Raw genomic sequence first — 72089 nt, 5'->3', positions numbered from 1 at the left:
AAGAGTCCAACAGAGGGGTTTATAGTTTGTGGTTGATATAATAGGGAGCCACTACAGTTTGTTGAGTAGGGGAGTGACATTGTCAGACCTATGCTTTAGGGAAATCATTTTGTTAGCTGTATGGAGGATGGATTGAAGAGGGGAGGGAGACTTGAGACAGGGAGACTGGTTAGAAGGTCACTGCAATAGTCCAAGGGAGAGATGATTAGGGCCTAGAGTTAATGGAGAGAACAGGATGGTTGCAGGTTGAGATTATAGAAATGATAAGACTAACTTACCCTATCTCAGTCATTTTATTTTGAAACCTAAACCTGGGGGATTCAGGTAGGTTTTACTATACATATTTGAGAAAGAAATCTAGCCAGTAAACCCAAAGTTAAGGAGTCAGCCTTCTGCCATCAAAATGTACCTTCCTTTGGGCAAAGCACCCTCAGGTGAGGAGAGAAGAGGAGAGGCTACTCACAGGTTGTGTTAGTCCTTCATTCTTGAAGAGGATGATGACATCAGGGAAATGATGACATGCCTTGCAGTCGACTTTGATTTGAGTGAGGGAGGGCTGTGAAAGGTCACCAGCCTCACTTTCTCCTCCAGAGCCATCTGGGTCCAGAGGCCAGATATTCATCAGGAGGACTGGAGATGGCCCAGGATGCACTAGGAGACCCTGGCCCTTCCAGATCTCTCCCTTCCCCTCCCCTTCCCTAAGGGTGCTTTGCCCAAAGGAAGGTACCTTTCCATGGCCAAAGGCTGTCTCCTTGACTTTGGGTTTACTGGCTAGATTTCTTTCTCAAAAACCAAGCCTTAAACCCAACTCACTCTGGAGCTCATAGATTGGACAGTAGGTCCCTGCCCTCCTAGCATAGAGTGAGTATAAAAACTAAATAGTAACTATTTCTCTTTTGGGCAGGAACCCTGAGGGTCGCCCCCTCCCAGTTGGATTTTTTTTTTAGTTTTTGGTTAAAGGGGCTATCCTTTGATTAACTTCTTAAACCTATTCACTGAATGGGCCTTACCTCACTCAAAGTAAGAACCTGAAAAGTCCTTAGCCTGGAAGGGCCAGGGTCTCCCATTGCATCCTGGGCCATCTCCAGTAGTCCTGGTGAATATCAGGCCACTGGACCCAGATGGCTCTGGAGGAGAAAGTGAGGCTGGTGACCTTGCACAGCCCTCCCTCACTCAAATCAAAGTCAACTGCAAGTCATGTCATCATTTCCCTGATGTCATGGTCCTCTTTGAGAATGAAGGACAAACACAATATATATTTACTATACAAAATGTGATCTTACAGCTTCTCATCATTACCTGCTTGATATCTGTACATGCTATTGAGAGAAATGATTATTAAACAACAAATTATTAGGGAGATCTCTGACCTTGCCCAAAAATTTGCCCCACCAGGACCATCTTATTTGGGTGGAGTCGGTGCCCTGCCCAACTAGACAAACATTACAGAGAGGTTCTAGTCCACTGAAATCTGGCCTATTGTGTTTTAGTCAGCCAGGTCTAAATAGTCTGGATAAGAGATAAGTCTCTTTGTCTAAGACCAAGTGTTGGCAATTACTTCCCCCAGCCACTCCTTAAAATAAGCCCACCTCTCATTATAACATTCATTCTTTTTTAAAAATTAAAATTAATTTATTTAAAAATTCAATGTAAAAGTTTCATATGTAAAGTATTATTGTTAATTCTCCAGAAAGGCAACCTGGGGAACTGGTTAGAGAACTGGCTTCTGAGCCAAGAATGCCTTGGGTAAAGTCCAGCCTCAATACCTACCAAGCGTGACATCGGGTTAAGTCATATACTCTTTTATTTTTTAAATTTTCACATTAGTCATGTTGTAAGGAAGAATTAGAACCAATAAGAAAGAAAAAACAGAACAACAAAAAGAGAGCAAATAGTATGCTTCGATGCGCATTCAGACTCCATAGTTCCTTCTCTGGATGTGGACGGCATTTTCCACCATGAGTCTTTTGGAATTGTCTTAGATCCTTGCATTGATGAGAAGAGCTAAGTCTATCCTGGTTCTGCTCACTTCACTCAGCATCAATTCATATAAGTCTTCCCAGGTTTTTCTGAAGTCTGCCTGTTCATCATTTTTTCTAGCACAATAGTATTCCATTACATTCATACACCACAACTTGTTTAACCATTCCCTAGTTGATGGGCATTCCCTCAATATTTCAAATTCCTGACCACCACAGAAGGAGCTGCTAGAAATATTTTTGTACGTATAGGTCCTTTTCCCATTTTTATGATCCTTTGAGATGCAGACCTAGTAGAGGTATTGCTGGGTCAAAGGGATGCACAGTTTTATAGCTCTTTGGGCATAGTTCCAAATTGTTCTCCAGTATAGTTGGATCAGTTCACAACTACCAACAATGCATTAATGTTCCAATTTTCTCATGTCTTTGCCAACATTTATCATTTTCCTGTTTTGTCATGTTAGCCAACTGATAGGTGTGATGTGGTACCTTACAATATTCATTCTTCTCATTAATTGTTAACCAATCAGATCTGATTGCCACCCTCAGGAACACCCATTTTTCCAAGGGCATATAAGCATTGAATGGGTTCCATGAGGGGGCTTTGGCATTTGAGAGTGCCACTGACCTCTTTTATTAATTATTCACTAGCATAATTAATAAAATGATTAATTACTCAGAAACTATGTCTCTTGAATTTTTGATATGTCACATTACACATAGGGTACTAACATCCAGGCCGCCAAGCACAGTCTCTATTGCTATTCCATTCTCACTCCCTCTCCACTCAGGCTCCCCCTTAAAGGCTAGGGTGCTCAAGTTCTGTGCCTCATACCCACCCTCAAGCACTTTCTTGCCAAGTTGCAGAAGGCACTACTAAAGCTCCCAACCTCCATTCTCATCTGCTCTCCTTTATTGCATATTCATCGAAGCCCTTCTCCTTCCTGTGCTTTTAGCACTCAGACCAGCCTCCATATGGCTTCAGCAAATGGCATATACCAGCACGGTGGCAAATTCCTGATTATATGTTCCTTATTAGAAACTGGTGACAGGGGATGAGGAGGAAGTTATCTTATGGAATGGACACTGTTGTTTCTGTTTTCCCCTTTTAGCCCTAGAACATTGCAAGCTTCTGATAGTATCTGCAAGGGGATGACATGAAGTTCAATGAATAACTCACCTGCAAAGTTCTAGACAATGTGGTCCCATAGTATCTTAGACAAAAAGATCTGGAGGAAATTTAATTGGCACAAGCCACACTTAGGCATGAGTGGAGTGCAGCACACTGAGTCATATAGAAGGGAAGAATATGAAAACATGACCAAAAAAATAGCCTTAAGCTAAGATAAAAATTAGCATATACATGCCAATTCAGGAACATCTATAAATCAAATGAGATAATATTTGTAAAGTGCTTAGCACAGTGCCTGGCACATAGTAGGTGCTATATAAATGCTTATTTCCTTTCTTCTCTGATAAAATCTTTCAGTGTTTGTGGGCATAGTCAACAAGTCAACAGGCATTGATTAAGTGTGTACAAAGTGCTAGGCACTGTACTAAAGGATGGGAATGCAAATACAAATAATATGAAAGTCAGCCCTTGCCCTCAGGGAGCTTACTTTCTATAGGTGAAGACTACACATAAAAGGGAATTGAAAGGAGGCTGGGGTAGAGAAGATATTCTCCAAAGGTGGTAAAATCCTGAGAGTCAGAAGTAGAACTGGGAGAAGAGCGGAGGATGAAGGTTCACCAATGAGAGGAGGGGAGTAAGGTTGAAGGGATCTTCCAGGGTGAGAAGGCAGATGGGACTTGGTGGAAAAATCTAGAGTCAGAAGTGGAGTGGAAGCCATAAAATGTCCCATGCTAAGGAAATGTTCTATACTAAGTGGCAACATGGATAGGCCTTTTCTTCACTTTACAGGATAGATGTTTTCTGAAAAAGTTAAGTGGTGATGTGAATTTCCTTAACAAAAATTTTATTGACACCTTTTTTGCTTTCACACATTGCAATCATTTCCTAATATGACCTCTCCACCATTAAATACTCTCTTGTAATAGTACGTACAACATCTCTACAACAAAACTCCCTCTAAGAAATTGTTGCTCAGTCGTGTTGGACTCTTTGCTACCCCATGGACCATAGCATGACAGGTTTTTCTGTCCTCCATTATTGCTAGAAGTCTGTCCAAATTCATGTTCATTGTTTCCACAACACAATCTATCCAACGCATCCTCACATCCTCCCCTTTTCCTTTTGCCTTCAATCTTTCTTAACTGGGAAGTATATTTCTCATATGCTAATTTCTATGGATTCAATCATTTCCCCTGCTGATTTGGATAATAAAAAACATATGACATAAATAAATGCAAAGCAACCTACTAGTAAGTGAATACAAAAATGCCAGTGCAGGGAGGCTTCCTGGAAGCCTGGAGTTTGAAACCAAACCTTGGTTGAGGAAGAAGAGAAAGAATTAGCTGAGTAGTAGAAGTTTAGAGTAATAACATGAGCAATGCATTGAAAGTGGAAATTAGCAAGCTGAACTTAAAGCGTGGGAAGCAGAAAGACTAGACCACACCTGAATGCTTATTATCCATGTAAAGGCTACTTGCCCAAAAGCTTTCAAACATCCTGTAGTTCTAAGGTTCCTCTGTTTCTCAACTACAAACCCAGCCCCTCTAACAGGTGGTTGAGTGGGAAGGAGAAAAGCAGAGACAAAGCTAAACCCAGGGGACCAAGGCATTGTCCCTCGTCATTAGCCTAGCTACATTCCTGGCCTTTCATATGTAGATATGTTCGGTTAACGGGGTTCTGGGCTCCCTTTTACATCAAAGCATTCTAAATCTTGAATTGTAGTCAAAGGCTCTCCCTAGCAGTTTCTTCTTACTCTGGGCTTATTTGGAACCTGTGTCCTAAACTACTTATCTCTGAGTTGGTAGGTATCATTTTTCTGTCCCAACTACAAAAGTCTCTTCACCCTTGCTAGGCTAGTGAATTAGGCACAGAGAAAGTTTTTTTGTTTTTTAATCCCAACATCCCTGGGGTCAGAGGCCTTTCTTCTTTTCTTCCTTTTTCTACACATGGAATGGAAAAGAGTGAGAAAAATAACTATGTAGTGGCATGTACCACTGGCAAGACAAAGTCATTAGATCTGGTTTTTCCTAATCCAAAGAAGTATTTTCTTATCAGCTGAGCAGAGGAGTAGAACAGTGATCTTTCTTCTTCTTCTTGGACCAAAGATAGTTCATTTGGTCTTCTTTTCATTTTTAAAATCATTATCACTTCCATCATAATGAAAGACCCTCCCTCCTCCACCAATAGAGCTCTTTCTTATAATAAATATAAAGGTGTGTGTGTGTGTGTGTGTGTGTGTGTGTGTGTGTGTGTGTTGTTTTTGGCTGTGTAGGTTACATATGTCCCCATGGTCTATCTAAATTCGGTTCAAAGTAAGGCAAGAATCAATATCTCTAGTATCTCCCTTCCCCACCCTTCTCCAAGGGAGACTTTGGTTCCTGCCAGGAGAAGCAGGAGGTAGGGGGCAGAGGCTGATTACTTTGCTTTCCTCAGGTAGAAAAGGATACTGGGTCAGAATGATATCTATCTGCTCCTTTATATATTGTTAGTACAAATCAAGCTAGAATCCTGATTGCAATTTCTTAATGGGAAAGGGGTGCTCCAAACTCTATATCCAAGGCTTGACCCTCTTCCACTAAATGCCAGTTCTACAAACAACACACATAGCAAAGAGCAAATAAACCCATGTATCCAAATTAATACCAAAACAGAGATCACAGAAAGTATACATAGGAGAATATATAGCAGATATTACAGGGTGAAGAAGTTCTCCTGATGGGGTTTAGACTGTGGGAGCCCCCTTGAACTTCCCTTGAATCTTCCCACTAGATGAGGCTATAAGCCTCATTATTGTTAGGCCCAAATCTCTAGGCTAGGTTACTCTAACCTAGCCTAGCCCTCCATTGTCTGGCTAGTTTCTACCCTTGATCTTGTCAAAGTGTCTATGCCCAAATCTGTTACCCTTAAACTAGCCTAGCCCTACATGGTCTGTTATCTCTAGGTCAGCTACTTCCCACCCTTAATGCCATTCTCTTGGTTCCTGGAGTCTGACCTCATCCCATTCCCATCAAGCTCCTCCTTAGTCTCATCCTCAAGACCTTCCCTAAACCCCTCCTCCCATCACCCCAGGACCACCCTCTGTGTATATCTTTGTGTATTTAAGTTTGTGTATATAAGCATCTTTGTGTATATAAGTTTCATCTTGCCTCCATGAAGGTGCTCAGATTCAGTCTAGCTCAGGTCAGATTGATCTGGCCCGCTGGTAGAAGTGTCACAAATGCTTAGGCTCTCTGAGAGTCTACCCAATATGACAAACCTTTAATAAACTTTGTTTTTCCTTGGCTGAGAAGGCTTGAGTTAAATTCATTTGGCAGGACCTGGCATGTTGGTATTTTGGGGTCTCGAGCACCCCTCAACCCCAAACCTCATCACTCCCATTGGGAGCAAGATACCTCAGCTCAACCAAAGGCAGCTGCGGATAGGTTCACAACAGGGATTGCCACCTCTTGTGTGAGTTTCTTCCCAGAGTCTTTCTCTCCCTTCAGTGACCTGAAGAGAAGTTGGAAATGCACTTTTCCCATGATTCCACCAGCCCCGGATGGAATGAACTGTTAAAGAGGAAGCCAGGTCAAGAGGGTGAGAATTGTGGTCTCCTTCCATCTTGACTCGATACTGACTTGGCAGAGTCAAGTATTTGAGCTTCTCTTCACAACAATGATTATGATAGCTAGCATTTATATAGTACCCACCTTGTGCCAGGTGCTGTTCTAAGCACTTTACAAATATCATCTCATTTGATCCTCACTACAACCCCAGGAGATGGATGCCAGCATTATCCTCATTTTAACTTTTGAGGAAACTGAGGCAAATAGAGGTTAAGTGACTTATCTAAGGTCACATAGCTAGTAAGTATATGAAGCTAGATTTGAATTCAGGTCTTCTTGACTTCAGGCCCAGTGCTCTATCCACTGTGCCAACTCTATGCCTCCATAAAGATTTCCATAAAGAATCTCCAAAAGACTGCTATTTAAACCCAAATTAAAGCTGCTACTGATGGGGTACAGGCCCTGGGAACCCCCTTGAACTTTCCTTGAATCTTCCCATTTGATCTGGCATTTGCTTGAGGCCATAAGCCTTTCATTATCGCTATGGCCCAATTTCTGTTACCTCCAGAATGCCTCTAGCTACTTCCCACCCTTGATCCTATCAAAATCCCATTTCTTGGTTCCTGGTGCCTGCCCTCTAGGCATCCCAGCCTACTGGACACTCCCATCAAGACCCTCTCTAGACACCCCCCACTTCTCCAGTTACCCCAGTCTACTTGGCCACCCCCAGACCCCTCCCACCTTGAGTCCACGAAGGGGCTCTGATCTAATCTGGCTCAGATTCAATCTGGCCTGCTGGCATTAGCAATGCAAATGCTCAGGTTCCTTAAGAGTTGGCCCCATATTAGGTATGGCGAATTTTAATAAACTCTGTTTTTTCTTTGGCTGAAAGAAGGCTTGGATCAAATTCATTTTGGCGAGACCCAGCATGTCGCTATTTTGGGGTTCCAGAACCCCTAAAACTCAAAACTACCAAAACGTTGGGTGGGACTGTGGCCATGCTTGCAGACTGTAGCATACTGAGAGCTGAACTCCCCCTTCCCTCCTTGCTTTAGAGCAGGGAAGAACATTATTTATTTAACTGTCCTATTTCTCCAAAGTCACTTGCTTTCTTCCCCATGTATATGGAGACTGAACCAATACAGTTGGCCAGTTGCAGTGACAAGCGTTTTGCATTGACTGCTTTTCAATGCCAATGAACTATGCCAGTCAGTCATTCATGGTCCCCTTCTAGCATTCTCCTCCTCCTCCCTTCCCCCACCACACATACTTTTTGTCCATTCTCTCAATACGGTTTCTACTATTGTTATATAAAAGAAATTAGTGACCCATCCTTCTTTGTGATGGATATTGTTTACAGTTACAGAAGTTTAATAAAAGCACAGGCTGGATAAAAGTTATAGACACATCCATCCTCCCAAGTGAGAGGAGTGAGAGTCATGGTTTTTCCTGGGACATCACAAGGTTAGGATCTGCCTATGACAGTTTTTCTTAACCAGCCTGAGGTGATAAGTAGGAGAAATAATAAGCAGGGAAAGTTTAGGAACTCCACAAGAATTCAAGAAATTTTCTCTAAACTAGTAAATGAGGTATTTTGAGAGAGAAAGGTATACTATTTTGGAATTCCTTTGCAGAACACTCCTAGATTCCCTTACTCAATATCTCCCTTTATTTCTAATTACATGTAATATGCCTACATTACACAGCACTCTGATTTTACACTTCCATCTTGTAGTGAGGGAAAAACCATTTCCTTCCTCACTCTTTTCACCCAGGGAGGGCCAGAGCAAAACCTTTTTTATTTTTTTAACCATTGGCGGTAACAGGCTCTTTTCTTCAAGCCTTCTCACAGAGAGAAGGACCAAAGCAAAACCTCAGAAGCTGTTGAGAAAATTCCTTTTCCTGGTTATTTCGTGAAAGGAGAGGCAAAAGAACAGCCTTTTTTTTTCCCCCCCATTTTGGAAGGAAATTCTTTCAATGACTTCCCCACCTCCTGCAAGTGTAGTGAGCTTCTCTCCCTGGCAGACAGAAAGGAAGAGAAGCAGGAGGGATTGCACTTAGGTTGGCCCCATGCTCTGATGAGCCAACAGCTATAGAGAGTTTCTTGTGATATGTAAAGTTGCATTATGCAAACTTTACATAAAGAATTCTGAAAGAAATTTGCATTCCAAAAAAACATGTTAACTTTTCTGTACTGTATTGTGCTCTCTGCTCCTGTCCTGTGACTCCCTGCTCTGTGGCCTCCACACCCTCTACCTTCCCCCCGCAAAAAAAAAAAAATCCAAGTGAAAGCAGAAAAGTGGAGGAAAACAGACCACCACCACAGCCAGATGGGGGCCTTGGTCTGAGAACTCCAGTAGGGAGAGAGGAGACCTTTGCCCCATTCTGCCAACATGTCCAACTTTCCTTTCTGTGTCTGTAGCTAGCCTGTTTTCCTCCTCCTGATCTTGCTTCTCTATTCCCCACCCCTATGTGTTCTTGAACCATGTGCCAGTCCGCTCTGTAGGGTCCCTTTGCTCCCTCTCTTCCTCCCTTCCTCCCTTCCCCAAATCCTGGCAAATTTGCATTATGGAAAAATCATTTTATGTAGAGTTCTGTGGAACAGTCCACTTATGTGTAAAATGAGAACTGTTTGTATATAAAATTGTCAACAAAACATTCAAGTAGACGTAGAAGACACGAGCTGCACTGATTTCACTACAAGGAGAAATAATGCTGCCGTGATATGGCTAAATGTGTTTGAAGGATATTGCATCAGTAGCTTTATCTGGGTCCACTGAAGTGAGGAGAAAATGGAGGTTAGAGACGAATGGGGGAACTTCTGTCACTGCTCAAGTGCAAATTCTAAAGAGGTAAATTATAAAAAGCGAAAGGAAAAGATTGTCACCTTGACTGAAAGATGTTATCTCAATTCTACCTTCATGAAAATTGAACAAAATCTAGGCTTACTTAATAAATGTTGAATTACCACATTGGTTGGAGCAAGATTGAACTAAGAGGAACCCACACTTCCTCATTTATATTACCACACTGGGAAGTTAAAAAAGATAATTGTTACTCAGTAGGGGTAAAGACACTTCACTTGCATATGGTATGAAGATGTATACGGGCATAGACCATATTATAGCAGGGGTTCTTAAGCTTTTTTGTGTCATAGACCTCTTTGGCAGTCTGGTGAAATTAGGAAGGGAAGGAGATAGGAGAAGGGGGCAGGTAATAGGAGGGAGGGCAGTTGGGGCAGGGGGTAGTCAGAAGCAAAGCACTTTTGAGGAGGGACTAGGTGAAAGGAGAAAGAATAGAATAAATGGGGGTGGAGAATAGGATGGAGGGAAATACAGTTAGCAGTAGTAACTGTGAAAAAATTTTGAAGCAAGTTTAGCTGATAAAGGCCTCATTTCTCAAACATTTAGAGAACTGAGTCAAATGTATCAAAATAAGAGCCATTACCTAAATGATAAATGATCAAAAGATATGATCGGTTTTCAGATGAAGTAATCAAAGCTATCTATAGCCATATGAAAAAAATAATGTAACTCACTATTGATTGGAGAAATGCAAATTAAAACAAATTTGAGGTACTACCTTATACCTGTTGGATTAGGTAATAGGGCAGAAAAGGAAAATGACAGATGTTGGAGAGTTTGTGGGAGAAATGTGACATTAATGCATTGTTGGTGGAGTTGTGAACTGATTCAACCACTCTGTAGAGAAATTTGGAGCTATGCCCAAAGGGCTATGAAATCATGTATATCCTTTGATCTAGTAATACTACTACTAGGTTTGTATCCCCAAAGAGATAAAAAAACAAAAAGGAAAAGGACCTATATGTACAAAAATATTTATAGCAGTTCTTTTCTGGTGGCAAACAATTAGAAATTGAGGGGATGCCCATCAATTGGGGAATGGCTGAACAAATTGTGGTATGTGATTATGATGGAATACTACTGTATTATAAAAATGATGAACAGGATGCTCTCAGAAAAACCTGGAATGACTTGTGTGGGCTGATGCAAAGTGAAATGTACTGTGTACAAAGTAACAGCAATATTGTAAGATGATCGATCGATCAGCTGTGAATGACTTAGCTATTCTCAGCAATACAACAATCCAAGACAACTCACTTAACTTCTTTCCTTATCATTAAAATGAAGGGGTTGGTGCAGATCAGAGGTTCTGAAACCCTCTTTGTGTCATGGACCTTCTGGTGAAACCTATGGATCCCTTCTCAGAGTAATGTTTTTAAAATACATTTTATACACACACACACACACACACACACACACACACACACACACACACACACACACACAGAGAAATGTGCATATACGTATGTAATTGCAAAGGAAACTAATTATATTGAAATAAAGATATAATTTTATGCCCATCTAATTTCATGAACCCCTAAAATCTGTCCATGGCCCTCTTAGGGGTCTGTTAAGAACCTTTGGACTAGATCATCTCTGAGGTTCCCTCAAGTTCTAGACCCTAAGTTGTTTTTCTAGTATAGTAATAAGTTTGCCATGACCAACATAATTTTTACAATAGCATTATTAATATGTTATTACTAACCTGTACCATAATCTTAATCCCACTGTAACATTATTTGATCATCCATTTATACAATACTTTTTTCCTATGGAACTGCCCATCTATAGTATTATTTCATTTACTTCTGTGTTTCTGCAGAATCAATTAGAGAATGAATGACATTAAAATTAAGAATATTATGCTTGGATTAATGATGGATCCATACCCTGGCATGTTCCCTCTCATAAGCATTTTATGATAACAACTACCTAAGGTGATATGTGCATTCCTTTCTTTTTTTTAAAGAAGTTTATTTGTTTTCAATTTTCAACATTCCCTTCCATAAGATCTGAATTCCAAATTTTCTCCCCAACTCTCCATTCCCCACTCTCCAGGACAGTGTGCATGCTGATTGTCCCTTCCTCCAATCTGCCCTCCCTTCTATTACCACCCCCATCTCCTTCTCTTATCCCCTTCCCTTCTATTTTCCTGTAGGGCAAGATAAGATTTCTACACCACATTGCCTGTATATCTTATTTCTCAGTTGCATGTAAAAACAATTTTCAACATTCATTTTTAAAGCCTTGAGTTCCACATTCTCTCCCTTCCTCCCTTCCCTCCCACTCTCATTGAGAAAGCAAGCAATTCGATATAGATTATAGATGTGTAGTCATGCAAAACACTTCCATAATAGTCATGTTGTGAAAGACTAACTACATTACCCTTTATCCTGTCCCACCCTCCATTTATCCTGTTCTCTCCTTTGATCTGTCCCTCCACAAAAGTGTTTGCTTCTGATTACCCCTTCCCTCAATCTGCCATCCCTTCTATCATCTCCTTTCTCTTATCCCCTTCCCCCCTGCTTTCCTGTAGATAGATTTCCACACCCAATTGAGTGTATATGTTATTGCCTCCTTAAGCCAAAATCCAATGAGAGTAAGGCTCACTTATTTTCTCTCACCTCCCCCCTCATCCCCTCCATGGTAAAAGCTCTTTCTTGCCTCTTTTATGTGAGATGATTTACTACATTCTACCTCTCCCTTTCTCTTTCTCCCAGTACATTCCTCTCAACACTTAATTTTATTTTTTTAGGTACCATCTCTTCATATTCAGCTCACCCTGTGCCCTGTGTCTACACACACACACACACACACACACACACACACACACACGTGTATATATATATACATACATATATGTACACACACATACATATACACACACACATGCATATACATAGGTGAAATGTGCATTCTGAGGTCATGGGATTGATGAAGCCACCTCAGCCATTAGGAGGAATTGATAAGGAAAACAGTGATAACATTTTCTTTGTCCTATTTAGGAATTTTAAAAAGGTTGGAAGGAAGCGCAGTCAGGGAATGATATGATTCTATGAGAGAAAATGAAAAGAGAGAAAGGCTGTGGGTAACTAATTAAGTAGCTAAAAAAAGAGGAAAGACAAAAGAAAGAAATATTTTATGTTTATGAGCCCTGTATAATCTCAGTTTTGCTTTCTTCTTCTGCTGGCTGTAACAATAACTCTTGAAAACAATTCAGAAAAATTCTGTAGCAGAAACCAAACATTTAGTGCCCTTTTTGCTTCCAGTAGACTTTATATTTAAAAGTAAAATATAGTTAACAGTGATAAGCCTTATACTTTTGACAAGAAAGATAAACATAAAAAGTTTTAGTTTTTCTAAGTTTCAACACTATGAATATTAATGACGTCTCTGTTAGGATTTACAGTGCCTGGTTTATAGAACTTAGACAAGACAAATGCCAGAGCAGTGGTAGGAAATAATTAATAGGATTCTTGCATGTCCCACAGGTTCACATGGTAAAATTTCATAAGACTAAGGGTCTCATTTCCACCTGGAAACTTTAAGTTTTAGACAGATATACTGCTAAATTTAAAAATTGTAATTTGATTTCAAGTAAGATAGCTTAGCAAATGTACTAAAATAGTAGTTTGATAAATAGTTTAAATAAAATAATGCTTTAGGAAAACAATTTTACATTTTTGCCCCCAAACTACTCAAGAATTGACCTCTAACCCTTGAATCCCCAATGCTCAAGGGCTATGTTCCGTAGTCAGTATCAGGAAATGTTTCACAAAAATCCTAAGAATTGAATACAAGGCTCCTTGACAGGACCTGGCAAGGACTTATTTTCATAGGAAAACCAGTAGCTTCCTACTTCAAATGATTATTTTAGTAGAAAATGAATAATGCTACATTTGGTGGCGCGGTGTTGTTATTCAAATAATTCTTGTTACAAAAGTATTCTGACATGTACAGCATCTGTTCCACATCTTATGCATACAGGGGGCTCAAACACATTTCCATGTGCCAAAGTTGCTGGCTGAACACTGTGATGCCGATAACCACAATTTTCTGTTTTTGAAAATGTTCAAAAGGATTCAACCCTGACCGTGGACAGCTCCCACTTCTCCAAGAAGACTAGGTAGATTTCAATTTTATTCACAGATTTGAGCATCTGGGCCTGTAAAAACAACAAAAATTATATTTTACATTGAAGATTTATCTATAAACTGGGTCATTTTTGAGACTGGACTTTTAAGAGACAAATTGTAATATTAATTTAGGTTTTAGGATAATACATCTAAATCTGGAATGGACAACAGATCAGAAATCTAGTTCAACATCTTAATTTTATTTTCCATTGAGGAAATTAAGGCCCAGTGAGTTTGTGACTTGTTCAAAGTCACAAAGGAATTTGAACCTAGGTCTTTTGACTCCTAAGCCAGTGCTTTTTCCACTGTACCCTCTGCTTTTACTGACTCACTGGAGCCTCTTCTGATTATCTTATGTTTGTTGCTAAGTAGCTATTATTGGGCTTACAAATCAATTTCTAACAATCAACAGGTTCTATGGCTCGTAAAGAAGCAACCTAACTAAATAACAGGCCTCACTATGTGTCTTTGGTTGGGTTCTTTCTCTTTTGTGAGCACAAATTTCTTAATAAATAATTTTTTCTTTCTTTTTTAAAATATATTTTTATTTTGTTATTTCCCAATTACATATAAAATTTTTTTAACATTCATTTAAAAAAATTTTGTGCTTCAAATTATCTCCCTCCTTCCCATCTTTTCCCACTCCTTGAGAAGGCAAGGAATTTGATATCAATTATATATGTTAAGTAATGCAAAACATATTTCTATATTAGCCATGTTGCAAAAGAAAAGACTAAAAAGGAGAAAAATAAAGTTGTTTTTTTTTTTAAAGTATGCTTCCATCTGCATTCAGAGTTCATCAGTTCTCTTCTGGAGGTAAACAGTATTTTTATCAGAGGTCCATTGAAATTGTCTTGGATCACTTTTTTTTTTAAAGAATTTTACTTATTTATAACATGCTTACTTTTTTTTTTTGAGTTCCAAATTCTCTCCCTCCTTCCTCCCCTCTTCCCTAACCACTGAAAAGGCAAATAATATGATATCAATTATACATGTGAAATTATGTAAAACATATGTCCATATTAGCCATAGCACACAAAAAAAAAGCAAAAAAAAAAGCCAGCAAGAAAATTGTACTTTATCATTTTTCTTTCGGTACTTCATTAGTTCTCTTTCTGGAGGTGGATAGCTTTTTTTCATCATAAATCTCTTGGAATTGTCTTTGATCACTATATTGATCAGTATAATGAGCCCATTTTTCTATAGTTGATCATCATTGCAACATTGCTGTAACTGTATATAATGATCTCCCAGTTCTTCTCACTTCACTTTGCATCAGTTCATATAGGTCTTGCCATGTTTTTTCTGACCCTCCCCATCACTTCTTATCAAACAACAGTATTCCATTGCAATGACATGCTACAACTTGTCCAGCCATTCCCCAACTGATGAGCATCCCATCAATTTTCAATTCTTTGTCACCATAAAAAATGCTGCTATAAATTTTTTTTTGTACAAATAGGCCCTTTTCCTTTTTCTTTGATCTCTTAGGTCTAATTTTGCTTTTGCTTTTCTGAGATCATGATTGCCGCACCTGCCGAGAGCACTTTAGTTGAAGCATAATAGACTCTGCTTTAGCTCTTCATTTCAACTCTCTGAGGGTGTGTCTTTCTGTTCTAAGTCTGTCTCTTATAGAAACATTTTGTTGGATTCTGCTTGCCAAATCATTATCTTTTCCACTTTCATTCTATGGGTTAACCCATCCCACTCACATTCAGAGTTATGATCACTAATTGTGTGTTTTCCTCTATCCCATGTCCCTTTGTTTATTCTTCTCTCTTTTTATCCTATCCCTCCACAAAAGTCTGCCTCCTCTAATCTAGCCTCTCCCTTATAATTCCCTCCTCCATATCTTTTAACCCCTTTCCCTCCTATCTCCCTATTAGGTAAGAAAGATTTCTATACCCAATTGAATGTATGTATGTGTCTATATGTATGTATATATACATACCAATATGTGCATATGTGTGTGTGTATAATTCTTCCTTTTTTGAACCAATTCTGGTGAGAGTGAGGTTCAAGCATTGCCTGCCACCACCACCCCATTTTCTCCTTTTCTATAAAAGCTCTTTCTTGCATACCTCCTTTTTGTGAGAAGATTTGTCCCATTCTTTCTCTTCTCCCAGTGTATCCCTCTTTCTCACTGCTACATTCTTTTCTGGAGATCATCTCAACATAATCAACTCACAGCCATGCCCTCTGTCTATGCAGATACCTTTGAACTACCCTAATAATTATAAAGTTCTTAGGAGTTACTAGTATTATATTCCCACATAGGAATGTCAACAGTTTAACTCCATTGAGTCCCTTATGATTACTTTTTCATGTTTATCTTATTATGCTTGAGTCTAGTGTTTGAATGTCAAATTTTCTATTCAGCTCTTGTCTTTTTATCAGGAATGCTTGGAAGTTCTCTATTTCACTAAATACACATTTCCCCCCCTAAAGGATACTCAGTTTTGCTGGGAAGGTTATTCTTGGTTGTAATCTTAGCTCCTTTATCCTCTGGAATATCATATTCTAAGCCTTCCACTCCTTTAACGTGGAAGCTGCTAAATCTTCTGTGATCCTGAGAGTGTCTTCATGATATTTGAATTATTTCTTTCTGGTTGCTTACGGCATTTTCTCCTTGACCTGTAAGCTCTAGAATTTGGTTATAATATTCCTCAGAGTTTTCAGCTTGGGATCTCTTTTAGGAGGTGATCTGTGGATTCTTTCAATTTCTATTGTACCTTCTGGATCTACTATATAGATCTAAGATAAGTTAAGACAATTTTCCCTGATTGTTACTTGAAATATGAGGTTTAAGCTTATTTTTTGATTATGGCTTTCAGGTAGTCCAATAATTCTTAAATTATTTCTCCTCAATCTATCTTCCAGATTAGTTGTTTTTCCAATGAGATATTTCACATTTTCTTCTTTTTCATTCTTTCAACTTTGTTTTATTGTTTCTTGCTGTTTCATGGAGTCATTAGCTTTCATTTGCCTAATTCTAGTTTTTAAGGAATTATTTCTTTTAGTGAACTTTTGTACCTCTCTTTTCATTTGGCCAATTCTACTTTTAAAGGAGTTCTTTTCTTCAGTGTTTTTTTTTTGTGCCTCTTTTACCATCAGGCCAATTCTATTTTTTAAAGGTGTTATTTTCTTCATTATTTTTTTCCTCTTTTATCAAGCTTTTAACTCTTTTCACAATTTTCTTGCATAATTTTCATTTCTTTTCCTAATCTTTTCTCTGCTACTCTTATCTCTTTCTTTAACTTTTGTAGGAATTCTTCCTGGCCTTGGGTCCAATTAACATTTTTTTGTTTGAGGCTTTGCTTGTAGCTGTTTTCCCATTGTTGTCTTCTTCCAAGTTTATGTCTTGGTCTTCCCTACCACCATAGTAGCTTTATATAGTCAAGTTCTTTTTTTGTTGTTTGCTCATTTTCCCAGGCTATTTCTTGACTTTGAACTTTGTGATAAAGTTGGGCTCTGCTCAATGGGAGGTAGGGAGGCACTGTACCAAGCCATCAGGCTTTTTTGTCTGTTGTTTTCAGAACTAGTTCCGGGGGTCTGTAAGTTTTGGGCACTATTAAGTTGGTGTGATTTGAGGAGAGGTTTGGTCATTGCCCTACTGGTCTGCACTCTGATCTTTACCCAGGAAGGGGTCCTGCTCCCCTGCAGCCACAAGTACTAGTGCTCCTCCTGGCTCTGGAACTATGACTAGGTCCCCTGCTTTCTTGCAGGTGCGAGAGCTAGTGTTCCTCTTGGCCCTGATACTGTGATCAGGGCTCCCATTCTTCTGTAATTGATCACAAGTACTTCTCTCCATCCTGGAAATGTGATCCAGAATTACTTAAGGACAATAGAGTTGCCAATCAGTGCCAGCTGCACCAAGTGCCAGCAAAGGGTTCCTTATAATCTCTTTCTGACCACTTATCCAACCCCCTTACCATGTCTGGGCTGAGAGCTTTGGAAGCTGCTGCTGCTGCTGTCCTGATTACCTCCAAGGCCCACTGCTAGTGCTCCTCCTGCACTTTGGGCCTGCACCCACTCTGGTTTTACAGATTTCTCCTTCAAACTTCCTAAATTGTCTTAGGTTGGAAAGATGTCTCCCTCTGACCTTTTGTTGGTTCTGTAACTCCAAAATTTGATTTGAAGCATTATTTTAAAGTTGTTAGGAGGAGAATGTTGGGAGAGTTCAGATGGGTCCTGGACTATACTCTGTCATCTTGGCTCTACCTCCAAATAACTCATTTCAACACAGCATTTTAAGGTTTACAAATACTTTTCCCCTATAATAAATCTACAAGGTAAGTAGTGTAAATAATTTTTTTTTTTAGCCCAGGGTAGGTAATTCTTGGGCAGCTAAGTGGTACAGTGGATATAGTGCTAGGCCTGGAGTTAGGAAGACCGGAGAGTTCAAATTCAGCCTCAGAAACTTACTTGCTGTGTGACCTTGGGCAAGTCACTTAAACTTGTTTGCCTCAGTTTCGTCATCTGTAAAATGAGCTGGAGAAGGAAATGGTAAAGCCTTCCAGTGTCTTTGCCAAGAAAACCCCAATTGGTGTCATGAAGAGTTGGACACAAGTGAAACAACTGAACAACAACAAAAATAAAAGGGAACTCTGAGAAACCTTAGTCCTCCGATAATCTGTAACTCTGCTGTGATTTATAGTCTTAGACAGTTATCTGGGGCACTGAAACTCACATGTGGCCAGTATGTCAGAGTCTGGAAATGAACTTGGTTTTTTTGTTTTTTGACTCGGAGGTCATCTCTTTCTCCAGTATATGCTACCTTGCTTCTCTGTGCAAGTATTATCCTTTACAAAAAAGGAAAATGAGGCTCCGAGATTAAATGATTTGTCTACAATCCCTTAGCTAGTAGGAGCCAGGAATCAAACTTAGGTCTCCCTTCTCCTAGTCCTCTTTTCACTACATAACTCTGCATCTAATATGGTGGCATATATGCTAGCCAAAACATACAGACATGATGAAGTTAGACATGCCTGGTATATAAATACACAAAGTATCTGTCTTTTTATGACACGAATATGGTATGGGAAGACAAACTTCTACGACTGCCCTGAGGCCACACAGAAATCCTGAATTTAAAGCTGATATGACTGGGCACCTCTTCCCCTTTGTCTTTGTTGATAAATTCTGGCCGGTTGTTCAGACCCTGAATAAACTCTATCTAGGTAGCTCTTGTTTAGGCTTCTTTAGGTTCCTAAGATTTTGTCTTATTTAAGAAGAGTAGGACAATAAGGGAGTTGCTGGGGAGTCACAATTTTAAAATAAATTGTCCTGTTGTTCTACTGTCTCCTGAAGCTTGTTTAAAACCAAAGTTTGGAGCTCTAGAGGGGAAACGGACTTTAGAGGCAAGTTAATCCAGCTGCTGTGGGCCAGACCATAGGAAATGTCAGAGATGGGATTTGAGCACAAGTTTTCTGACTTCAGAACTGGTACTCTTTCCACTGTACCGTCCTGTCTGTCCTCCAGACACCTTCCCCAAATTCTCCTGTCTCAGTAGAGTATTGATCTCCCCCGTTTCCTACACTTGTGCTCTTGGAGTTCTAACTTTTCTTCCACTTATTCCTTAACATCCAACCAGTTATGAAGATCTGATTTTTCTCTGTATGTTCACTCTTATGAAAGGAAATCCAACTTTGTATATCGTGTTTGTATAGAGTTGTTTGTATGTCACCCCTGCTTCCCTATCATTAGAAAGTTAGCTCCTTTGTATCTCCCGTACTTAGCATGGTGCCTGGCACACAGAGGCCTTTCATAAGTATTAGTTGAATGACTGACTGACATCAATGTATAGAAAGCCAGTATGTGACTAAATGCCATGACTCGTACAGACACTACATACCACGAATTTATAGGAGAGAGGAGAAGAGTCATGTCATGGTCATTTGCTTTCCTAGAACATATATCACTTTTTCTTTCACCACCCTTTTCTTTTACCTCCAGTTCATGCTTTTTCTCTTTTAAGACCTGAGCTTCTCAAAGCTGATTGACTCTATATATTATTCCATAATCTTTAGCACTTCTGTACTATATACAATTTATTATCTTGGATCTGTCATATATTTAAGAAAACCCAACATATATGTTGGGAGGCCCATGGTAGAGGAGGTGGGAGCCCATGTGTAGAGAGAGGACCTTGTATGTTGAGAGAGCTGTTCTTGTGTGGCACCAAGAGAGCCTTTCATTCCTGCAGAAGCCTGGAGCTGAGGATCATCAGAGAGAGGGGACATTGGATTAGAATTACATCTGTTTGTTCCTTTAAATATTACTCTCCTAAGAAATATGATCAGGTTTGAACTAACTTCTGATTGTTTTGTCAATTTTAGGGAGAAGGGGGACCCCAAGCTCTAAATCCAAAGCTTGACCCCTTTCCCACTAAATACCAGTTCCACAATGAACACACATAGCAAGCAAATAGCCAAGAAACTTGTTTATCCAAATCATAGCAAAATAGGAACCAGAGAAGGTATTTATAGGAGAATATATACCAGACAATACAGAGTGAAGGAGCTCTCCCATTGGCAGCAAGATATCTCAGTTCAGTCAAGGGAAATTTTCCTAGGTTTTAGCCAAGGGGAAACTCTCTGGACATGATGTAGATTACCATTTCCATCAAGTCTTCTTGTAGCCTTCCTTTAACTGCCTGAAGGGGCATCTTCTCTCTTGATGCTCAAAGAAGACCAGAGTTCCGAAAAGGACTGGTGAAGGCTAGAGCTTTCTCACCTCTCACCAACTCCGCCTGCCTCTCATGTAGGGCAGGACCTTTATCTCCACCAATAAGGGAAAAGTCTCATATGAATGGGCCTTGGGATAGGGATTACATACAAAAATATAAATTCATAAAATAGATAAATTAGGGGCTGACTATTTATATCACAACAAAACTTATTCCATGGTGCCTTTAAAGTTCCCTTAAGTGTACATACACGTATGCATAGATCATTAGGCGGCACAGTATAATGGGAGGTGCCAAGAGACCAGGATTTGCTTCCTGATCCAGCTACTAAGCAATCCTGAGAAAGTCACAAAATCTCTGGCACTATTATTCCCTGTAAAATGAGGAAGTTGGACTAGATAATCTCTAAGTTCCCCTCCAGCTCTGATATTCTATGATTCCTTTTTTTCTTCCTTTTTTTCCCCCTAACATCTCAGACTGACAATTGGGTTGTGAGCAAATCAATCATACCTCACCCACCTATATCCGTATGTTTCTAAGTAGATGTCCTGAAGGCATACTGAAGGCTGACTCTCCATCAGCAGGTCTGCTAGGTTTGAACTCCAGAAACATCCTGCTCCACGCTGGATGCACCGATCGCCTGAAATCCCATCATTTTGCTATTCCGCTCAGTTCCGGATACTCAGCACCTCAAGTCCTTCAGCCTCCTCTTCCCTCTGAATAGAAGACTGAAGAAGGGTAGAGCACTAAACTGGTCCCAAAGCTGGGATTTGAAATTTCTGACTCATTCTCCACTTTATATTAGCAGCTCTGTTGGGTTTGAATTCCTGGAATATCATGCTCCTTGATGGCCCCTTGACCCCTTTCCACCTTCCCCCTTTTTACCTTCCCCCTTTCCACCTTCCTTTTTATGTGTTGTCTTTCCCCACTAGGTTGTAAGCTCCAAGAGGGTAAAAAACAATTTTTTTTCTTATTTGATCCTCGGTGCTTAGCATAGAGTTTATTGAATTGAATCGAATCTCAAGCTCTACATGTCCAAAGCAACACTCATTATTCGCCCCCAAACTTACCCCTCTTCCTAACTTCCTTAGTTCTTGTGATGGTTCCATTATCGTTCCAGTTACCCAGGTTGAAAACCCTGGAAGCACCTTTGATTTTTCAGTTTCCTTGACACCTGACATCCCATCAGTGTGGCCCATCCTGGAGTCAGGAAGAAGTGAGTTCAAATTTGACCTCAGACACTAGCTTATGTGATCCTGGGTAAATCACTTAACCTCTCCTTGCCTCAGATTCCTCGTCTGTAAAATGGGGATAATAAAAGCACTTCCCTCCCAGGATTGTTGTGGGGATCCAATGAGATAATAATTGTAAAGCACCTAGCACAGTGCCTGGCACATAGTAAATGCCATATCGATATTATCTCTTGTTATTATTGTTATCATTGTCTGGTTGATTCTAACTCCACAATGTCTTACATGTATCTCCTCTCCACTTCCACTATTTTGATAGCCTCCTAACTGCTCTTCTTGCTTCCAGTTTCTCCCTGTTCCTACCGCATTAGCCATAAAGCTGCCAAATTGATATTCCTAAAGCACAGGTCTGATGGTTTCAATCCAATGCTTAAGAAACTCTTGTGGTTCCCGCTCGAATCTAGGATAAAATATAAAGTCCTTCACAGTCCAGCTCCAGCCTACCTCTTCCTTCACACTAATTCCTTCATGCACTTTACATTCAGGTCAAACTGGCCTACCCATTACCGGAACACTTTTATTTATGCCATGAACTCTACTCTCATTTCTATCTCTTAGAATCCTCAGTGTCTTTAAAGGCTCAGGCTGTGCCACCCCCTAAGTGCCACTGTCCTCTCCCCCACCAATTGCTTTGTATTTAGTCAGTCAGTCAATGAACATTTAGTGCTTATTATGTGCCTGGCACTGTGCTGGGTGATGGAAATGCAAATAAAAGCAGAGTCCCTGCTCCTCAAGGAGCATTCCAATGGAGGAAGACAACACGTAAAAGTAAGCTGGGAGGGGAGAAGAAGGTATCCTAGGGTGCATGGCAGAGAAAGTCCAGCAGATCCGAGTCAATAGTGCAGCCTGAAGAGGGGATGAAGACATTTTTGGCTTAAGTCTTTTCTCTATATTGGAGGTTCTGAGAGGAACCGGCCAATCAGCAGATGAGCACAGAGGGATGGAGGGAGCTTCCAGTGTGAAGAGGTTTCTATGGCCCGGTAGAGAACATCCTGCGGTGGTGAGTCAGCAATGCAGCAAATTTTGTATTTATTTCAGAGTACTTCTTGTTTCCTTCAAGAAAATATATGCTCTTTCAAGGTGACATCCTGTTCCATTTTTGTTTTTATATGCACGGTGTCTGGCTCGTAGTAGATGCTTAATAAATGTTATTGAATGAATTAATGAAGTTAATTGTATATATTTCAGTTTCTCCTGACTCAATAGTAAATTCCTTGAGGTACTTTTATGTATTTCTTTGGTATTTACCTACTACAGTGAAGCTCAATAAAGGCTTGTTGAATGAATCAACTAACTTCCTGAATGGTCTAACAATGAATACTATAAATGGCATTATATTTTCCAGGTGGGGAATGAGTTCAGAAAATAAGATTTATGAACCACTTCGAAGCACTGTAGCTGTGTCCTGGATGGAGATCATATTGGAGGAAGACCTGGGTTCGGACCCAAGTCTGGGCTGATATGCGTTGGAAGAAGGAGTTTTTCACCAAGGAGTTCCCACACTAATACAAATGAAATTAAAGGTGGGGGTACAAGTCAGTTATTTAAATGCAGTGCCTGATTTTCCTCCAATCCCTTTATTTTACAGATAAGGAAACCGAGGCCTACACCGGTTAAGTGGCTTACTTCCTGCCACACAGGTAAGTAGCAGAGCCTGCATTTGAACTCAGGTCTTTCTCCCTGTCCGACCCACTATAACTCTAATTTGAAGTTTTGCCATTTCACTGAACCAACAAATGGAAAAGGCCCTAAAAGGGCCAGCTCCTATCACTGGAAAAGAAAAGAAATAACCAAGGAGTGTTAGAACCTCTTCCTACAAGCCTACCCAGACCTCTGTAAGAGTCAATAGATAGATGCCTTTCCTTCTGCTGGCCAACATTTTTCATTTATAGGGAAAGCCTAGGGGCAGGGAGGTGGCACAGTGGATAGAGCACCTGGCCTGGAGTCAGGAAGACCTGAATTCAAATTCAGCCAAAGACACTTAACTAGCTGTGTGACCCTGGCCTCAGGTTTCTCATCCATAAAATTAGCTGGAGAAGAAAATGGCAAACAACTCCAGTGTCTTTGCCAAGAAAACCCCAAATGAGGTTACAACAGGACTGAACAACAGCCAAGGAACTAATTTTGCAGACAAATTAGGGCCCGGAGAGAGGTTAAACGATTTGCCCAAAGGCACCCAGGTTCTATAAATAGCAGAGGCAGAATTAGAGCCCTGGTCCAATCTATGAACCAATAAATACTTATGAAGCACCCACTATGTGCCAGGCACTTTTCCCTGCACAGCACATTGCCCAGAGTGCAGGCTTTCTTTTCTCCCCAATTCAACAAGAATTTATACTAGGAATAACTACCATTTATACAGCGCCTTAATGTCTCATTTTATCCTCTCAACAACTTTGAGAGGTAGGAGCTATTATTAGTCCGAGTTTTTTTACAGATTTGGAAACTGAGGAAGGGTTTACGTGCTGCCCAGAATTATCCAGCTGGTAAGCGACTGAGGCAGGATTTGCTGACCCCAGGGGCAGCACCGCTCCATTAAGTGCCTACTGTGTGCCAGGCCAAGGCACAGTCCCTGCCCTCGGGGAGGGGACATTCTACCCAGGGGCTTCCATTGCTTTACTTTCCACATATAAATGAGATACCAGGCTTTCTTTCATTCTAGCTGACTTCGTTGAAAGTTAATCAAGCCCTTACAGAAAGGGGTGGAGGTGATAATAAGCGATCGTGACAACACCTAGATTATGAAGAAGGGCGCAGGAGTACGAAATTCTCAAGCCCTGCCCAAAATGGCGTCGGGACCCTCCCTTCCTTGCTCTGGTCCAACCCCACCCTTTCCAGACCTCGGGGTGGGCGGGGCCTCCGCAGCTCGCCCCGCCTCCCGCGTGCCTCGAGGGCGGGGTGGGTGTGCTCTGAAGTTTGTGCGCGCGCGGGCTGTCGCGCACGCGCCGCCGCGGAGGAGGCGGTTGAGTCCGCAGTTGACTGGCGGCGGAGACGGTGGTGGCGGGGGCGGGGGAGTCTCGGGAGCGGCGGTTTAGAGTCACCTGTGAACGAACGGCCGCCCGCCGCGCTCCTGGCTCGGCGGGTCCGGATCGGGATCGGCCTCGAGCGGGGGGCCCGGGCGGCGGCTGCGGCGCCGCCTCCTGCTCCGCGGCGTCCACTCGCACCCTCGGAGAGGGGCTCGCGCTGCCCCCGGGGGAGGGCGGTCGGGCAGGGACACCTTCAGCCGCCGGCAGCTCCGCACTCCCCGCTACTGGGAAGCTCTCGAGCCTCGCTGACTGCTGCCGGGCGTCCGACCGGGTAGGTGCCTCCGGCGGCTCCGAAGGGAAACTTTCCGAGCTCTTCCTCCGGCGCGTAGAGCCGTCGCCCTCCTCCCTCCCGGGCGGCGGCGGCGGCGGCCGACGCCATGTTGGGGTCTGGGGAAAACGGGGCGCCCGGCTGCCCCCTCCCTCCTCGGGCCGGGAGCGCGGGAGCCCTGCCCGACGGGGGCCGGGGGCCGAGGGACGGGTGCAGCCGCCGAGGCTTCCGTCCCAGCTCGGCGCACCCTGTCCGGCCCCGGACCCCCGGCTCCCCGCCCTGGAGGCCCGAGCGCGCGCCCCGGGAGCACGTCCCTGGCCCCGAGGCCGGGGATCCCGGGATGGGAACCAATCTCAGCCGGTTCGAGAAATAATTGGCATCTGCACCCTCTGAGGCGGCTTGGGGTGCCTGGCGTGCCCAGGGTGGGGGAGACCGCAATCGAGGACCTTGGCTTGTTTGCGCCCCCCGATTTCCTCCGAGGCAAACGATAGTGCCCCGGTATGATTTCTTCGGAGGCTTTTAAAACCAAGGGTGTTTGTCAGCCTCTCTGCCCTATTATCTGTTGCTGTGTATAAAGCCCCTTGCAGGCTTTGCATTTGGCGATGAACCAGGGACATTACCTATATATTTTTAATGTATATTATTGCAAATTAAGTTAAAATGGTAGTTGACGTTTTTCTTAGTAATATTTGACTTTTTTTTCTTATTCATTCCAAGATAGCTTAAAGACATTTACACACAAAAAATAACATGCTTAGACTCGAAGTAAGGTGAAGTGAGTTTACTGACAAGTAATTTTTCACTAGTTCCTGGGAGCTGTATGTGTACCACATTCCTAGTTTAGTATATTTTATCTCTTTCGTGACCCTCTGGTGCCTAATAGGAATTGAGGTTATATAGTATTATGAAACCCTGAATTAATTTTTCCTTTGCTCAAGCTCTGAACGATGTAATTGAACTATATTAAACATTACGCTTATATTAAATTTAATATTTAACATCAATTACCAATTTGCTTAAAAATTAAAAAAAAAAAACTAAAATAGGATACTTAAATAGGGTAATACATTTAAGGATTTAAGTATCCTTAGAATTAATCTCTAAGAAACTTATTGTAGAGACCTGGAAAGTAGGGGCCATCTGGATCTTGGCCAACCTCCTCATTTTACAGGTGAAGAAACTGACCTGGGGAGATTACAACTTGCGCAAAGTCACAGAGATAGAAGGCAGAATTTTAATCTTGGTCCTCTAACTCCATAATCATTGCCTTTCCATTGTCCTGCAAAACCTGATATACTGAATGAAATTTTTTTTAAGACACCATTTTGATCAGAAATGTGTTACAGTTCACCTGAGTTGTGGGAATGAAATTGCTCTTTTTTGTGTTAGCTTTAACTGAGTCTTAGTGTCTTACAGTAATTATATTTAGAAGGTTGTGGAATGAGGGATTGACCTTTGAAACTTGTCAGTAAGTGTATTAAATACGCTTAATAGTTTTTTCTCTTAACACTCTGTCCATTGCATCCACAATTTGTGTCCTCCACAGTGGTCTGAAAAGCAGCTTCCAAGTATTAAAGCTCCTTCTTTAAATAAAGACCCTTTTCCTAGATGCTCAGCTGAAAGACCAAAGGTGGGCTGCCAGATCCTGGAGTGAAATGGATAAGAACTTTTTAAAAACCTAATTACATGAATTAGTATGTCAATAGGGCATAACCACATGACATTTCTTAATCAAGTCCTGATAGTAATTGGGTCCATCTGTCTTTTTCATGAAATGGATGAAATCAAAGCTTCAGAGGACCATCAGTGATGTGTACCGGAAGTCTGAATTTGACGTCCTTACTAAGTACAACTCAGTTTCCAAGAATAGTTACATCTGCTAAATACCGCTGTTCACACTGACTTGAAAAAAAAATTGGATAATGATGGCACTAGACCTGTATTGGTGTACTTTTCTAATGAATAAGGTTGATTTTGTATACTGCTGTAAATCCCTATTTTTTGTAGAGGTAACAGGCTATATCACTATTATGTTTGGGGACTAGACTAGAACTTTGATTTCATTGATAGCATGAATGAACTCCTGGGTGAGAAAATGCCTTCTGTTAAGGTAGATAGACAACTTATCTGTAACTTTGAGAGGTGAAATGACTTGCCCAGGGTCACAAAGTAAGTGTGTCAGAAGCAGAGATATACCTGGCTTCAAGGCTGATTTCTCCGTCCCCTCTTCCTTGCTGTCTCTCTTTATCATTATTGAAATGAATAAATCAGACTTGTATGTATAACTTAGATTTCTGACCAAGTGGCCCACTGTTGAAAAAACAAAACAAAGCTGAGGACATCTCTGCTCTAGGACTTTATAGACTCTTCGTGCTATAGGATGTTCTTCCGTTAGTTTACCATATTTTGCCTTTTCACAGCCGTACTGAAAACCCATCTTTCCTGACTTGAAATCAATTCCTAAACATGTTTTACTTTGTCTATTAATACTAATCTCCTTAAACTTGGGAGGTATATCTTGTCTGTCTGATGAACCCTTAATACAGTGCCATGAACTCAGTGAAATACAATACAATTTGCTTCCTCCCAAGGTCATTTTAAATGCATAGACATTCTCAGCAATTTAGAAACTTCAGAAGACTAATTTTGAATTTTTTTGTATGACTTGGTGACCCAGTGTTAAACTACAGTTGTTTAAATATTTGTAGAAGTCTTGTAGATGTCAAGGGGGGTGCAGTTACTTTAACTCAACTCTTCATCAGTAGCAGAAGGGAAGTAGTGGGTCTTCATAATGATTGTGTAGATATCCCTCACTAAAGTTACCCCAGCCAACTTTGTTTCATAATACTATACCTAGGAAATAATAAACCTAACAATGTTGCTATAATGGGGACACCAGATACCAGATAATACAAGTCCTTCTGTACTCTCTGGAGAGTAGCCTTTAATACTAAGGCTAATCAGAAATGGTAGCTTGTAAGATGGGGGGGGAGGTGGAGGGAGAGAGGCTTATCAAATCTCAGAGGGATATCACCCCTTGGGCTACTGGAATAGGGCTCCCCATCCTAATTTGCAGGGACAGCAGAGAGAGGCATGTGGCACAGCTCATTCTCACCCTTACTTTAGTCATGTATTAGAATGTATTGAGTTTTTGAGTTAGTCATGTGAGAGATAGTAGTAAATGTTTCATTAAAGCAGTTGTTTGTAGGATGAACTGGAAGGAATACAATTGTTTTCCAAGCTGAATAGAAGAAATGCTTTGAAAGGCATGTGAAGTTACAGTCTTCAACAATGCAAAATAGCCATTGATAGGTAGTGGTAGATTCTGGCATATTCTGTTCAATGATAGACTCACTAAAAAGTAATGACTGAAGTTGGACAGAATACAAAGATAGGCAATGTTAGCCCACAAGGAACAAGAGTGGCCCTTATACATTGATGTGCAGTTTGGACATCATACTGTGATTTTTGAATAAGTCTACATTCTTGTGATTATTATATCAGTGACTATTCAGTAAAATTCTGATGATTGCATGAAAGACATTTTAAGTGATTCTCATAATTTTCAGTAATCAAAGAGTTTTGATTTTATCTTGTAAATAAGTAACAAAAGAAGAGCCAAAGTGGCATAGTGAATATAGGAAGTCTAGTCCTACCTCTGACACTTCGTCTCTGGACAATTAATTCACTTAACCTCTCAATGCCCCAAGCAACTCTCAAAGACAGAATTTCAGCCTTTTTAGAGTTGGAAGAGACTAGAGCAGCCAGCTAGTCCAATGTTGACTTTGAGTTCTTTAAAGGCAAATTAACAAAAAAAAGTGATCTTTTGTGGGGGGTGGGGACCAGACATATGATGTCCTGGCACAGGGAAAATTTCCGTGGATGCTGATCCTACAATTCATCTATAACTTTTAGGGATAGCAATTTATGGAGAAAACTTGAGAAATCATAATATCTGTCTTCCTGTATTTGAAGGGTTGTGTAGAACCCCAGAGGTCAAAACTGGGAGCAATGGGTGGAAGTTACAAATTGGAAAACAGGTTTGATGTCAGAAAAAAAGAGAGCCATAAGAAACTTTAGATCCCTTCTAGTCCAACTCCTCATTTTGCAGATAAGGAAACTAAGACCCAAAGAAGTTAAGTGTCTTGTTCAAGGTCACTCAAGCAGTAAAGAGCAGATGAAGGATTTGAAGCAAGGTCCTCTTCAAAATTTGTTACACTTCCTTTGTTCCATGAATGCCAGGAAGGTAGTAGATTTTCCTTTGGAGGTCTTCAAAGCAGAGGCAGAATGACCGGTTATGGGGTATCTTGTAATGGGGATGTTGTTTCAGCAACTCTGAGTTGGAGCCAAGAAGGATAGTGGTGGGTGTTTTTCTACCTCCACATATATATACCACCCACATCTGAACCCTTCTCTTCGCTCATGACTGGCACACTAATTTAGGCCCACTTCACTTCTCCCTGGACTATTACATGACTCCTAGTTAGTCTCCCTGCCTCCAGTCTTTCCCCTCTTCATTCTATCCTCTAAACAGCTGTCAGATTGATATTCTTAAAGCACAGTTCTGTGTCTCTGCTTCCCTGCTCAAGAAACTCCAGTGCTTATCTCTTGCCTCTCAGAAGAAACACAGATCTTTCTGTTTGACTTTTGAAATCTTCACAGTCTGGTTCCAGGCTACCTTTCTAGATTTTTTGCTCATTGCTTTCCTTTCATCTACTCTGCATATTTGCTGTTCTCCATACATGGTATTACATCTGAGTCTCCAAGCCTTGGCACTGGTTGTCCTCTGTTCTTGTAATGTAGTTGCTCTTCAGTTCTACCTTTTAGTATCCCGAGCTTTCTTCAGAGTTGGGCTCTGGTCACTTTCTTTAGGAAGTCTATCCTGATCCCTCAGTTACTAATACCTTCCCTCCCTTAAATGATGTATTTTGTATTTGCTTTTTTGTGTACATGTATTTTCCCCCAGTAGAATGTAAGTTCTTGGATAGCAGAGACTGTTTTGTTTTTTGCATTCTATAGTTCAACATAGTATACAGTAGGTATCTACGTAGTACACAGTATATGGTCAGTAAGTATTAAGTATTTAATATGTGCCAGGCACTGTGCTAAGTGCCGGGGGTACAATGAAAGATAAAAGACAGTCTCTGTCCCCCTGGACCTCACAATCTAGTGGGAAAGACAACATGCAAAGAACTATGTACAAACAAGCTGTATACAGAGTAAATAGGAAGTAATCAACAGAGAGAATGCGCTAGAATTGGGAAAGGCTTCTGAATGTAGGTGGAATTTTAGCCAAGACTTCAGGGAAGCCAAGAGGCAGAGATGAGAAGGAAGAGCATTCCAGGCATGAGGAACAACCAGAGAAAATGTCTGAAACTAAGAGATGGAGTGTCTTATTTGAGGAATAGCCAGTGTCACTAGATCAAAGAGTATGTGGGGAGGCAGAGAGTGAGGGTAGGGGAGCTGTAAGGTGTTGTTAGAAAATAGTAAATGTCGGGGGAAGGGGCTAGGTTGTGAAGGATATTTGATCCTGTAGGTCAGGGGTGTCAAACACCAGTCTGCCACATGCTGCTGACAACACTCCTGAGTGGGGGCCAGAACCGAATTAAAATGTAATTGGGAAATATTTAACAAAATAAATAAAAGTATAACATAGATAATATTACAGTTTAAAATTAAGTCCATATAGAAAGTTAAGAAGTGATTGAGGGGCCTGGTAACTTCAGACAAGTTTATGGCTCACTTTTCTAATGATATCCTATTTGTTCATATGGTTGTTTTAATTTTCCGAAGTCCTTTTGAATCTCTCCTTGTCTGGTTCTCACATCAACAGGGTTCAGGGCCCTTAAATGATAAGGAACCAATTGGGTTTGAGTGTGTGTGTGTGTGAGTGAGTGAGAGAGAGAGAGAGAGAAACAGACTGATAGACATGGTCAGACTTTCACTTTAGGAAAATCACTTTGGCAGCTGGATGGAGGTTAGACGGGTGTAGGGGGAGGCTTGTGGCAGGCTGACCAACAAGAAGGCTATTGCAGTAGTCTAGATGTGTGATGATACGGGCCTGAACCAGAGTGGTAGCAGTATTAGACAAGAGGGAGTATTTTGGAATCAGATTGGATGTTGGGGGTAAGAGAGAGTAAGGTGCCAAGGATGACATTTAAATTGCAAGCCTGGGCAAGTAACAAGTGCTTGTAGAATTGAATTCAAGACAGTACATTAGTTGAACTTTGTTTGAAGTGAATAAAGTGAAATCAGAATCAGGGAAGGATAGAAGGTAGTGTAGGATGTGGTGAGTTTGAGGGATGGGTTTAAAAGTGAGTCAGAGGGAAATAAAATTAAATTAAAGGTCAGATGTTGAAAGTTCTAGAAATGTTTTATATTTGCCTGCTTTATGCCTTAGGAGACAGGCATGGAGAAAGGAATAGATAGATACAAAATTTTCCACATATTTTAAAGTCATGGGAAAATATTTAAAAGAAGAAAAGAAATATATATATATATACACACATATATAGTGAGTTGGATGGAGAGATGGAAGGACAAGAAAACCATGATCTGAGAGGAATTTCACAGTTTGTGATCATGGAAATAACATAAGTTATGGAGTAACTTATGGAAATAACATGGAAATAAAATAAATTTGGGTTTAAGGTATTGTCACCCTCTTGGAGTGAAGATATAGATCATGGGAGTTACCTTTGGACTAGTGTTCTAGGGGACTTCCCAAGTCCCCAAGGGCAGGAAATTTGGTGGAGAGGAATCCAGGGGCGGATCTTCTTTTGAGGCTAAGTGGCCTTGGAGATAGGAATAGATAGGACCTTGAAAGTGTGAGAAAGTCTTCAAAGTAGAAGTTGCAGGATGATGGCAGCTGAAGGAAGGCCTGGAAATGGCAAGGAGACACAGGACATAAGGATCATAGAATGTTAAGACTGGAAGGAAGGTCATCTACATCTGCTGTAGGGCCCATCCCCCTCATTTTCCCCTTCCCCCATTTTTACAGATCAGGAAACTGAGGCTAAATGATTTGTCTTAAGTTGGAATGGAGAAACTAGCAGACAGGATTAGACGGAATATTTACTGATTTGTGTGCTGGATGCCATATATCAATCAGCCAGCCAATAAACACCAAGCACCTGTTATGTGCTAGGCACTGTGCTAAGTGCTGGAGATACAAAGAAAGGCAAAAGATAGTTTCTGCTCTCAAGGAGCTCAGTCCTAATGGGGAGGACAACATGCAAACAATTATTTATAAACAAGTAAGGATAAATCAACAGAGTAAAGGCACTAGAATTAGAAGGTTTGGGAAAGGCTTCATGTAAGAAGGTAGGATTTTAGCTGGGACTTGGAAGAAGCCTGGAGTCAGAGATGAAGAGGGACAGAATTTCCACTTGTGGAGGACAGCCAGAGAAAATGTCTGGAACTGAGAGATGGAGTATCTTGTTGGAGAAACAGCAAGGAGACTAGTGTTAACTGGATCTCTGTACTCAGAGATGGGGCCTTGGTGTAAGAAGACTAGAAAATTTGGGGTTTGGGAGGGCAGGTTACTAAGGGCTTTGAATGCCAAATAGAGGATTTTATGTCAGCTTTAAAAAAAGTCACCAAGATAACCTTAAAGCACAGGTATATATAACTGGTGCTCTGGTATCTGACTTTGTGTCATTTCCCACAGACTGTCTCTTGGTGCTTGTGTTTGTAGTGTTCTCCCTTCTTATCTTACTCTTAGGCCCCTTAATTTCCTATAAAGTTTATAGTCTAGCTCTTAAGTACAGCCTTTGCTGGTCCTCCCATTTGTTACTTTATCCTTCTTTAGATTATCTTGTAGTTACCTTCCTCTGTGGATATTTTATCTTCCCCTCACCCATCATTTATAAACTCCTTGAAGGCAGTAAGAATAATTGAGTTGGTAAAAATCTCATTTAAAATTGAGAAGAATTTTGATTTATCTAGGACTCATTGCCAAACCCCAAATCTAGAGAAATAACAATAAATTCGAAATTCTGACATTGTAAAATGACCATAAATCTCCATTTTACAGCAGTGTGAAGTCGTCAAGGTGGCAAAAACAATGTGACATTTACTTTGGGAGAGTAACAATTTCACATGACAGTTTAGCTCCTGAGCCCCTCAGTCTTTATCCAGACAAGATACACACTTTATTATTTTATTTTTCAAAAGGATACTTTGAGGATTTACTACTGAGGTATTAGAATTCAGGGTTTAATTATATATGACTCCATGTTGCTAAACCATGCTGCTGAGAAATGACAGCCTGTACATAGTTGGTGGAAGGAGCAGCTCACTGGAATAAAATAAATGTTGTAAACATTCCTAGGGGAGTAGGTGATGGCCCTTTTCTGGTTATGAGTAATCCTTTGTCATAACAAGCATCACCAGTAGTCTTAAGCAAGTAAACAATTGGTGCAGTAGTATTTGACTTTGTATTTGGTATAGAGGATGGGGAAACTAAAGGTCTTTGGGTCAAATTTGGCTCGAGGCATAAATTTCATTTTGCTCATGAGGCTAGTTCCAAGAAGTAATGGGGGTAATATCTGAATGTGTGCTTGCAGTTGCAAAACCATAGAGAACTTTAAATTTTTGCTGGCAATGACTTCCAAGTCTAAAAAATCTGGATGTAACTCTTACATAGTTACATAATAATGATGATGGTGACCTAATGATGGTGACTCCCAGGTTTAAATTCTGAGACTTAGGATATCTGTATGACCCTGGGCAAGTCACTTAACCTCTTTAAGCTTCAGTGTCCTGGTCTGATCTGTAGAATTGTAATACCTATAGTATGCACTTCGTAAGGTAGGTAAAATGGTATATAAGTATCAATTATATTATTATAATAATGGAAGGAGCAGCCAGCATTTCAGAGGGATAATAATGATGGTTGGTATTTACATATTTATTTGATCCTCATGACAACACTGTTAGTTTCTATTACTAGCCTCATTTTAAAGATGAGGAAAACAGATTCTGAAGCTTGCTGAGGGTCACAGAAGTATAGGAAATGTGGCATTTGAATATAGGTCTTTCTTCAGGTACCACACCAAAGTTAATCAGTAAACACTTATATAGCACCTCCTGTGTGTCAGAGACCATGCTAAGCTCTGGGGTATACAAAGAAAGGCAAAAGACAATTCTTACTTTCATAGAGCTCACATTCCAATGGGGAAGACAACATGCCTAACACCTATATACAAATAAGCTATGTTGTGGATAAATTGGAAATAATCAACAGAGGGAATGCACTACAATTAAGAGAGCTCAGGAAAGGCTTCCTTTAGAAGCTGGGACTTTAACTGGGACTTGAAGGAAGACGGGAGGCAGAGATAAGAAGAGGGAGAATTCCAGTGGAAGAAAGCCAGTGAAAACGCCCTGAATTCAGAGATGGAGTGTCTTGTTTGAGGAAGAGCAAGGAAGCCACTGTCACTGGGTGTTAACTGTCTCCACTGAGCTAGGCTGCTGGGGTATCCTAGATGGCAGCAATCACTCTCTTTTGCTGATTCCCCCCACAACATTTTGTACCTCAGAACATTTATCTTATTCTATCTTGTATTATTTATGTACCTATCTTTCTTTCACTGGAGCACTATTAATCATGTAAAGTGTGAAGCTTGCTGTGCTAGGTTTGTATGGGAGACATAAAGACTTTATACCAACTCTCAAGGTATTCCGGTTCCAGTTGAGGTGATTATACATGTACACAAATGTAATACAAATTAGAATGTGCTAAACATAAGTGTTAGGAAAATCAGATGAGAGGAAGAAATTTCTAGCTAAGGCGAGGATCAGGGAGATTCCATGTTTACTATACCTATGCGACCCTCAGCAAGTCATTTTGGCCTTTTAGAACCTGTTTTCCCCAATTTTAAAAATGGGGATAGTAAAGGCAGTTCGGTAGCACAGTGGATAGAGCGCCAGGCTTGGAGTCAGAAGACCTGAATTCACATCCAGCCTCAGATAGTAGGTATGTGACCCTGGCAAGTCACTTAACCCTGTTTGCCTCAGTTTCCTCATTTGTAAAATGAGCTGGAGAAGGAAATGACAAACCACTCCATTATCTTTGCCAAAAACCCCAAATAGGGTCACAGAGCATTAAACACATTTGGAATTATCGAACAGCAGTGACGAGTAATAGAAACTAGCAGTGTTGTCATGAGAATCAAATAAAATATGTAAAATGCTTGTTGCGGAGATACAGCATTTGAAGTGGGGCTTAAAGGATGTCGACAGGAAGAGGAGGGTCAGAAATGAGGGTTCTGGGGGGAGTGAGAGTGATTTCATAGAGTTACAGAATTTTAGATGAAACATAGAGGTCAATGCAATTCAATCCCCTCATTTTGAGGATGGAGGCTGAGGCACACAGAGGTTACAGGACCAAGCCTAGAAGTATGTATTGTTTCTTTATGTTGGTAACAATTTAAACTGATATAATTATAATTTACCAGAACATGTACAAATGTGCTTTTAAGCAGATTTACTTTTGCAAGTTCCAATAAAATTATTGGTCTTAGGAGATTTTTGTTATTCAGGTTTAATGATGAATGAGGAGCCAGTCTTGCCTGTGGTTTATTTGCTTAGACTTTTATTAGTGTTTTTATGTTTTATAATTTTTTTTAACAACTCACCTGCCTCAAAAATAATACTTTTTGAAATGACCAAACGCTTTTATTTTGTTGATGAAAGTACACACATGTACTCTTCTCTACATATGTGTGCTCTGTTTTTTCCATTGAAAAAATATAATTTTTCAGTAGGAAGATGAAGTAATTTCTTGGAGGATATTTCATCTTGAGATTGATTTATTAATGAATCCCCTCTACTCAATCTTTAGTATATTCACTTAGGTACAGTAGTTAAGTGGACTGGGATATCTTTTAAAAATATATGTTGTAAACGTCTGATGAATTGGGATTTGATTTGAACCATCCGTTCTTGCTTTTTCCATATGTTAATGTGGACTTAAATCAGGCAGTCTTATTTTTCATCAGCCTGTTGTTCCTTAAGGACTGATTGAAATCAAAGCTGCTTTGCTTAAGACCCTTTATTAACTATTCCCACAAAGCTGTGGTCCTGTTGGTGCTCTGCCACATTGCTAAAAGGAAAAAGGTGACAAACTTGAACAAAATTTTATTTTATTTGATCTGTCTCTTAATCACTTCTGGCAGTGCACTTATCAGGTATTTTTGTTTTTGCTAGAAAAGCAGCATGGTGCAATGGGTAGAAAGGGTTGGTCTTGGAGTCAGGAAGATCTGAATTTACTGACTGTGATGTTGAGCAAACTGCTTAAGTTTTCAGGGCCCCAGGTGACTCCTTAAGACTTTAGTTGCAGAATAGTTTCCTAGTAATAGCTAATAATAGCTAACATTTATATTATATATGTCAGGCATTCTGCTGAGCCCTTTATTTCATTTGATCCTCAAAACAATCTTGGGAGGTAGGTGCTATTATTATCGTTATTTTAAAGATGAGGAAACTGAGGCAGATAAAGGTTAAGTGACTTGCCCAGAATCACACAGCTAGTGTCTGAGGCTAGATTTGAACTCATGGCTTCCTGACTTTAGGCCGAGTGCTCTATCCACTTCACCTAACTCCCTTTCTGGTAGAGGGAGTTTCTTCTCTGGGAGTCCCCCTACAATAAATGAAATCACAGGTCCAGGACCACCCCCTTCCCTCCTCTGAAGAAAAAAAATTTACTTGCATGTAATTATAATCAGTGAATGGTTCTACTCTGTTTTCTTTTTATGTTTGTTTAAATTGTAAGTTGTGGGGTAGGTCCCACAATCTATTGTTTTCATTATTACAAATAATGCTATGAATATTTGTGTACAAATAGGTCTTTTTTCCCCTCCACTTAATAGCATTCATAGTATAGTTGCTAGTACTGTTATCACTGGGGTAATCACTTTTTTTGCAATTATATAACATTTTTTTGGATTTTTATTTCATGTGTAGCACCTGGCCCCCCCCTCAGGTGTGGCACCTAGAAACTGCTTCAGGTTATATGCCCTGTGTAGGTCATTACTCACTTAAGAACACCCTTGCATCCTCACTGATGTACAGGGTGTTCCTAAAGTCTGGACACACAGGAAAAAATGCATATTTTCAAGAAATGAAATGAATGAAATTTTCAACATTTAATTGGAATATTAACAAATAACATCTTCAATATGATTTCCATCATTTGTGATGCAAAGGTTGATGTGCTTTGCAAAATTCACATGAACTCGATGCAATTAAGTCCACATTGCTGTCAATTTTTAGCACATTCACTCTTTATGCATTTCATGCATTCAATCAAGTGTGTTGCATCTGTGATTTTCATTGAGTACACTTTCTCCTTTAGCATACCCCAGAAAAAGTAGTTAAATGACACAGAGTCTTTGGTGAAACGGTTAATGAGATGTTAATGAGATTTCCTATGTGTCCAGACTTCAGGGACACCCTGTACAGCTAGGGGACACATTAGTTTAAAGCAAAAAGACAGCTGGGTGGTGTAGTAGTTAAGGAGCTGGATTTGGAGTTGGGAAGACCTGATTCACATCCTGCCTAAGTCACTTACTAGCTCTGACTGTGATCCTGGGCAAATCACTTAACCTCTTTCCACCTCAGTTTCCTCAATTTTTGTATCATTAGAGCTTAACGCATTACATAGTAAGTATTTGAGGAATGTTTTTTCATTTGTTAGTGAGTTGGAACAGTTTTTAATATGAATAAATTTCTTCAAAAACTTCATATTCTTTGATTATTTATTTGAACACTAATTTTAATGACCTGCATTAACTCAACCATTTTTCCTAGCCATATGGGTAACCAAGTCTTAGATGCTTAGATGGGGAAATGCGGGATAGGACTAATAGAGGAAGACTGTTATTATAAAAGGATGTGAAGTAAAATGCAAAGAAAAGCTGGGGAGAGAAAGCTGACTTAAGGAGAGACATGTTTTCTCTTAAGATCTTTTTGCCAATCCTTTTAAGTATATTTTTTATTGTACTTCTGGATGAGCTCCTCTTGTTCCTACCTACTCCCTGCCTTCTCCAAAAACATAACAGTAAAACTAACTGAAAGAATAAGCCAACCTACTCATGAGATAGCTGAAGTGTTTTATTAGAGCTTTGGTCAAGAGGTTGATGTATTGGCCATTTGTGTGTTCTCTGATGTTGGCCATTGAGTGTTAAATTTGAGGAATTTGTTTACCTTAGTTGGTACTAAAGAATAGCTAGTTGGTACCTTAGTTGGTATTAAACTTGGGTTTAAGCAACACCCTTCAATATAAAGCAAATATGGAATATATAGGGTGCTCCCAAAGTCTTAGTATTAGTACGAGTACTAATTGGGGGGGAGCCCTAACCCATTCTCTAAACACCTTAAGAAAGTCATCTATGCTATATATGTCCACTTCCTCTCCTACTCTCTTCTAAACCCTCTGCAATATGGCTTCCAGCCTTATTCAGTTGAAACAGGTCTCTCCAAAGTTACCAACAATCTCTTACTTGCTATATCAAATGGCTTTTTCTCAATCTTTACTTTTCTAGACCTCATTGCAGCGTTTTACACACCTTCTCCTGGATCCTTTCTCCTCTCTGGATTTTTATGATATTGCTCCCCTGGTTCTCTTCCTGTCTCTCTGACTGCTCTTTCTCAGTCTCCATTGCTGGTTCTTCATGGCACTCCCATTAATCATGAGTATCCTCAAGGTTCTATCTTGGGCCCTCTCCTCTTTCCATTGTAAATTTGATGATCTCATCAGCTCCCATGGTTCAGTTATCATCTCTGTGTAGTTGATAGGGGGCAGCTAGATGGTACAGTGGATAGAGTGGAGTTCAGATCTGGCCTCAGACACATTCTAGCTGTGTGACCCTGGGCAAGTCACTTAACCCTGTTAGCTTCAGTTTCCTCATCTATAAAATGAGTTGGAGAAGGAAATGGCAAATCACTCCAATATCTTTGCCAAGAAAACCTAAAATGGAGTCACAGAATCAGACTTGATTTAAAAATGACAATAATAGCATGTAGTTGATTCCCATATCTATATATGCAACCCTCATCTTTCTCTTGAGCTACAGCCCTACATTACCATTTGCCTTTTGGGCATCTTATCCTAGATGTCCCATTGTCATCTCAAACTCAGCATTTCCAAATACTCATTTTTTCCCCCAAGATTCCTTTTCCAGATTTCCTTATTGCTCTCAAAGGTACTACCATCCTTGGACTCCTCTTTAGATGCCATCTTGCACTCTTCATTCTCATCCCACATATTCCATATGTGGCCAAATTTTGTCATTTCTACTTTCACCTCTTTTCTATACATCTTCATTAACATCTAGTTCAGGCCCCCATCACCTCATCACCCTCTCCTGGACTATTGAAGTGGCTAGCTGCCTAATTAGTCTCCCTGTCTCATTTCTCTCCTTCCATTTCGTCTTCCATTCAGATGTCAAAATTATTTTTAAAACCACTGGTCTCACCCCGCCCCCCATCTCCCAGTTACCTGCAGAATCAAATATGAAGTCTTCTGTTCCTTTTTTTACAAGGCACTTCATCTACTGTCTCCATGCCATGCCTTTGCACTGGCTATCTCCCATTTCTAGAATGTTCTGCCTCTTAGCTTCTACCTTCCTTGGCTTCTTGAAAGGCTCAGTTCAAATCCCGTCTTTTTTTGGAAGACCTTTTTTCTTAGTCTTCCACTCCCCCTCCCCCCCCAACCAGTGCCTTTGTCTCTGAGATTACATTCCATCCACTTTATATATCTTGTAGGTAACCACTTATTTTCATGTTGTTCTTTCATTAGAAAGTGAGCTCCTTGATGGAAGGGACTGTTTGCTTTTTTTTTTTTTTATCCCCAGCACTTAGTAAGTGTTTTAATAAATGATTGTCAAACGGCTACAAGAGTTTGCTTCTTTTGGTAACAGGCATAGCTATATTATTCCAGAGACAGAATACATTACTATAAAACCTTTAAAAATATGTAGCAAATGATAATTTTTGAAATTATAATTCTGAAATTCTGTCAGCTGGGTGGAGAAAAGAAAAGTTATAGGAAAAGGTAGTAGTAACTATAGGCCCTAAGGAGAAAGTGACCATCCAGGGCATTATACTTGTCAATATTTTAATAATTTAGAAAATTTTAATTATGGTATTTTTCACTAACAACATAGGCTATGGAAGCATATTTGAGAATGTGGAAAATGTTACTTTTTTTTTTTCAATACCGAATATTAGCTTTATATTAACATAAATCTGAAAGCTCATTACTTAATTTTTGGTTTTGCTAAAATGAGTAGTTTTCATGTCAAACTCAGATTAATGTGATTACTGTAAATGAAAGGTATAACAATTTTGTACTGTGGAATAAATGCTTGGCCATTTTTTAAAGAATAGGATAGCTGCTTTGCCACAGTTCTTCAATTAGTGGTAGATGAGGAGAGGGCAATTGGTTCTTTTTTGCTTTTGGATATAAAATTTAGTAAATAAAACAATAACTTTATATAATGTTCATAATAATTATGTATATAATATTTGTGCTTAATATAGTGATGTTTATAAATAATAATAATAAATAATAGAATAAATAAAAATAATGAACATTGCCAGTGAAATTTTTCAAGTTTTCAAAACAGTTCTATCTGTCCATTAGAATGTAAGCTACTTGTGGGCAGAAACCATTTTTTGCTTTCTTAGTAGATTGCAGTGTTTGTTGGATTGAATTGTTTTTGAGCAATAAAAATGAGATTTGTAATGATCTCTATAAACAAGTTAATATTAACTCATGCTTTTTAATTTCGTTAGATCATGTGACTCAGACTCATGTGACTTAGGCTTTCTTGTGACTTAAGCAGGTCATCAAAGACCCTCGATTCAAAGACTCAAAGGCACTTGATTGCCTTATTGCTGAGAAACACTACAAAAGAAAAAACAGCGAAAAGTCTCACTTTGCTTGCCATTACAAAATATTAAAGAGCTACTTCTTCATTGAAGGCACTTTTTTGTATGGCTGGCAGTCTCTTTTAGATCAAATCCAAATCCTTGTAATTGAAGTCCCTATTCTGGGACTAATCTTGAGATAATTGAAGAATCCCATTCAAATAGCATATTCTCATTAAAAGAAATAGGCAGGTATGTAAGGTCATTAACTGGTCATCCAGAGCTCACAAGATTTAGAAGCCTTAAAGCAAGTGATTTTTTTCAGAGTAGTGATTATTAAATAAAGGATATGACTGTCTCCCCAAAATAGCCTGCTTTTTTGATTTCATTCATTGTAGCATTGTAAACTGCAGAGCTAAGTTCTTTTTATTAGCTATCAGATAAAATAAAATAAAATTTGTAAAATGGCTTTTCATTCCTAATTAGTTGATTTGTCAAAAGAGAAGAGGAAGCAGTCTACCCTAAAATAGTTTAAACTTACCCTAGGGAGTATATAATCTTCTTCCTCACCCTTCATCTTGTTCCTCTTTCTTTTTAAATGTTCCTTTCAGGTTTCATGTCTAGTATTGTTAATGTAATTACAAATTAGTATTTGCTCAAAATCTGGAAACACGTTGATGGGCCATAAGACTTGAAAACTGAAAGAGACCTTAGATAAATTTTAATGTAATACTTAATTTACAGAGTATAGGAAGGTTAAGAGACTTGAGAACTGTCATATGATAAGTTAGTAACAGTGTTGGGGCCAACTGGGTTATAACCCAATGCCCTTTCTATTTACTGTGTGCTCAGCAGCTATTTTTAAATTAGTATAGTAAAATTTACTGATAAGATAAATCTCATAATGCAGTTGGAAAAAACTTTGGAGAGAAAGTCATTTGGTCCATTTATTAAATGCTTCTTATGTGCTAGGCTGTACTTTAGTGCTGGGCATATAGAGAAGGGCAAAAAAGTCAGCTCTCAAGAGATCATAGTCTTATTTATATCTCCAACAAATGGCTGTTGAGTTTGACCTGTAGAGCTTACCTCCTACCCACAGGATTATATTAAGGATCATATTTGCAATAGCAACAACATATCTTCAGCTTTTGGGAGCAGTTCTCTTCAGTGTTACATTTCTTTTAGAAAATCATGTTGCCTCTTTGTATTGCATACTTTAAGAGCATGACAGATATTGTATTAAAATATTTAATAAATTAAATGTAAAATACACCCCAAAAAACTCCATTAAGGAGGGACCTGGATTTTTAAAATTCTTGTCTGTACTTTTAAAGAGGTATTTTAATATCAGGAATCCTTTAAAATTTTCTAACATGAACTTCACAATTGATGACATTTTGTTTACACATTTCTGCTTTGGCATCTGAAGTTGGATAATACTAGACTGAAGAGTTTGGTCTTAATTTGATGATGTGTATGTTTTTTCTTCCTAGCTAGATTATAATGAGTGCTCAGTAAGTATTGTTAAATGGTTGAATATAGTCTGTTTGTATCCAGATGCCTTCTTGTACAAAGATTTGCACCTAGGATTATTGTGTGGTTTAAAAAAAAAATCACAAATTAAATGTAGCTCTCCCCTACCTTGTGAGCCCTCTCTCTTTAAAAAAAATTGTTTTAGTTTTCAACATTCACTTTTATAAGATTTTGAAAAAAGTTCTAAATTTTTCCCCTTCCCTCTCCTTCCCCTTTCCCCATGAGAAAGAAAAAACAAAAAAAAAATAGTATGCTTCAATCAGCATTCAGACGCCAGTTCTTTTCTCTGGATGTGGACAGCGTTTTTCATGCATTTTTTGGAATTGTCTTAGATCCTTGTATTGCTGAGAAGAGTCAAGTCTATTAAAGTTGGTTATCACAATGTTGCTGTTACTGTGTACGGTGTTCTCTGCATTCTGCTCACTTCACTCTGTATCAGTTCCATGTAAGTCTTTCCAGGTTTTTCTGAAGTCCCGCCTGCTCATCATTTCTTATGGAACAGTAGCATTCCATTCCATTTGTAAACCACAGCCTGTTTAGTCATTGCACAGTTGATGAGCTTTTCTTCAGTTCCAGTCCTTTGCCACCACAGAACTAGTAGTGGTTTTGCTGGGTCAAATGATATGCATGGTTTTATAGCCCTTTGGGCATAATTCTAAATTGTTCTCCAGAATGATTGGATCACTTAACAACTCCACCAATAATGCATTAGTCTTCCAATTTTCCCATGTCTTCTCCAACATTTATCATTTTCCTTTTTTGTCATATTAGCCAACCTGATAGGTGTGAGGTGGTAGGGACCTCAGAGTTGTTTCAATTTGCATTTCTCTATAGTTTTTTTATTTTGTTTTTTTTGGTAGGGCAATTGGGGTTAAGTGACTTGCCCAAGGTCATACAGCTAGTTCGTGTTTCGTGTCTGAGGCTGGATTTGAACTCAGGTCCTCCTGACTCCAGAGCCGGCGCTCTACTCACTGTGCCACCTAGCTGGCCCTTATAAATAGTTTTAATTTCTTCATTTGAAAACTTCCTTTTCATATTCTTTGACCATTTATCAATTGGGGAATGACTTGTATTCGTATGAATTTGACTCTGTTCTTTATATAGTTTAGAAATGAGACCTTTATCTGAGACACTAGCTGTAAAAATTGTTTCCTACCCTTATGTCTCCCTTCTAATCTTTGTTACATTGGCTTTGTTTGTGCAAAACCTTTTTAACTTAATGTAATCAAGATTATCTATTTTGCATTTCATAATTTGCATATCTCTTGTTTGCTCATAAATTCTTCTGTTCTCCATAAATCTGGCAGGTAAACTATTCCTTTGAGCCTTCTCTTTTAAAACAAGGATTAAAAAAGGAGCGGAGGAGGGAACCCAGGGCTAATGTAGAAATTTGTTTTCATCTACTATGCATATTTATTACAGGGGTTTTATTTCTTCCCCTTTAAAAAAAATTGTGAGGAGGTTGGTTAGGAGGAGTGACTAGTGATTGGGTTGTTCTTTCCCTGGGAAAAAAAAGTATCATTAAAACATTGAAAAAAAATGTATAGAAGAGAACAGCAGGAAGGGTTGAAGGAAAACAGAAAAATAGAACAGCTTTGAAAGTAACATGTTGAATTTATTATGTACTTAAAAGGAAAATCAAGCTGTATGCAGTAGAGATTTTTGGTTTTACATCCAGTTCTCTTTTTCTGATCTACTTTGTATATGGAAATACTAAATAAATAAACATCTCAAAGCTCTATCCAGATTTGATTTCTGTGATGGTCAACTTACTTTCATACCTATTACTTTTCTGGATAAAACTAAATAAAATTTAGTAAATTCATCTTGTAAAGATTTCAGTGTTAATTGTTTTATATGTGATAAAGGAATTGTCTAAGATGTATCATGTCTTAGAATTATTGACTGCCATCATCATTTTTACTTTTTAGACTTTGCGTTTTTCTAGTCTGTTTTCATTTAAGTATGTAATTAGGTTCCTACTTGCTCCTCATGGTACTTAAGTAATTCGGTTGGTTTGTTAAATACATAGATGTATTGTAAAACTCGTGATACTGGAGAAAGAACACTGATTCTAGAGTCAAAGGACCTTAAGCCTGTTTAGCCTTGATGAAATTACTTACCTCTCGTGGGCCTCAATTTCCTCATCTATAAATGAAGGTAAAAAGTGAGTGAATGTACTATAAGACCTCTATAGTCAACTTCCAGTTATAAAGCTATAAGATCCTATATATGTTATGTTTATTCCACTAAGTAGCTGATACTCAGCTTAGGTAGTTAAGTTACATTATAATGAGCTCCTGTGAATAGCCAAATTTTGTTGCAATGAAATTTTGTTATGGTGAGTGTGTATTACTAATATCAGAACTGGAAAGAAAAACAGAGTTGAGTGGGGGGAAAACCTGTGTCTGGTAGGGAAAAGTAGGGGACATATCACCTTCCTTACTTCTCTTTTCCTCTTAAGACCCAGGATCTTTTTGGATGTTTTTATTTTGATGAATGAATCAATGGAAAGCATTTATTAAATGCATACTGTGTGCCAAGCACTATGCTAAAGGCTGGGGATATAAATGGAGAAGTGAGAGAATCCCTAACCTCAAGAATCTTATATTCTAATAGCCTGAGACAACACATAGGTGGGATTGGTGGCCAGGAAAAAGTGTTTAAATCTGGAAAGTCACAAGGATGGTGAATTGAGTCATAGGGAGTCCATTGACATGTTCTTTGTAGGAGCAGTACTCAGGGAAGTATAATATACTACCATCTTCTGTGGCAGGGTGATTGTCTAGGAGCATGGTCTCAGTCTGAGGACTGCTTGATATAGTAGTGACCTAACCTAAGTGAATTTGCATTTGTTGACATCTTTGGCCCTAGGGCAGGAAGTTCTAAAATGGAGTAGATTAAGTCCCACCAAGCTAGGTCTCTAGAGATCCAGAGGGCACGCTGCAGTAGGTCAGATGGTGAAAAGATGGCCAGGGAGGATGGCTGGAGTGGTATAATTGGCGTGTTTTGGTGGTGATTGGGATGTTAGTTTGCAGGGATGAGGGCTAGTGACAGGATATTATTGATTGGTAACTAAATAAGAGATCTTCAGCCCAGCTTCAACTCTGTATGCAACTCCACTTTCATTTTGGTAAGAATAATATATAGTAAAGTATTTTTGTTATAAATGCAAAATTTGCAAAAAAAAACCACAAGGCATAAATCAGAATTAGACTTGCTAATAATTTTAAATTTTTATCCATCATATCACCAGTGGATGAATGTGTGTACCAGTATGCATTAGTTCTGTATACACTGACACAGCTATTTCCAAATTACAATAGTCTGCCCACAATCTGTGATCTGTTTGTGACAAATTAGTCACAAATTTAGTATCAAATTAGACGTTTAGTACCAAATATGCATAGGGAAGCAAAACAGATTCTTTCATTTGCCATGTCCAAAAAGTTTGCATCTGCACCCCTGAGCCTATCATGTGAGAGTGGATAGCATGTTTCATCATGACATTTGTGAAATTGTGGTTGCTCACTGTGTTGGTCAGAGTTATTAAAATCCTTCAAAAAGTTGTCTTCACAATGCTATTGTTGTCATACAACTTGTTTTCTTCTTTATCCTCACTTCACTCTACATTATTTCATGCAAGTCTTCCCTGGTTTGTTTGAAAGTGCCCCATCACCGTTTCTTATGTGATAATAATATTTCATTACATCGACATGCCATAATTTGTTAGCCATTCTCCAGTTGATGGGCACCCTTTTTTTGCCACCCTGAAAAGAGCTGCTATAAATACTTTTGCACATAAAGATCCTTTCCCTCAACTTTTTAGGAGTATAGGTCTAGTAAGATATTGCTGGGTCAAAGAGTAAAGTAATAACATTTTTGTAACAACTGATTTAACCAAATTTCCCAATCAGTGCTTGGGGAAGGTAGGTGGCACACTGGACAGAATGCTGGACCTGGAGTCAGAAAGACTGAGTTCAAGTGCAGTCCCAGACACTAGCTGTATGACCTTGGACAAGTCACTTAACCGTGTTTGCCTCAGTTTCCTCATCTGTAAAATAAGCTGAAGGAGATGACAAACTGCTCCAGTATCTTTGCCAAGAAAACCCCAAATGGGGTCATGGAGAGTTGGACACAAACAACAGTAATCGTTTCTAGTTCTTTGCTACTACAAAAAGGTTAAGTGTTTAATATTAGCAACATTTATGGTTGTCAGTTCTAATCAGTTAATAAAGGGTAACCATTTTTTCTCTAAAATTTTTTTTGGAGTTTAAAAAACAAATTTTTTATTTTTATGTTCTTTTTAAAAATAAAAAAGTTCCAAATTCTCCCTCCTCCCACTCCCCTCCCCTTTGAAAAGGCAAGAAATGTGATATCAGTTATACATATGAAATCATGCAAAATGTATTTCCATGTTTGTTATGAACCTTGCTGTAAAATTTCCCATTTCCTGCTTTCCTTCTAATCTTGGCTGCATTGGTTTTGTTTGTGCAAACCCTTTTTAATTTAATGTAATTAAATTAGCCATTTTACTTTACTTCCCATGATCCTTTCCATCTCTTGTTTGGTCATAGTCTTCCCTTATCTGTATTTTCTATGCATCCCTAATTTGCTCACGATAATGTCCTTTATATCTAAATTATTTGCCCATTTTGAGCATTTCTTGATACACAGTGTGAGATATGTTGATCTATACCTAGTTTCTGCCAAACTGCTTTCCAGTTTTTTCCAGCAATTTTTGTCAAAAAATTGTCCCAGTTTTGTCCCAAAAGCTTGGATCTTCGGGTTTATCAAACACTAGATTACTGTGTAGATTACTATGATAATTTACAACCATGTATTGTGAACCTAATCTCTTCCACTGATCTATTACTTTATTTCTTAGCCAGTACCAGATTGTTTTGCGGATTACTGCTTTGCAATATAGTTTGAAATCTGGTACTGCTAGGCCTCCTTCATTTACATTTTTCATTGATTTCCTTGATATTGTTTTTTAAAATGTATTTTTGTTTGTTTTAAAAAATATTTCTCAATTAAATGTAAATTTTTAACACTCATTTTAAAAAAAATTTATGCTGTATTTTATTTTTAAAAATTCATTTATTTATATTTAACGTTCATTTTTAGAAAAATTTGAGCTCCAAATTCTCTCCCTACATCTCACCCCTCCCCAACCCTTCTTCACCCATTGTGAAGGCAAGAAATGGGCTTTGATTATATATGTGAAATCATGCAAAACAATATTTCCATGTTACCCCTGTTGCCCCCAAAAAAGACAAAGAAAAATAAAGTGAAAAAATTATTCTTCAATCTGCATTCAGATTCCATCAATTCTGTCTTTGGAAGTGAGGTACCATCATCATGAGTCCTTTGAAATTTCCTTTGGAATTGCCTGGAATCATTATTGCTGAGAATAGCTAAGTCATTTACAGTTGATCATTGTACAGTATTGCTGTTACTGTATACAACAATCTCCTACTTCTGTTCACTTTACTTTGGGTGACTTCATATAAGTCTTTGCAGGTTTCTGAAACCATCCCCCTTGCCATTTCATATAGCACAATAATATTCTATCATGATCATATACCACGGCTTGTTCAGCTATTCCCTGATTGATGGGCATCCCCTTGATTTCCAATTCTTTGTCACCACAAAAAGATTCTTTCATTTGCCATGTCCAAAAAGTTTGCATCTGCACCCCTGAGCCTATCATGTGAGAGTGGATAGCGTGTTTCATCATGACATTTATGAAATTGTGGTTGCTCACTGTGTTGGTCAGAGTTATTAAAATCCTTCAGAAAGTTGTCTTCCCTTCTCTTTGGGATTCATACCTCGTTGTGATATTGCTGGGTCAAAGTTTTATAGTTTTATAATTGGACCAGTTCACAACTCCACCAACAGTGCATTAGTGTTCCAGTTTTTCCATATCTCCTCCAGCATGTCATTTTCCTTTTCTGTCAATTGACAGGTGTTATCCAAGAGTTTTCTTTAGTTCGCATTTCTCTAATCAGTAATGCTTTTGAGCACTTTTCGTGTGACTATTGACAACTTTGATTTCTCCTTCTGAAAACTGCCTGTTCATATCCTTTGACCATTTATCAACTGGGCAGTGGCTCTTATTTTTATATATTTGGCTCAGGGCCCTGTGTATTTGAGAAATGAACCCTTTATCAGAGAAACTTGCTGTAAAATTTTTTCTCTGGTTTCCTGTGTTCCTCCTGATTTTGGCTGCATTCATTTTGTTTTTGCAAAAACCTTTTAATTTCATGTAATCAAAATTATATATTTTACTTCCTGTGATCCTATCCATCTCTTGTTTGGATCGCTCCCCTAATTTGCTTATGATATCACTCCTTATGGCTACATCACTTATCCATTTTGACCTTATCTTGGTATGTACAGTGTGAGATGTTTTATTCCTAGTTTCTTCCAAACTGCTTTCTAGTTTTCCAAGCAATTTTTGTCAGATGGTGAATTCTTACTTCCAGTGCTTGGGTCTTTGGGTTTACTGTGGCCATTTACTGCTGGGTATTGTGTACCTTATCTATTCTACTGACCACTCTATTTCTTAACCAGTACCCAATTTTGAGGATTGCTGTTTTATAATATAGTTTGAAGTCTGGTACAGCTAGGCTGTCCTTCACAATTTTTTTTTCATTGAACCTTGATATTCTTGACCTTTTGTTCTTCCAGATAAATTTTATTATTCTAGCTCTATAAAATTTTTTTTTTGGTAGTTAGGTTGGTATGACACTGAATATAAGTAATTTAAGTAGAATTCTCTTTTTTATTACATCGACTTGGCCTATCCATGAATAATTAATATTTCTGCAGGTGTTTAGATCTGTCTTTATTTGTGTTTTGTAATTGCATTCATATAGTTCCTGGTTTTGTCTTGGCAGGTAGACTTCCAAGCATTTCCTGTTGTCTGCAACAGTAATCATTTTTCAAAGGTTAACATAATTCTTAAAGAATTACATCTCGTGCTATGATGGATATAGTATGCTGGATTGCTTGCTATTAATCCTGAATTCTGATTTTCATTCCTTATGAGTTCATGCAATACTCAGTCATAGGATTAGAAAGTACCCCTCAATCATGGTTGAGGCAAAGTCATTCCAAAACTCAGTAGTTATACTTTGAGGTTAGCTTATTTTTGAGGCAAATCCACACCTCTAGATGATCCCATTAATTTTCTTTTAAGAACAGTGTTGACCCAACAGGACTTGAAGAAAGACCAGGTTGAGATAGCTAATACTACAATCTTTGCTGTCTCTGGACTAATTTCCCATATATGCTCCAGGTTGGATGATTTAAATTGCAGCTGAAATATGTGTACTAGATTTTGATGAATGGTGGGTCCTTTTCAGCTCTTTTCTCTTACTGTGGTTATGCAGAGCTGTAATGACTGAAATATGTCACTTTATGATTTATAGAACAACCCCATCAGGTCAGTGGTATAAATAGTATGTCCTTACCTTAGAGATGAGGAAATTATCCCTTCTGTAAATCTGTAATCTCATTGGTAATGATATTAAGCTTGGTAATTAACATCCTTCAAGCAGCTTCTCAAATCCCTTTTCTTCACTGCTTCTTTCCATGATTAGAAGAAAAAGAGTTAACTTTCTCCAGGCCCTAGCCAGATAGACAGCTCTTTGTTCCTTGGCACTCCACAAAATAAACTTCCTTGGTTTTATGAGAATATGTTGGTTTTGAAGTTATGAAACTTTTTGTGCCTGGCTCGTTAAGCCAACCTCATTACTTGGTGTCATACCTTGTACTATTTGGATGTAAGCTCTTATCAGTAGGGAAAGTGCTGTGTGTCAGAACCTGTAGATGCTTTGATAATAAATAGCATTTTGCGGGGGCAGGCATTTCAAGGATTGTCTCGGTGATCTTACTTTTCTACTAGGAATTTTGGAACACTTGACCCTTTTATAAACAACTCATTCAGCATATTAAATTTAGGTCAAGTAATTTGTCCTAGCTTTTGTGAACTTTTCTCTCCCTGTATGCCAACAGTTTTTCTTTTCTCTCTCCTTTTTTTAGGCTACTAGCAGAAGATGGTGGATCGATTGGCAAACAGTGAAGCAAATACTAGACGTATAAGTATAGTAGAAAACTGTTTTGGAGCAGCCGGACAACCCTTGACTATTCCTGGACGAGTTCTTATTGGAGAAGGAGTATTGACTAAGTTGTGTAGAAAGAAGCCAAAAGCAAGGCAGTTTTTCCTATTTAACGATATTCTTGTCTATGGCAATATTGTCATTCAGAAGAAAAAATATAACAAGCAGCATATAATTCCCCTGGAAAATGTCACTATTGATTCCATCAAGGATGAGGGGGACCTACGGAATGGATGGCTTATCAAGACACCAACTAAATCATTTGCTGTTTATGCTGCCACAGCTACTGAAAAATCAGAATGGATGAATCACATAAATAAGTGTGTTACAGATTTACTCTCCAAAAGTGGGAAGACTCCCAGTAATGAGCACGCTGCTGTCTGGGTACCTGACTCTGAGGCAACTGTGTGTATGCGTTGTCAGAAAGCAAAATTTACTCCCGTTAATCGTCGTCACCATTGTCGCAAATGTGGCTTTGTTGTGTGTGGGCCCTGCTCTGAAAAGCGATTTCTTCTGCCTAGCCAGTCTTCTAAGCCTGTGCGGATTTGTGATTTCTGCTTTGATCTGCTTTCTTCTGGGGACTTGGCTACATGTCAGCCTACTAGATCAGACTCCTATAGCCAATCGCCTAAGTCCCCTTTGAATAATGTATCTGATGATGAAGATGATGAAGATAGTAGTGACTAAAGATATGAAAGTATTTTCAGAAACAGAATTGAGTGTGATCAGAGATATCTGCTTTGGGGGTGATTTATTATTGTGGCCTCCAGAAATTTCATTCTAGCCATAAATTTACCTGAGAAACTTCCAACCTATGTGCCTCAGTATATTCTATAGAAAATGGTTTCACTCTTCTGCAGGGATAGACTATTACAAATGTATCACATAATTTTCCACCTTCTTGTACTTGAGTTTTTCTAGACTATCCTTTTCGTATAAGGTTGGAAAAATTCAGTTAGCTTTTTAAAAAATTAATAAATCATATGCTATGTTGATATTTTCATCATTTCTGTATTTTGGTATAAAAGAAAATTAAAGCATCATAAAATTATGGAAAACTGAATGTACTTTTGAATTAATAAGTTATTTACATAAGATTAGTTTTTCTAACCATACTATCTAGTGATTAAGGCCCCCTAACAAACATAAGTTGTCATTTATTTGGCATGACTTTGTTTTATTTTTGATTTTGTATGCCATGTAGTGCCTTAAATTGATAGCACAGTTACAGGAAATAAGCCCCTATGTTCTCACTTTTTCAAATGTTGTAAACAAGAGAAAAACCCATTGGTGCTATTTGAGATAAATATCACAAAATTAATTGCTTACGAAAGGAAGTCCTAACCATGGCTTCCAATTTGGAGGTAGTCATTTCCACATGGGCAGGTTTGTCCCATAAAATAGTTTAGAGCGATTATATTCTTACGTTTTTATAGGTACCAAATTGTATTTGACAAGCCAGAATTTTACATTAATAAGGCTGTCAAGTTTAAGAATTTACTTTCCAATTTATCAAGTTTATTTTAAGCCTTTTCAGTACTGTTAGTCTCTAATTTTAGTAAGAATTATTTTAAAAAGTAAATTGAATGGCTTTAAAAGTTGAAACTAAAATGAAAAATTTCCCTCTGATTCAGTGATAAATGAATGAAAAGTAACTTGTTAACAATGGAAAAGGAACTTGGGCCTGAAAAGTTGGAATTAAATAATTTGCATAAATGATCAGTGCAGAAAATATCTTTAATATACTTAAATTTGAACAGATTTCTATCTTTAGAGGTCTTCTTAGCCCAGTATAAAATAAACGTTGAACTTAAAATTAATAGTATGCTAGGTTTTGTAAAGTTTTGTAAAATCCCAAACTATATTTCTATTTTTGTAAAATGGTAGTATGTTTAATTTGTTTCTGATGTCTTTTTTGAAATCCATGAAAATAGAGTAGCAAATGATCTTTCAAAATTGTGAGCTTTGCTCAGTGTGGGTTATTTTTGAGAAGTGACCATTTCTGCACTGTTTGCAAACTTCGAGGTAACCATTAGGTCAAAAGTATATTTATTGAATAAACCTGTATGTGTATTGCACTAGTTTTCCTGTTTGTATGCTGGAGATAACTATAGTGGTTTTTTGTATATAAAAATAATCAGTTTAAAGTGTATAAACTATAATTCTGGACTCTTCTGTTTTGTCTTAAAATTTGAACATATGGTGCAGATATCATGAGAGACTTGATTCATTAATTTATGTGACTGAGAGTTGTTACAATGTCTTAAAATTAGATTGAAGCACTATTTTGATTGATTTTATTTTAACTTTTTTAACGCTCCTGAGGTCACATAGACCTATCTGACTGGTTTGTGGTGTGAAGCAAAAGCTCAGCCAGGTTGGTTTTTCTTAAAAGTAAATGCATTTTTTTTTCCTCTGAGAGATAACATTCACATACATACAGATACCTTCAGGCATATACATATAACTGATGTGCTATGCTTGTGTGTATATGCACATATTCCTTGCTTCACACTTATATTCTGTTGCCTGAGAAATATGATAAAACCTGAGAAAGTTGTTTTGTTTGTATCCTGGTACATAGGAAACTAACCTATTTTAGAAGTCAGGTGGAACTGTTCTGAGAAGGCTTTTGCATTTTTAATCTATTGACTATATATTTTTATAATGAAAAATCCTCAGTTACTATTTTTCTTATAGAACGTGATCAGATATTTTTCTTGTAGTACAAATACATAATTGAGTACATTTTGCTTTCTTGTTTTGTTCCTTTTTCTTTTAAAACAGTCTCTTCTGAGATGCTATACTTTCCCCCTAAATGCCTTTTTCTGCACTTTTAAAAAAATGAGTGAAAAAGCAAAACAAAACTATCTCATTTTTTACAAACTTTACTCATAAATGAAATTTGTACTGTGCTGCACTGATCCTTGAAGCTGTAACCAAATTGCTGGCAGTTGTAGTTGGAGGAAGAAAACAAACAATTTTCTGTAGGGCGGGAAAAACAGTTTTAAGTGGAAAGTATCTTAAAGAAATTCAAAGCCATTGGGGCCTGATATAAAAATTGTAATAAGTTAATGTTACAGGTTAATATTACAATTTCTTGTTGATGTATACATTGAATAAGTATACTTATGCCCATTTTGAATTTTTTATAAAATGGGTTTGAATTGTGTTTGTGTAACTTAAAGTTTTTGAAAGGGCTCAATACTTGTAATCTGTTTTCTGTCAGATTTACTAGTTTTTGTGCTCAAATATATGATGTAGCTTTTTAATCAGTGTTTTAGTATTTCTTTATCCTCATTGATTTAGAACTAGAAGAGATATTAGAAGTTACCTAATCCAACCATCTAGAAGTACTAGAATTGAATATTTCTCCAATAGGCCAGGTGTGGAAATTCACATCAAGAGGCTGAAATTTGAGGCCCCTACCCCAAGTTATCTTCTCATGACATCAAATAATTTAATAATAAAAAGCCCTTGGGTTTTATGTGGGATATTTTTTCAAAAGCATGTTAAACAATTACATTTTCAGTGGAAACTTTATTGATGAGTAGACATGAACATATCCCAGAGGAGAACCAACGTTATAGGAAGTAAACATTCTATTTCAGTCTTAAAAATGAACTTTAGGACTTCATGACTGCATACTGGAAATGAGTCTAGTCAGGGTCCTAGATTTGATTCCCGAATGGATCAGTTAGTTTTCATCTGCTTCATTGTCAGAGAGTGTATCTTACATCCCACAGATACATGCCATTGATCACAAGGGAAGGCTATATGGACAGATGGACTCATACAGATTAATTTCCATTACTAGAAAGGGATTAAAAGTTCATGTCTTAACTGTTGCTGTTCATTCCCCAAAGGACCACATAAAATATGTGATATATATCCTTCTGGATTAGTCAGTCATCAGGAATTTATTAAGTGCTTACTATGTGCCAAGCACTGTGCTAAGGATACAAAGCAAGGCACAAACTTCCAGCCCTCAAGGAACTCACACTAATAGGATAGACCAACATGAAGATAACAATGGACATAAAAGATTTTTACAGAGTAAGTGGAAGGTAATCTCAGAAGAAAGGCAACAGAAACTGGGGGCACCTGAAAAGGCCATCTACAGAAGGTAGAATTCAAGATGAGTCCTGAAATAAACCAGAGAAATTAGGAGGTGGAGGTGAAGAGGAGGGAGAGTGTTCGGGCATGGGTTCTGGTTGCCCTGTTCCCCAGTCAGCCCTCCCTTCTGTCATCCCACTCCCCTCCCCCTTTTCCCTTACTTTCTTGTAGGGCAAGATAAATTTTTACTCCCCATCGCCTGTGTATCTTATTTCCTAGTTGCATGCAAAAACTTTTTTTTTTGTTTTTGAACATCTGTTTTTACATCTTTGAGTTCCGAATTCTCTCCCCTCTTGCCTTCCCACCCACTTCCCTAAGAAGGCAAGCAATTCAACATAGGCCACATGCGCATCATTATGTAAAACCCTTCCACAATGCTCATGTTGTGAAAGACTATATTTTGCTCCTTCCTAACCTAACCCCCTTTATTCAATTTTCTCCCTTGACCCTATCACTTTTTGAAAGTGTTTGGTTTTGATTACCTCCTCCCCCTATCTGCCCTCCCTTCTATTATCCCCCCTTTTTTATCTCCTCCCTCCTTTCCTGTGGGGTAAGATACCCAAATGAGTGTGTGTGGTATTCCCTCCTCAGGTCAAATCCGATGAGAGCAAGATTTACTCATTCCCCCTCACCTGCCCCCTCTTCCCTTCCTACAGAACTGCTTTTTCTTGCCACTTTTATGCGAGATAATTTACCCCCTTCTATCTCTCCCTTTCTCCCTCAATATATTCCTCTCTCATCCCTTAATTTGATTTTATGTTTTTAGATATCATCCCTTCATATTCAGCTCACCTTGTGCCCTCTATACACACACACACACACACACTCACATATACATACATACACATAAACATATACATATATATATATTCCCTTCAGCTACCCTAATACTGAGGTCTCATGAATCATACATATCATCTTTCCATGTAGGAATGTAGACAAAACAGTTCAACTTATAGTAAGTCCCTTGTGATTTCTTTTTCTTCTTTACCTTTTCATGCCTCTCTTGATTCTTGTATTTGAAAGTCAAATTTTCTGTTCAGCTGTGGTCTTTTCACTGAGAAAGCTTGAAAGTCCTCTATTTTATTGAAAGTCCATATTTTGCCTTGGAGCATGATACTCAGTTTTGCTGGGTAGGTGATTCTTGGTTTTAATCCTAGCTCCATTGATCTCTGGAATATCATATTCCAAGCCCTTTGAGCCCTTAATGTAGAAAATGCCAGATCTTGTGTTATTCTGATTGTGTTTCCACAATACTCAAATTGTTTCTTTCTGACTGCTTGCAGTATTTTCTCCTTGATCTGGGAGCTCTGGAATTTGGTGACAATATTCCTAGGAGTTTTCTTTTTGGGATCTTTTTGAGGAGGCGATTGGTGGATTCTTTCAATTTCTATTTTACCCTCTGGCTCTAGAATATCAGGGCACCACCTCTGCTGCCGCCAGGATGGTGGCTGAACCGCGAACTCCTTTCATTCCCCACAGCTTTTCCTGTTAACCTTCTCTGTTGTCTTTGGTGTTTGTGGGTTGAGAAGTCTGGTAACTGCCACAGCTCACTGATACAGGGCGCTAGGGCCTGTTCCGCCTGGCTCCCGGTCTGGTTGGTCCTGCTGCCGCCCACGCTGGACTCCACTTTCCTTCGCTCCCAGCTCTGTGCGTGATAGACCTCATCCAGCGACCATCCAGGCTGTCCTGGGCTGGAGCCCTCCTTCCCTTTGCTATTTTGTGGATTCTGCAGTTCTAGAATTTGTTCAGGGCCGTTTTTTATAGGTTTTTGGTGGGACTTGGTGGGGAGCTCACACAAGTCCCTGCTTTCCAGCCGCCATCTTGGCTCCGCCCAGAAACCTTGTTTTTTAAATTGAACTTTTATATATTTGTATTTTAAAAAAAAATTTATTAAAAGCATTTTAAAATTTTGTTTCAACTTCTCACCCTTCTACTGAGAGGACAAGCAAAGTGATATCAATTATACATGTGAAATAATGCAGAATATTTCCATATTAGCCATACTGAAAAAAAGGCAAAAAATATGAACTGAGAAAATTATATTTTAGTTTGTATCAGTTCTTTCTCTGGGGGTGCATAACATTTTTTTCATTGTGAGTCTTGGAATTTTCAATTGCTATATTGATCAGAGTAGGTAAGTCTTTCACATTTGATCATTATAAGATGTCATTACTGTGCATAATGATTTTCTGATTCTTTTTACTTCACTTTACATATAGGTCTTGACATGTTTTTTTCTGAAACCACCCCTTCATCATTTCTTATATCACAATAGTATGACATGACGATCGTTTGCCACAACTTGTTCAACCATTCCCCCATTGATGAGTTTCCCTTCAATATCCAATTCTTTGCTACTACAAAAAGAGCTGCTATAAATATTTTGTGCATATAGGTTCTTTTCTTTTTTCGATTGCAGTACAGACCTTGTAGTGGCACTGTTACGTCACAGAGGTCACAGTTCTTTGGGCTTAGTTCTAAATTATTTTCCAGAATGGTTGGACCAGTTCACAACTCCACTTTCTGTTTATTAGTGTGCCTACTTTCCCCTTCAGAATCATCATTTCTGATAGGTGTGAGGAGGTACCTTAGAGTTGTTTTAATTTGCATTTCTCTGATCAATAGTGATTGAGAGTATTTTTCGTATGACTAGTAAATTTTGATTTCCTCTGAAAACTGTCCATATCTTTTGACCATTTCTTAATTTGGGAATGGCTCTTATTTTCATAAATTTAACTCAGTTTCCTGTATATTTGAGAAATAAGGCCTTTATTAGAGAAACTTATGTAAAAAAATTTCATGTTGTCTACAGTACTTTTTACCAAAATAGTTTCCTTGATTATCTCTTTTAATTAGGTATGTTTTTGCTTTTGCTTTAAGATCATGATTGCTACCCTTGTCAACTTCAGCCAAACTCTGCCCAGGCCCTTTATTTTTACTTTATCTCTTTCTGTTTCAAGTGTGTCTCTCGTAATATTGTTGGACTCTGCATTCTACTATTGGCTTGCTTCCATTTTATAGATGAGCTTATCCCATTCACATTCACAATTATGATTATTAACTGTGTATTTCTTTCCATCCTATTCTGTTTATCCTCTCTTTTTATCCTGTCGCTGTTCAAAAGTCTACTTTGCTTCTGACTACTGTCTCCCTTAGTCTGTTCTCCATTTCATCATTCTCTTCCCTTCCTATTTCCCTATTGGGTAAGATAGATTTCTGTATCCAATTGAGTGTGTGTATATGTGTATGTATTCCTTTTTTGAATCACTTCTGATGAGAGTAAGGTTCAAGCATTGCCTGCCACCCCACCATTTTCCCTTTCACTATAAATAAAACCTCTTCCTTGCATACCTCCTTTATGTGAGAAAATTTTCCCCTTTCTACCTCTCCCTTCCCTCTTCTACCAGTGCATCTCTCTTACCTCTTCATTTCTTTTTTCTTTTCTCTTTTTGGAGATCATCCCAGCATAATTGACTCACATAGTCTCACACTCTTTTTGTTTGGACTCCTAGCTGCCCCCAAACCGATAAAGTTCTTAGGACTTACATGTATCATTTTCCCATATAGGAATATAAACAGTTTAACCTTATTGAGTCCTTTGTGATTACTCTTTGATTTTTTTTTTTGTACTTCAGTCTTGTGTTTGAATATCAAAATTTCTGTGTAGCTGGGGTCTTTTCATGAGGAATGCTTGAAAGTCCTCAATTTCAGTAAATATCTATTTTTACCCTTAAAGAATTATACTCAGTTTTGCTGGATACATTATTCTTGGTTACAATCCTAGCTCCTTTGCTTTCTGGAATATCACATTCCAGGCCCTTCAGTCCTTTAGTGTGGAAGCTGCTAAATCTTGTGTAAACCTGACTGTGGCTCCACAGTATTTGAATTGTTTCTTTCTGTCTGCTAGCAATATTTTCTCCTTTACCTGGGAGCTCTGGAATTTGGCTATTCTTGAGATTTTGCATTTTGGGATCTCTTTTAGGAGGTGATCAGTGGGTTGTTTCAATTTGTATTTTAACCTCTGGATCTAAGATATTGAGGCAGTTTTCCGTGATGATTTCTTAAAATTTGATGTCTAGGCTTTTTTTTTTTTGGATCATGCCTTTCAGGTAGTCCAATAATTCTTAAATTATCTCTCCTGGATCTATTTTCCAGTTCAGTTACTTTTCCAGTGAGATATTTCACATTTTCTTCTTTTTTATTCTTTTGACTTTGTTTTATTGTTTCTTGATGTCTCATGGAGTCATTAGCTTCCATTTGCCCAATACTAATTTTTAAAGAATCATTTTCTTCAGTGAACTTTTGTGCTTTTTTCTATTTGGCCAATTCTGTTTTTAAAGGAATTCTAAAGTGTATTTTTGTTACTCTTTTACCATTAGTCCCATTCTGTTTTTTTAAGGCATTATTTTCTTCAGTATTTTTTTTCGGTTGTTCCTTTTTTACCAAGCTGTTAATTCTCTTTTCATGGTTTTCTTGAATCATTCTAATTCCATTTTCTAATTTTTCCTCTACTACTCTTATCTGTTTCTGTAACTTGCAAGAATTCTTGCTGGCTGTGCATCCAGTTAGCATTTTTCTTTGAGGCTTTGCTTGTAGCTGTTTTCACGTTGTTGTCTGCTAAGTTTATGTCTTGGTCTTCTTCTTCTTCTTCTTCTTCTTCTTCTTCTTCTTCTTCTCCTTCTTCTCCTTCTTCTCCTTCTTCTTCTTCTTCTTCGCTTTTTGGCAGGACAATTGGGGTTAGTTTCTTTAAATTTTTTTTTTGGCAGGGCAGTTGGGGTTAAGTGACTTGCCCAAGGTCACACAGCTAGTACATGTGTCAAGTGTCTGAGGCCACATTTGAACTCAGGTTCTCCTGACTCCAGGACTGATGCTCTACTCACTGCGCCACCTAGCTGCCCCTAGGCTGTTTCTTAACTTTGAACTTTACAATAAAGTTGGGCTCTGCTCAATGGGAGGCATAGTGCCAAGCCTTCAGGCTTTCTTGTGCTGCTGTTTTCAGAGCTAGTTCTGGGAGTCTGCCAGTTTTGGGTGCTATTAAGTTGGGGTGATCTGGGGAGAGGTCTGGTCACTGTCCTACTGGTCTGCATTTGGGTCCTTACCCAGGAAGTGTCTCTGTTCCCTTGCGGCCATACATACTAATGTTCCTCTTGGGCCTTTACTCCCCTGTGACTGACCACAAATGTTCCTCTGCACCCTGGAACTGCAACTCAGAACTGCATGTGGCCAGTAGAGTTGCTCATCAGTGCCAGCTGCACCCTGTACCAGCAAAGGACTCCCTGTAATCTTTCTGGCTAGTTGTCTAACCCCTTTACTATCTCTGGGCTGAGAGCTCTGGAAGCTGCTGCTGCTGTTGCTGTCTTGGTATCCTCTAAGAAGTGCTGCTGGTGTGGTGCTCCAGGCTGGTCCCCACTCCAGTGTCACACACCTGTCCTGCCCACCTCATGAGTCATCTTAGGCTGGAAAAATGTCTCACTTTGATCTTTTGTTGGCTCTACCATTCCAAAATTTGATTTGAGAAGTTATTTTAGAATTATTAATAAAGTTCTATTAAAAGTCCTAATCTTGTGTGGAGTTGAACCTGGGTTCTTCAAGGTTATGCTAGTGGAATGCAAACTGGCAGGTCTTATAACAAGCTGGGAAGGGTTGAGTAATACAGTAATCTTAAGAATTAAAGTCATTTCTGACTGTACTTGAAAGTCTGTGGGTTTTTCTTGGCAAAGATACTGGAGTGGTTTGCCGTTTTCTTCTCCAGCATATCCTTATTTTACGTAAAAGGAACTGAGGCAAATAAGAGTTAAGTGACTTGCCCAGGGTCATACAGCTAGTAAGTGGCCAAGGCCAGATTTGAGTTCAGATCTTCCTGACTCCAGGCCTGCTGCTCTTGAATCCAATGCAATACTTGGCCACCCCCCAAATATAATAATAGGCCTACCTAAATCTAGAGAGGCTTACTACATTCTAGAAGATTGATTACCAGATTGTGTTAAATTTTGTTTAGATTTAGAATTTGTTAAAGCAAATCGCGAAATCATGGAAAAGTTGTAATTCATGTCAGTAGGCAGCACCCAGTTAAAATAGATCTTTTGAAATGCTTTATAAAACATTTTTAGTGTGCCGTGGTTGCAGGTGTAGGCAGAAGTCAAGTCTTGCATTGAATGGAACCTTAGCCAGATTATTTGATATTTGTTTGCCTTATGAGTTTTTTAAGTTAAATTTTTTTCTCTTTTTACTTATAAAGTGCTTAGAAATCTTGAAATTCGTTAAAGCATAAGTGAGTATGAAATGGTAGGTTGGTTCCTTAGTAAATGTTGCTGTGCCAGTCTTGTAAAATGGGCAACCTTTTCCATTCTCAAGTGTATGATTTTAGGTGACATCTGCCTATTAACTTGAATGACAGTTTGTTTTATTTACTTGGCTCTAATGGGTGCACAGCAGTTTACAGAGCTGAGGAAGTGTGGGAGAGTGGATTGCATATGTGATTGCATACTCTTAGTTTCCAGCAGACTGGATTTCAAAACCTATTTCGAGGGTTGCAAGCTTCAGATTTTCTCATCTGAGTGTAATCTTCCCTAGTTTAAATTGTCCTTTCCAATTTAATCTACTACTTTATCATCCTTTGTAATCTACAGCTCTCCCCTGATGGGAAAAAAAGCAATGAGACTGGAGGTAATTTTTAAAAATTTAATTTTAGTTTTCAGTTGCAAGTTCTCTCTCTCCCTCTCTCCCCTCCTCCATCCATTGAGAAGGCAAGAAATAAGATACTCATTATACATATGAAGTCATGCAAAACATTTCCTTATTAGCCTTGTTGTAGAAAAACAAGAAAAATTAAAGAGGAAAACAAATGCTTCAATCTGTACTCATACCCCATCGTTCTCTATCTGGAGATGGATAGCATTTTTCATTATGAGTCCTTTGGATTTGTCATAGATCATTGTATTGATCAGAATAGGTAAGTCTTTTGCAGTTGATTGTTGTTAACAATATTGCTGCTATTGTGTGCATTCTGGTTTTGCATCAGTTCATATTAGTCTTCCCAGGTTTTTCAGAAATAATCCTCTTTTGGAGTGGAGCTAAGATGGCAGAGTGAAAGCAGGGACTTGCTTGAGCTCTCCCCGAAATCCCTCCAAATACCTGTAAAAAATGATTAAACAAATTCTAGAGCTACAGAACCCATGAAATGACAGAGTGAAACAAGTCTCCAGCCTAAGACAGTCTGGATGGTCTCTGGGAAAAGTGTATCCCACCGGGCTGGGAGTGGAGCACAGCCCAGCTTGGGCTGCATCTGCACAGACCAGGCCAGAGCAAATCTGGTGGAGTAGGCCTCAGGGCACTGAATCACTGAGCTGGGGCAGTTTCCAGTCTTCTCAACCCACAAATGCCAAAGGCAACTTAGCAGGTCAATGGGAAAACTCTGTTGAACTTGGGTGAGAGAAGAGTGTGATCCAGCTCCAGGGTGGTGGAGGTGACTAGCTGTGGCAGTAGCAGCAGCAGCTGTGGCTGCTTCTGGAACTCCAGGCCCACAGACAGTGGGGATAATCAAGTGGCTGATCAGAGCAGTAGTGCAAGGATTGCTGCTCTCACTGAGACAGGATTCTCTTGCCTTGCCCTGCTTGGATCTGGGTCACAGTCCTGGTTGCTGGTCCTGGGGTGAGGAGGAGCACTGGTGTGGCAGAGCTTGTGGTGTCTATGGAGAGGGAGTCCTTCTGGTGGTTACACAGCAGAAAAGAGTGCTTGAGATCACTCACAGACCAGAGCACAGGCCAGGAGAGGAGTAAACACCTTTGATTAAATCATACCACCTCAGAAGAACTGAAAGTTTACAAGTGCCTAGAAGTAGCTCTGAAAACATCAGTGCAAAACCCTTGAAGCTTGGAACAGAGCACTCTCCACTCTGGAAGCAGTCATACCTTGACAGAGCTCAAAAGTCAAGTAATTGGCTGGGAAAATGAGCAGCCAGTGTAAAAAGAACCATAGTATAGAATCCTACTTTGGTGACAAAGAAGATCAAAACATATAGCCAGAAGAAGATAACAAAGTCAAAGATCCTATATCAAAAGCCTCCAAGAAAAATAGGAATTGGTCTCAGGCCATGGAAGAGCTCAAAAAGGATTTGGAAAATCAAGTAAGAGAAGTAGAGGAAAAATTGGGAAGAGAAATGAGAGTGATGCAAGAAAATCATGAAAAACAAGTCAATAGCCTGCTAAAGGAGACCCCCCCCCCAAAAAATACTGAAGAAAATAACATTTTAAAAATAGACTAACTCAATGGCAAAAGAGGTCCAAAAAGCCAATGAGGAGAAGAATGCCTTAAGCAGAATTGGCTAAATGGAAAAAGAGGTCCAAAAGGTCACTGAAGAAAATAATTCCTTAAAAATTAGAATGGAACAAATGGAAACTAATGACTTTATGAGAAATCAAGAAATTACAAAACAGAACTAAAAGAATGAAAACATGGAAGACAATGTGAAATATCTCATTGGAAAAACCACCGACCTGGAAAATAGATCCAAGAGAGATAATTTAAAAATTATTGGACTACCTGAAAGCCATGATCAAAAAAAGAGCCTCAATACCATCTTTCAAGAAATAAGGAAAACTGCCCTGATACTCTAGAACCAGAGGATAAAATAGAAATTAAAAGAATCCACTGATTGCCCCTCGAAAAAGATCCCAAAAGGAAAACTCCTAGGAATATTGTAGCCAAATTCCAGAGTTCCCAGGTCAAGGAGAAAATATTGCAAGCAGCCAGCAAGAAACAATTTGAGTATTGTGGAAACACAATCAGAATAACACAAAATCTAGCAGCTTCTACGTTAAGGGATTGAAAGGCTTGGAACATGTTATTCCAGAGTCCAAAGGAGCTAGGATTAAAACCAAGAATCAACTACCCAGCAAAACTGAGTACAATACGTCAGGGCAAAATATGGATTTTCAATGAAATAGATGACTTTCAAGCTTTCTCAGTGAAAAGACCAGAGCTGAATAGAAAATTTGACTTTCAAATACAAGAATCAAGAGAAGCATGAAAAGGTAAACAAGAAAGAGAAATCATAAGGGACTTACTAAAGTTGGACTGTTTCCATTCCTATATGGAAAAATGATATTTGCAACTCAGCACAGGGTGAGTTGAATATGAAGGGATGATATCTAAAAAAGTAAAATTAAGTGGTGAGAGAAATATAGTGGGAGGAGAAAGGGAGAGATAGAATGGGGTAAAGTATCTCACATAAAAGTGGCAAGAAAAAGCTGTTAAATAGAAGGGAAGAGGGGGTAGGTAAAAGGGAATGAATGAATCTTACTCTCATAGGATTTGGCTTAAGGAGGGAATAACATACACACTTAATTGGGTATTTTACCCTACAGGAAAATAGGGGATGGGAGTGAGGGGGATGATAGAAGGGAGGGCAGAGTGGGAGAGGGGGTAGTCAAAAGCAAACACTTGAAAAGGGACAGGGTCAAAGGAGAAAATTGAATAAATGGGAGACAGGTAGGATGGAGGGAAATAGTTTTCACAACATGACTATTGTGGAAGTGTTTTGTATAACAATACATGTATAACCTATATTAAATTGTTTGCTTAAGGAGGTTGGGGGGTGACAGAAGAAGGGAGAAAATTTGGAACTCAAAAGTTCCAAAAACAAATAATACAGGCAATGGGGTATAGAAATCTATCTGACCCAAGAAAGTAAGGGGGAAGGAGATGGGGCAGGGAGTGGGGTGACGACAGAAGGGAGGACAGACTGGAGAAAGGGGCAATCAGAATACATGCCATCTTGGGGTGGAGGGGAGAGTAGAAATGGGGAGAAAATTTGTAACTCAAAATCTCATGGAAATGAATGTTGAAAACTAAAAATTAATGAATTAATCTTAAGAAATTAAAAAAAAAAACAATCCCCTTCATTTCTTACAGCACAATCATATTCCATCACAATTATATACCATAACTTGTTCAGCAATTCCCCAGTTACTGGGCATCCCCTCAGTCAGTTTCCAATTTATTCCCACCACAAAAAGAGCTGCTCTAAATATTTGTGTACACATGGATCCTTTTCCTTTTTCTTTGGTCTCTTTGGAATACAGATCTAGTGGTATTGATGGGTCAAAGGGTATGCACAGTTTGATAGCCAAAGCTTTGGCCATAGTTTTAATTCTTCTCTAGAATAGTTGGATGAGTTCACAACTCCATCAGCAGTGCCTTAGTGTACTACATCCCCTCCAGCATTTGTCATTTTTCTTTTACTGTCATGTTAGCTGATCTGATGGGCATCAGTTACCAGGGGTGGGGAACCAGCAGCCTCCAGACCACATGTGGCCTTCTAGGCTCTTGGGTCCAGTCTTTTGACTGAGCCCAAGTTTTACAGAACAAATCCTTTTATTAAGGGGATTTTTTCTGTGAAGTTTGGATTTAGTCAAAGGGCTGCACTAGAGGTCCTCATGTGGATTCAATGTGGCAGGTTCCCCATCCTTAACTGATAGTCCCTGGTTTGAGGTAAATTCAGCAGAGATTTCTTTATAATCAATGTGGATTACACTTCAATTATGTTAGAAAATACAGCTTTCCACAGACTTGCCTTTTATTATGTTTCTGGGATAATAGTTCTCATCACTTGATGTTGATGCTATGAGGAAGTTCATTATGGAAGACAATGTAGTGAACATTGACAATAATTATCCCAGGATATACCTTTTTGTATCTGACCCTTTTTAGCAATATAAAGTAGGTTATTGACTCCCTGTTTCCAATCTCTCTTCTCTCTTCCATGCTCCACACAACTGGCCAATTGATTCTCCTAAAAATCAGTTTGTAAGGATAGGGCCAAGAAGGAAACTTTGTCATCAAGTCCAACCCTCTTATTTTACAGAGGAAGAAATTGAGTCACAAAGAGTTTAATTAAGTGACTTGCCTAGGGCCACACAGCTTGTAAGTGTCTGAGGCTGAATTTGAACCCAGGTATTCCTAGTTCCAGACCCAACTTTCTATTTATTGACTGTGCCACCTAACTGCCTCCTAAGGTGCAGAATGAATGTGGAAACTTGCTCATTTCTTACTAATCTTTTGATTAATTAATCTTAGGTTTATTGGTTTATAGGTTTATTGTTTCACAAATCTGGGAAATGTTTTATGTGCATGTAGATACTAAAACTGAAAATAGAAATGTGGGCAGATATCCTAATGGAGAGCAGTATTTGCAACTTAATCATGGACCTATTTGTTGTTTCGTTTCAAAAGATAGTCATTTGTTAGCTTAAGTATGACAACCAACCTCTCTCCTCCCTTTGAAAACTGTGCAAAAGACTAGGCCCTGCCAAGAAATGTCAGACTTTAAATATATTCTCTCTTACTAGGAAGCAGTATTAAATTAAATCCTCAGCTTAAATAAAGAATTGTAGTTGACTTGTATAAATTTCCCCTAATTAGTGAATTTGTAAATATTCCTAGTTAAGAACTACCGAAGACAGATTTATTTTGTTGTAGGATTACTTCAAAAAATAGACTTAAGAAGAAAAAGAGGCAATTCAGAAACCATGAAAATTGGATTGTCAACAACAAAAAAAAGGAACTTAATTAGGGCTTACTCTAATTTAAATTCTTTCTTTGTGTTCTGTCCTACCCTCATCAGAAAAAGAGTTTTGAAGCCTGGATTTACAATGCTACTACATTGTTGTGTTTGGCAACAAAGCACAAGGAGAATTAGTATTTTGTATTCTTAAAGAATGTAGGTATTTGCAAAGCTTTGTTTCTTTCTAGGACAACTGAACTTTGAAAGCAGAGGCTTACTAGGATTGAATTTATATTTTGAAACTGGTGAAACCAAAAGACTGCTGGGAACTTGTTTGAAAAATCTACTGTACTCTCCCCCCAAATAATAGATGACTTCTAAGGCTACATATGTAAATAACTTTTCTTCTTCAGCAGTTGCTTAAAGTTTAGATTATATGTTTCTGGGTGTTGCTTGAAGTTTTAATTCATCAACTGAGTATTGGCCAAGGAATGCTGTCCAACTTGTCCCTGTTCAACAGATCAGTAATTCTGGGAAAGGATGACTTTTCTTGCCTTCAGATTGAAATGTTAGAAGAACAAGCCTTTACCATTGATTGTTCTTATTTTTTCTTTTAAAATAGTCATCCATAAATATGTATGTATGTATGTATATGGGTGTGTGTGTGTGTGTGTGTGTGTATAGAGTGTCTTCCTATAACTTTTCTTCACTTCTCCTGTTCTCCACTCTCATTGCAACTCTCCTTTTTAGCAAATGATGGCAGTTAAGCCACATACATCAACACATTGGTATGACATTTTTTTTTCCTAAGCGATTTCCACTGCTCTGCTTTCACCATTTTGTATTCTGCTTTTTTTTGAGGTGAACAATCCATTTCTTAGGTAGCAAGATTAAAAAAACAAACAAACCCTAGTTTCTATGGACTTTTCCTTCGTTCCTTATCTCAGAAGTGTCCACAGCAGGTTTTTTCTTTCATCTTGTACATGGTAAAACAGTGGGCAGAATCCAAGCACAGAATCAGTTTGAGAGTTGGGAATTACCTTGGCGCCATCTAGTCCAATCCATACCTGAATAATCCTAATTATAAGTTACTAGACAAGCCTATTCCAGTGAGAGGGAATCCAATACTTCTGAAGGCAGTTCGGTTTGTTTTTGGATACCTGCAATTAAGGAAGCTTTTCCTGATGGCAAGCCAAAGGAATGCTTCAATGCAGCTTTCATTCATTGCTCTTGGATCTACACTCTAGGGCCATGCATAATATGCCTGAGAAGAAGGGAGAGGTGACCCAGATTTTCAGCCATCATTCTCTTATTGATTAGATATTTCATATTATATTGAGAGTCGTGAATCTGGGTGACTGGATCATTGTGTCTTCAGCAAAAAGAGAGAGCTTCCAAAGATGGGCGGGATTAGGGGAGCATATTTTGTTGTTTTGGACATGTTGAATTTGAGATGCCTATAGGACATAGAGTTTAAAATGCCCAGCAGGCAGTTCATGATGTGGGACTGGAGCTAAAAAGTCTAGGGTTTTCTCTCTGTCTCTGTCTGCCTGTTTCTCTCCCCACACACATATACATATATACATTTGTATATATGTATAGTGAAAGATCTGGAAATCATCTGCTTTGCAATTTCTGATTCAGACACTGAATTCTCACCTTCTTCCTCAGGCTAGTTATTAAATCCCCCAGCCTTAGAATTTGACTTTCAAGTGTTTCTGCTTTCTTGACAGCATTCAAAAATGCCCATTTTAATAATTTCCTCTGTCCATAGTTTGTGAAGGGGATTTTCTTCCTTGCTCCTCTTACTTATGATGTGATTTTAATATCTAAGTTATGTATCCATGTAGAACTTATCTTGGTGTGTGATATGAAGTATTGGTTCGTTTTCAGAGTGTTGTTCTCAAAGTGTTGTTTGTCCTTTGTTCTCAGAGAAGATCATAACATCAGGAAGATGATGCCATGACTTGCAAGTGAATTGGATTTAAGTGAGGGAGGGATGTGCAATATCACCTGCCTCACTTTCTCTTCTGGAACCGTCTGGATCCAGTGGCAGGATATAGATCAAAATGACTGAAGATAGCCCCCTTGGTTTGTACCTAACTTCTGCTAGACACCTTTCCAGTTTTCCCAGCAGTTTTTGTCCCATAAAGTGCCCTCACCTCATGAGTGGGGGTGGGGATGGAAGGGTCTGGGTTTATCAAACACTACACTTTTATCTTTGTTTCTATATGTTTTATTTCTAGACTATTCCACTGGTGAATCTCACTTAAGATTCCAATCCAGCAAAAGAAACTTTTCCAGAGGAAGCTCCTTTTTCTTAACACTCTGTTTGGAACATACTTTCCATTTTTCAGGTTTAAGAAAACTCCACAGTCTGTGGGGAAAACAATGGTAGTGTAGGTCATGCTTATCTACATTTTATAGATGAGGGAATATGCACTGGTTAAGTGACTTGTTTATGGTTTAACAACTGGTAAGTAGTGGATGTGAGGTGAAGATCCAAATCTTATAGTCCACTACTTATACCTATACTGCATTCTCTTGAAGGAAAAAAAAAGTGTTCCTCCAGAAACTCCATCATCAATGTTAACTGGCTTCTAAGGAAGGGAAGTGTCAAAATTAAACCTATGGTAAGTAGGAAATCCTCTGTAGTTCTGGAAGCCTCTCATTGTCCAGATATAACAACTTAATTGTTGGGAGCAAATCATATCTGTCCTGGCTATATTTTCTACTTTTTGTATTGAAAATTTTTTTAATTGTAGAAATAAGTGAGGTTGAATAGTTCCTTTATGAGGAGAAATAGCCAAGCAGATGATTTCTCTATAAGTGTACACATACATATACATATACACACGTAATATAACACACATGCATATATCTTCATACACACACATAAAGTTCTAGTTTCTCTTGAGTGCCAGTCCCACATCATCACCTGCCTTTTGGGCATTTCAAGCCATAAGTCCCATAGGCATCTCACACCTGATATGTCCAGAACCGAACAGAATGTTTTCCCCTAATGCCACCTGTTTTCTGAAACTTCCTTTTATTGCCCAGGGCACCATTTTCCTTTCAGTCACCCAGTTTTTCAAACTCTCAATACAACTAGATACTATCTAGTCATCTGCTAGATCTTGTTGCTTCCTCTCTACATCTCTGATGTATCTCCATTCACACAACCCACTACTCTGATTCAGACTCTCATCACTTCACCTGGATGATTTTGTCACAGAAAATAATTTGTTTCTCCGCCTTGTGCCTCTTCCCACTTTAGTCCACCCTCCACAGAGCCAACAAAGTGATTTTCCTACGGTGTGAATACGACCATTCCTGTACTCAAATTCCAATACCTTCCTAGTTATCTTTGGGATTAAATAGAAACTCCTTTAGTTTTTAATGATCTTTATAAACTGGCCCCTTCTTACCTTTTCCCCTCTTTTTACTCATTATTCTTCACCACAAACAACAGTTTGGCCTGCTTGCTCTCCATCGCCTATAGCTGGCCTTTAAATTTTTTTTATTTTATTTTAACTATCTGTCTCCCATGCCTGGACTGCTCTTCCTCCTCAGCTGTGCCTTTTGAAACTTCTAGTTTCCTCTAAGACTCAGCTCAAACAACACTTTCTACAGGGGGCCTTTCCTAGTCTCCCATCTAGATGACAGTGACTTCCTCTTTGAGTTTACTTTGTGTTTACTTTAAAAAATTAAACTTTTCCATTTCATAAGTATTTTTCTCCCTTTCCCTCCTCCCTTGTTGAAAACAAAAACAAAACAGTTATAACAAATTTGCATACTCAAAACAATTCACTACATTGGCCACGTCCAAGATGTATGCCTCATTCGGAGTCTTGAGTCCATCACCTATCAGGAGGTGAGTATGTGTCCTGGGATCATGGTATTGACTCACTCATTAAAATGTCACCTCCTCAAGGGTAGCAACTGCTTCACTTTTACCTTTCTATCTTAAGATCTTAGCACAGGACCTGACATATAATCGATTGATTGACTTAATGACCCTATATAAAATCTTTGTACATCGTAAGAGCTTAATAAATATTTTCCACTTATTCATTTTAAAGGCCAAAATCATATAGATATATACTCCCTCCCCACAAAAGATGTTCAGCATTGCTGATAATTTTAACTTTTTGGTGAGAAGCAGGACTGATCTAAGTAGTGATACTAAAACTTAAACCTAGGCTTATGAACCACAAAGTGGTTAGAGTACAAGTTTGACTTTTAACTAAAAGGTAAATATATTTTTGGTTATTTAGCTGATAACAGAGGGGAAGTGTTAGCAGTTTTCTTCCTGTAGTTAAGGCATTTTGATTTTTAAGATTGCAGACTACAGAGAACCTTTTAGTCCATGGTATTATGGAGGCAGGGCAATTTTATAATCTAAGCAAGGCATGAGAGATTCAGACATGCTGAATTCTGCCATTGAGTCAAGTAAGTGCAAGTGAGACCAATCTACTCTGAGTCAGGTGTCCCTTATCAAATGGGAATAATAATGTTTGCCTGCTTCATAAGCGTGTTTCTTGGCAAATGAAAATGCTTATGAAATACTTTGCCACCATGCATAAGCCTCTACCAACACTACTTCCTAAAAGAAAACAATCAATAAGCATTTATTCCTACTATATGCCTATGCTAGGCACAGGATATCCAAAGATAAAAATGAAACATTATCTATCCTCAAGGTACTTCTGCTGAGAGACATGCATACATATGTAAGTGGCAACTAAATAGCTTTGGACGTAGAGGCACTGGGAGAACTTTGAAGAAAGCTGAGGATTCTGAGGCAGAGAAGAGAGAGCATTACAGGAACCACAATGAAATCCATGTGGAAGGTCTGTTTGGTTAGACCATAGAGTTGGTGAAAGGGAGTAATTGAGTACAAAGGCTGGAAAGGTAGGCTGGAACCAGATGGTGAAGAGCTTTAAAAGGTAGAAGTGTTTGTGTTTTATCTTAGAGGTAAGAGGAACCCTCTGGAAATTCTTGATCTGCGGAGCAGCAAGGTCAGACCTAAACTTTAGGAATATCACTTTGGCAGTTATATGGAGGATGTCTTGGATAAGAGAGTTGAGTAAGGGAGACCAATTAGGACTCTTAGTAGTTCAGATGAGAGGGGACAGATGAGGGTCTAAACTAAGATGGTGGCTCTATGAATGGAGAAAAGGAAATGTATATGAGAGATATCGTGGAGGTGAAATTGGCAAGACTTGGCAACAAATAAATATAGGAACAGTAATGGAGGATGGAGAGCTGAAGAGTCAAGTGTGACCCTCAGGACGGGAATCTGGGGAATAGGAAGCATAGAGGTGCCATCAAAAGAAATAGGGAAGTTTGGGGAAAAGGTAGGTTTTTGGCAAAAGATAAATTTTGTTTTGGACAAGATGAGTTTGAAATGTCTCTGGGATTCCAGTTTGAAATGTCCATCAGTTGGTGATATAGTACTGGACCTCAGGAGAGATACCAGGGATGGATTGGGGTGTTATCTAAGTACAGATAATTGAACCCATGGGAACTGATTAGAGAGAGGATTATAGAGAGGTGCCCACTACAGAGCGTTTGGGTGCGCCTCTAGATACAAGAGAAATGGGTGATGATTCAGCAAAGGAAGCAATGTCACTGAAGTCCAGAGGGCAGAATATCTAGGAAGATAGTGTAGTGTCATGCAGATAAATCACTCAGGATAAAGATTGAGAAGAGGCCATTGGATTTGGCAATTAAGAGTTTGGAGATACCAATTTTAGTTTGATGAGGTTGAAGCCAGATTGCAAAGGATTAAGAAATGGGTGAGAGGAGAGAAAGTGGAGACAATAATTGTAGATGTTCTAGGATCTTGGCTGCAAAAGGTATAAAATTACAGCTTGAGGAGACAGTAAGGACAAATAAGGGTTTTTAAAGGCTGTAGATCTGCCTGTGTTTGTAGGTAGTAGGGAATGAGTGGGTATGTAGAGAGAGAGATCAAACTTGAGAGTGGGTGAGAGCTGTGAGGACAATATCCTGAAGGAAGAGGGAAGGAATAGGATCAACTG

General features: G+C 38.8%; 1 protein-coding gene across 1 annotated transcript; it reads left to right on the top strand.

The window, feature by feature from the left end:
* Positions 1-24655: 24655 nt before the first annotated feature.
* On the top strand, positions 24656-52585 carry PLEKHF2 (pleckstrin homology and FYVE domain containing 2). Its single transcript, XM_036741217.1, has 2 exons — positions 24656-24891; positions 50347-52585. Exon 2 carries the CDS (start codon positions 50361-50363, stop codon positions 51108-51110), a length of 750 nt encoding a protein of 249 aa, XP_036597112.1. The 5' UTR covers positions 24656-24891; positions 50347-50360; the 3' UTR covers positions 51111-52585.
* The last annotated feature ends 19504 nt before the right edge of the window (positions 52586-72089 follow it).

Source organism: Trichosurus vulpecula, chromosome 1 (assembly GCF_011100635.1).
Source record: "Trichosurus vulpecula isolate mTriVul1 chromosome 1, mTriVul1.pri, whole genome shotgun sequence".
In the NCBI taxonomy this organism is placed as follows: domain Eukaryota; kingdom Metazoa; phylum Chordata; class Mammalia; order Diprotodontia; family Phalangeridae; genus Trichosurus; species Trichosurus vulpecula.
Note: the sequence above shows the minus strand (reverse complement) of the source record. Positions and strands in the feature narration are given on the sequence as shown.

What these genes read in the sequence shown, in the direction of transcription:
- PLEKHF2 (XM_036741217.1), top strand. Translation starts at nt 50,361, where the DNA reads ATGGTGGATCGATTGGCAAACAGTGAAGCAAATACTAGACGTATAAGT.